A 60,948-nucleotide genomic window follows, 5' to 3' on the forward strand; every position below is an offset into this window, starting at 1 on the left:
GGATCCTGTAATCCATCTTTAGCAATTGTAAAGGCTCTCATTGGGATACCTAGTGTACTCCAAATTAATTGACAACTTAGGGTCCAATATCCTCTTCTTCAATCACAAGTAAAACAATTTAGCAATCGCTTTAGCAAATTTATTACATCATTATACCTACAGAAGAAGAAAAATGTTCCTTCAAACCTCTAATAGAACTACTAAATGCTAATTTGCTTACAGATATTTTGGAAAATCAATTAATTATTGAAGGGATGGTGCTACAGGGGCAATGCCCCCCAAAGATCAAATGGATAGGAAAAAAAAAACTATAACACAAATCATCATTAAAATTTATTAGTAAAACCTAATTAATTTGAGAAAATATATATTATAATTAATGTATAGCCACAAACCTTATATTATTTCCTTGAGTACTTTCTTTCTCTTTCCTAATTAATTTAAAGTTAGGGAAATGAAAGGCATAAAAGTTGATACATGAAAAGAAGTGGTAAAAGTTAGGTTTTAATTTTTACAAAACCTAGTTTTTAGATCTTTTTTCCCTTAATTTTTTAGTTTTTTATGTTTTAAGAAGAGAGAGACATAAAAGGGTAACAAAAATACAAATTTACCCTTGTTTTAACAGATGTAGGTAACGGGAGACAAACGGAGCTAACCTCAGATAGGTAAAGTGCCAATTTTTAAACCACAGGAAGGCAAAGTGTTTTTTGGTCAAACCACATATGGGTAAAGTGTAATTTCCCCTTAAATTAAATTAAGTTAAATAAACCCAACAACAATAAGTTTTCCTCAACAAAAAAGTAGCGATCTCGAAGAGAGAGAGAGAGAGAGAGAGAGAATTTTCAGACTAAATAGTTAGAGAGAGAAAGAAAGGAGAGAGAGATAGAGTCGCCGGAATATATTGTGATAATCGGTGGAATTGTTAAGCGATCTTTGGCGGTGTTGAAATTAGTGGACCGGAGAATTTGGGCAGAGATGGTGAATTCGATGGTGGATAGAGCGATGAGCGATATGCTGATTGGTCCAGATTGGGCGATGAACAACAAGATCTGCGATGTGCTCAATCACGACCCTGGGTGGTAGTGGGTTTGGTTAGCGATCTTCCTCTCTCTTATTTGGTCAGCGATGGTGGTAATGGGTTTGGTGACTTTGTTGGCGTGGGTTTGTTCACATAATCAAACTCCAACAATCCAAGATGAACCAACCCCACTCTTTGAGGTTGCCTTTTCCGGTGAAGAAGAGCGCCACCGCTTCAGTGGTTTTGGTGAACTCGCTAGTGTCAGTAAAGGAGATTGGGTTTGTGGACAATTTGGTGTCCAATTGGATTCTTCTCCACCACGCACCACTAATCTAACCCAAACTCTGTAATCTTAAAATCTCATTTCCGCTCAAAACCTTACACCCAATATTGACCAACGGTGAGCAGATCAAAAGGCTGATCTTCGAGGTTTTGATCATGGAAGCCATGGGGTCTTGATGCCGTGAAAACAATGGGAAAATTTTGGAGTCTTGCATGTGGGTGTTGTGAATATGGATTGGTGGTTGAGTCCACTGATGATTTGGCTTGGGTTGTGATCTAGGTTTCATTTGTGTTTGATCTGATCTGGGTCTATGTTTGTGTTTGGTCTTTGTTTCTTTCTTTTTTTTCGTTTGCGTTCTTGTGATCTGGGTTTGAGTTCTTGGTTGCTGGGTTTGCGCTCTTGTAATCTAGGTTTGAGTTCTTGGTTGTTGGGATTGTGTTCTTGTAATCTGGGTTTGAGTTCTTACTTACTGGGTTTGATTTAGGAAGAACACGAAGAACAAGTTATAATGTTCTTATGATAAATAATAATGAAAGTTAGTTTTTTTTTAATTAAATTAGATTTATGGTTTTTTTTTTAAATTTAATTTCTTTTTTATATAAATTTTCTGATGTGGCTCTATTTTAAAAAAATAAAATGCTAATGTGGCATTTAAAAATGCCAAATAATTATTTTTAATAATATTTTAATGGCCACGTCAACGCCATGTCAACAGGCACAAGACTCCATCCACCACGTAGGAGGTTTCCATTAGTGGGTTGATGGTAGGGACCAAAATAGAATCAATTTTCTTTTTTTAGGGACTACAATAGTAGCAAAATCAATTTAGGGACCAAAATGATAATCAGCCCAAAATGTAGGGACCAAAAGTGTATTTTCGCCTAAAATAAATCACATCAGCCTACTGAATACACTCAAATTAAAAATACAAAATTGACCTTGAAAATTTTCAAAACCCCGCCATTAGAGCAACCGCATCAGCTCATGCAAAATCTTGTAAAATAGAAAAAAACACTTCATTTTACACTTTTTAACCAAAAAACATCCACATTAGTGGGTGTAAAATTGTGCATAAATGCACAATTGTTATAGTAACCATGCATATGCATATATGCACGGTTACTGTAGCTCTTGCATCTAATATTTTAATAATTTCTAATTTTGCTCCTTTTTTTTCTCTCTCCTCTTCATCTACAAAACTAACGCATTCTCTCCCTCGTCATCTTCTTCCTTCCTCTGATACACACATTCCCGCAGACACAAAATTAACCACAAAATCAACAACAAAATCAACCACAAACACCACTAAATCAAACACACCCACGCACGAACACACAACAGAGACAGAGAGAATGGATCGACGCTCGTAGATCGATGCTTGTGGCGGATTAGCGCTTGTGGTAGATCGGCGCTTATAGATCAACAAGTCTCGGTGCTTGGATCGGCGCTTATGGATCAGCAAGTATTGGCGCTTGGATCGGCGAGTCTCGGTGCTTGGATCGACAAGTGACCATGATGGAAAGGAGTTTCAGAGAGAAGAGTTTTATTCGGCGAGTGACTGTGATGGAGAGGAGTTTCAGAGAGAAGAGTTTCAGTGGGAATAGAGAGAGTCTTGTGAGTGGAGAAAGAGAGTTTGAGATAAAATAATAATAAAAAGTGAAGAAAATGATTATTTAAATAAAATAAATGGTAGGTCTGTTGGATTCCACTACCTCACTTTCAAGATCAATGATTTATGGAAACCAATGGTGAAGATGGACTGTGTGACCTTGGGTAGAGGCTTCTTCCCGATTCGTTTTAGTTGCAGTGATGATTATGACAATGTTCTTCAGGGAGGTCCTTGGTTTATAGAGGAAAATTTTCTTGCAATTAAGCCTTGGAAACCTTACTTTAAAGCTTTTGAGGCTAAGCTCACGTCGGTGGCAGTGTGGGTTAGATTGCCTGAATTACCAATTGAGTTCTATGATGCTTCTGTGTTGAAGGAAATTGGAAGTGTCATTGGCCCTATTCTACGTATTGACTCCTACACGACCTCAGAGACAAGAGGAGGTTATGCAAGGTTATGTGTCCGGTTAGATTTGGATAAACCTCTTATTAGTTATATTTAGGTAGGAAGGTTAGTTCAAAAATTTTTATATGAAGGTATCTCTTCTTTTTGTTTCTATTGTGGTAAGCTTGGACATAAGCAGGAAAATTGTGGATTGAAAGTGAGGAAGCCAAATGGAGAAGATGAAGCCCAGGTCTCATTGGAAACCAACGAGATTAGTGAAAATGTCCAACCTGAACCTAACTAAGGGCCTTGGATGGTAGTTACAAGGAAAAGAGGCTCGGTTAGGATGGGAAAAGTTAGTGGGCCATCAAAGTCTGATAACCCATCCCAAGTTAAAGTTAGGGGCAGTCCGGACCTTTCCCAAGCTTCAGCTCATGTGGAAGCAGACGCTAATATTGGTGAGTCAAATCAGAAGGATTCTGTAGACTCTAGAGAAGAGACTGCATGTGTTGTGGCAGTCCAAGACTTGCAGAAGAGCTCAGCAGACCCTATAGACAAGACCACACATGTTGTGGCAGCCCAAAACCCACTAATCTGCCTTGAGATAAGGAAGGATTGTGTGATAGAGGATTGCCTTGAGACCCCATCTGTTGCATGTCAGCAGGTCATGAAACAAACTTCTAGAAACAAAAGGAAAGATTTAGCCAAAAATAAGGGCAGAGGAAGTGAAGGTCTGGGGATTAGGATTTCTAAGAGTCAAAAAAACTTAAGAAGCCATAAACGGCTCTCTCACAGAGCCGAAGGTAAGGGTGACCTATTTTTGTCATCAAGAGGTTTGGGGAGTGATATTCAACCTAAGTATGGAGAGGATTTTGATAAGATTGAATCCTCTACCACAGCCCGAATGGGCCATTTGGTACAAGAACCGAGTGGTGGCTATTCCGGACGAGATAATTTCACAAATAAGAGGGCGCAGACGGAGATTCCAAGATGGTTCGAGGAAGAGTTGGGGCAGGCTTGGAAGCATCTCTTTCCTTTAACACCGGAAAGCACTAGGTTGGGGAATCTTCCATTAGAGCACAATGCGTGGTGCCCCATTGGGACGAGTCCGGGTGGATCATTCAAGAGAGGAAGCTCGTGGATTTCAGAGGGATGGCCACAGCACATATGGGAAATCATCCAACTCTGAAATTGATCCAAATCATGGCTCCAGCGAAGATATGTGATGTACTTCTGAGTTGCAGAGAGGATATCTTGGGCATTCTGAAGCACATGATGATTTGGAAACCGGATTGGGAGGCATCCGAGGATCTTTTGAGAAGGATGGGGTGGAGTATGGAAGAAGCAGCAGCAATGAATACTAATCCCCCAGAGAGTGAGGTGCTATTAGGTCAATTTGTCAAAATGAATGTGCTACTCTGGAATTGCAAAGGTGCTTTAAATCCGGATTTTAAGAGAAGGATTTTTGAAAGGGCAATAAATCATAGGCCATCTATTTTTGTGGTGACAGAGACTAGAGTGGGAGGAGACAGGGCAGCAAAGATTATAGAAGGTCTGCCTTTTGATGGGTTTATCACAACTGATACAATTGGTTATGTTGGGAGATTATGGATTCTTTAGAAATCAGACGAGGTGGAAATTCTTCCTTTATCGTCCACCGAGCAAGAAATTTATGCTACTGTTAAGGTGCGTTCATCCAACCTTACTTGGCTTTTATCTGCTATTTATGCTAGTCCTAGGTTGGCTAAAAGAAGAATTTTATGGGATAATTTAAAAACTGTAGCTCATCTCCATAATTTGCCTTGGCTGATGCTTGGAGACTTTAATGAGGTTCTTTGTACTGATGATAAATTTGGTGGCAATCATGTTAATTTAAATAGAGCCCTAGAATTTAAGGATTTTCTAGATGAGTGTAATATGTTGGACTTAGGTTTTGCGGGTCCTAAGTTCACGTGGACAAACTGTAGGCCTATCTCAAGTTTGATTTTAGAAAGGATAGACAGGTGTTTTGTTAATCTTGTGTGGCACATACTTTATCCAGAAGCCTTGGTGACTCATCTTTCTAGGGTTTTTTCAGATCGCTGTCCAGTCTTAATTGAGTTGTGTAGAGTTAGTGTGAATCAACAGAATAAACCCTTTCATTTCCAAACCATGTGGTTATTTCATCAAGATTTTCCGAGGGTTGTTCAGCAAGCTTGGACTGATAGAGTTCTACAGGAAGTTATTCTGGAGTTTGTGAATGGAGCTAAAAAATGGAATGTTGAGGTGTTAGGGAATCTTTTTGCTAAAAAGAGAAGAGTATTAGCTAGACTTCATGGGGCACAAAAAGCTCTAGCCAATAATCCGAATGAATTCCTTTTGGAGTTGGAGCAGAAGTTGATTTCAGAATACTCTCTAATTCTTATGTAGGAAGAGGAGTATTGAGCCCTTAAATCTAGATTAAATACTGCCACTTTTGGAGATCGTAACACATCATTCTTCCATGTCTCTACGATAGTTAGGAGACATAGGAATAAAATTAGGTGCCTTAAAGATGTGGAGGGTAATTGGTTGACTAATGAGGTTGAAATAAAAAACCACATCAGGAACAGCTACAAGAAATTGTATGAGATTGAGCTGATTATGACCTCCTTGACTTCAGATCTCTAAGAATTCTCTTGTTGTTTTCTAGAGGAGGAGAATAGAGTTAGAATTGATGGTGATGTGACTAAAGAGGAGGTTAGAGCTGGTTTATGGGCTCTTAAGCCTTTTAAGGCACCAGGGGTAGATGATCTATATGCGGGTTTTTACCAACGCTTTTGGATGGTGGTTAAAAATTCCATGTGTAATGAGGTAAAAGGAATTTTTGAAGAAGGTCGTGTGCCAAGTTACCTCAATGAGACCTTGATTTCTTTGATTCCCAAATGTCAAAATCCAGAAACCCTGAGTAACTATAGGCCCATTAGTCTATGTAATTCGGTGTATAAGATTGTGTCTAAGATCTTCGTGGCTCAGATGAGGCCGCTGCTTAACAAATTGATATTGCCTGTATAGACAGCCTTTGTTCCTGGCAGAAGAGGCATGGATAATGTTTTAATTGCCCAAGAATTATTTAATGCCTTGGATAAAAGAAAGGAAAGATGGGCTTAATGGTTGTGAAGTTAGATTTGGAAAAGGCTTATGATAGATTAGAGTGGAGCTTTATCTATATAGTGCTCCAAGCCTTTCATTTTCCCCCTAAATTCTCCAAGATCATTATGAGCTGTGTTACGTCCGCAAGTACCTCTATATTGGTTAATGAAGGCGCCTTAGAGCACTTTGAACCATCTAAGGGCATAAGGTAGGGGGACCCTTTATCCCTGTACCTTTTTATATGCGTGGGTGTGAAGCAATTTTAGATGTGCTTGAAAATTTTTGTAGAGAGTCTGGCCAAAAGATCAGCCATGATAAGTCTAGAATTTATTTTTCCCTAATGTGAGTGATGAGTTGAAGGAGGAAATAAGTGAAAGGTTAGGCATTAGGGAGACCAATAATATAGGGAAGTATCTTTGGTTTCCTCTTAAGCATCGAGGGGTTCCTAGAAATCCCTATAATTTCATTGGGGAAAGGGTTATGAATAAGCTTGTGGGATGGAAGGCGAAGTACCTTTCTTTTGCAGGGCGGGCTGTACTTATTAAGTCAGTTATGTCAGCAATTCCAAATCATGTAATGCAAGGGGCTGTGTTACCTGTGCATGTCTGTGAGAAATTGGACAAAATCAATCGAGATTTTGTATAGGGGTCCATGATTAAACGAATAAAGATGCACATGGTGGGTTGGGGTAAAATAGTGAAATCCAAAGATGAAGGGGGTTTGGGAATTCAAGAGGCTAGAGCTAAAAACATAACCTTGTTATCCAAGTTGAATTGGTGAATGTGTCACGAACGTGATGCTTTGTGGGCAAAGGTTATGCTGAAAAAAGATTGTGTCAATTCAAGAGTAAGATCTAGAGATCCTAAGAAACTCCCATCATCCCCTAATTGGAAAGCCATCAGCTTGGGTTTCCCTATTTTCAGAAAAGGTATTGTATGGGGGATTGGTAATGGTTCAGAGTGAATGTATGAATGGATAATTGGATTAATGGTGATTCATTACGGGTGATGATTGAATGTTCTCTTACGCAGGAAGAGCTAAATTTGAAGGTCTCGAACCTGTGTTGCTATCATGAATGGAAGTGGGAACTTATTTCCTTTGACTTGCCTCAAACCATTAAAGAGAAAATTAAGGCTATTCCGATTCAAATGTATGGAAGTAGGAGGGACACGGTGATGTGGAAGTTCTCCAAAAATGGAGAATTCGCTACAAGTTCAGCTTATAGACTAGCAAATTAAGGTAAGGAGAATGTTATGCAATTCAGTGGGCAATGGATATGGAAGTTGGACATTTTGCCTAGAATTATACATTTTCTTTGGCTATGTATACATGGTAGCATTCCTGTGAAGGAAGTGCTAGTGGGTAGAGGTATCAATTGTGATAAAATATGTCTGATATGTAGAGAGCAGGATGAGTCTATCATCCATCTTCTTCATGACTGTGTGTATGCCTGTGATTTGTGGAGAAGTTTAGAGGTTTCTCCTGCCCATGTGAACTCATTTGCTGATGGTTTTGAGGCTTGGTTGAAGGCCAATTGTTTAAGTGTTGTGAAGCATAAAAGCTCCACTCCTTGGTGCACATTATTTCTATTTACTGTCTGGTCTTTGTGGAAAAATAGAAATCATGTTGTGTTCGAAAATGTTGTCCCGAATTCAAGACTTGATAAAGTATGTTTAAGTCAAGCTAAGGAGTTTTATTACTGTGTGAGTAAGGCCAAGCAAACAGTGCCTAGGATTTTTATTCCGGTTAAATGGTCCAAACCTCTTCCGGGTTGGCATAAGCTTAACACTGACGGAGCCTCACTTGGGAATCCAGGCAAGGCTGGCAGTGGAGGGTTGATTAGAGATAGTGAAGGGAAATGAATTAGAGCTATTCGAGGTCCATTGGGCACACGACTAGTGTAATGACTGAGTTATGGGCACTGAGAGATGGCTTAAAGCTTGCTACTCAATTAGGAATTGGGTGCTTGGAAGTGGAGCTTGATGCCAAGGTCATTGTGGAGATTTTAAACAATGTTGACAGTACTAATAGTGCTAACATGAAATTTTCTCCATTGTTTGTTGATTGCAGATTTCTCATAGCAAGGTTCACACAGGTTCGAGTAGCTCATGTATATAGAGAAGCGAACAGGTGTGCTGATTTTTTGGCCAGGAAAGGTTGCTGCATGAGGGAGGATTTTGTTATATTTGAAACTTTCCCTCGGATGAATTAGATAAATTACTTGTATCTGATGTTAGTGGATTGTATTGTTATAGGCAGGTAGCCACTACTTTGGCCTATGTGATTAGCTTGTAATTCCTTTTGTTGTTAATATATCAATCCTTTTACCCAAAAATAATAATAATAAATAGTAGAATAGTCAAACTGACGTGGTAGTTTTGTAAAAATAAGTTGGTAAAATATAAGATTTTTCTTATAAAATAGACAAAAAAATTTGCACGTGGCTGCTCTTGACTCGCCTCTACCCCTAAATTTGCAAAATCAAAATTTTCTCTTTCCGTCTCTGCTCTCCATCTCTTGCATCGCCCGCTCTCTCTCAACTCTAAACCTTCGTAGCCACTACCTAGCATCACCGTCAGAGCTACGCTGCCGACCTCGCTGCTTCCAACATCTGACATCGCACAAAAGTGCTCTTCTCTTTCTTTTTCTATTTATTTTTTGTAATTTTGATATCTTATTTGTATGCTTTTTTGTTTCCCCTAAAAGTACAAGGGTCTATCTTTTTATGATGATGGATTTGGCACCATAATCTCACCTTAGAAGTGTCTTATTTTTATATCCAAATCTCACCTGAAAGATAGATGCTTTGTTATGGGGTGAGAACATAGACTTGTATGATAATGGATCGGCTTTGCGGTTTCTGTTATGGGTGAGATTTGGGTGTATCTGTTTAGGGAAGAGATGGGTTTGATGGAGTTGGGTTTGGTATTGTGAGTTTGGTTTTATTTGCTATTAGACTACCTATATAAATATTGATGATTCCTTGCAGGTAATGTATGATACAACTGAAGTCAAACTTCATGCTGGTTGCTAAGCTGAAGAGGATTTTGGTACATTTTGTTAGATACCTTTGGATGCAATTACCTTAGCAATAAATAAAGAGGAATTTGGTACATTTTGTTAGATACCTTTTCATTATATCAACATTAGTCATGTTTAACATTGGTGGTAGTTTCTGTTATGGTAACCTTGCTAATCTATGTTGCCTATATCCTTTACTAAATCAAACTGGGTCAATTTTTGTATTATGGGATTTTGAAGATGATTTTGCTATTGGTGGTATGGGTTTGGATGAAATTTTAGTTTGAATTTGATTTCCTTAAAAACAAAATAAAAAACGAATCTTAGGAGTAAAGTAGAAGGATAGATCAAAACAATTTTATCAAATTTTTGTCTCTAAACTTTTCTCTCTACAAATTTGGCTATATTGTTATCTTTCATATGTGATATTCTTATTGTTTTGATATTTTCATATTTGGAAGTATTGTCTTCTGGTTCGATTGTTTGATTTGCCGAAACTTCAGCTTATTGCTATATTTGATTAATGATTGAAGAAGAATTTGAAGATGCTCAATATGCAGCTCTCAACTTAGTTTTTTATTCGTGTATTTTAATAAGTAGCTCCCAACTTAGGTTTGATGGTAATGGTATATTATATTGAGTGAATTTGAAGGATAGATTTATAGTAGTTCCTAAATTTATGGTTCCCAAAATTTTTCCTTTCTCTTCTTTATGATGCATATGAAGTCTTGAACTTTAATTTGGTTACTTTGTTTGAAAGTAAAAATTAGTATATTTCAAAGCAAAAATCTGTCAACTAGTAACTAGATTCTATAGTCTATTAACTCTATTGTAGGTGTATGTGTTTTCCATTAAATTTTAATTTAGTTGGCTTTAGTATTGGTGTAAAGCGACCATCTAACCAGCCTTAAATGGTTTTGTAAACTGTCTAAGATTACTTCTTTTATAATGGCTGTTATAGAAAATAAATTTCAGGAGCATATAACAGTACTGGAGCGGCCGCACATAAGCAATAGCCTGAGGGCTATACTTGAAGACGTGCTGGACATAGCAAATGAGATTGACCAAGTTTCATTTGGGTTAGGAAAGATGTAAATCAAGCAGCTCATAAGCTTGCTAAGTGGGGCTTAGTTAATAGTTAGAATGGTTTTGTAAATTGTGGCCTTACCTGATCGTCTGATGTATGTGATCATGAAGGATGCTCCGAGTTGTACAATTTCAGAACTAAACGTGTCTTTTATTTACAAATGCTGAGCAACCATCTCACTTTCATTAGGCCCTAGGTTAATGTTGGTTGAGCAACCATCTACCTTTACCAAACACATCTTATGTTGAGTGAGATATGCAAATTTTGAATTTCCCTCACTTTGGATTCTTATTCACTTCCAATTTCTAAAATAAAAAAAAATTGAAAACCAACCAACAAGTGGTGGATTTGCTAATCTGGCCATTTTCGAACCTATCTGTTTTTCCCACCCCATTCAATTCAATGGAGCAATGCACTAGAAAAAAAAAAAAAGAGGAGCAAAGGGGGTTAATATAACAACCTATATATATTTATCAAAATATACAACACTTCTACACATCTTTATCAAAAAGTCCATGTTAGGATGATGATGTTCACATTCATAGAATGGTAGGTCTTCTTTTATCTCTAAAGAGTAAAGAGTGATGTTTTTGTTTTTTAATTAATTAAAGAGTGATGTTAGAAATATTACAAATTTGATAATATCGATTTTATAAATTAATATGTCAAAGGTCACAAAAAGTAATTACAGTACTAGTTTATTATCTTGTTGAAGTGGAACCAATCACATTTATTGTTATTGATATTTGTAAGTTTTTTTTTTTGTAGTAAAACTTTAGAAGTTTTAATATTTTCCTTATTTTTTTAAAAGATTAAATTCTATAAGGACGTGGTGTAAAACTCATGTTTTACCCTTCCAATCTCAACATGTCGTATCATCTTATCACATATTTAAGAATAAACACAATCACACTCAATCAATTCTAATACCCATATATAAATCCAACCAAATTCATAATTTATTTAGATGTTATTAGGTGTGGTAGGATGTATTGAATTTTAAGTAAAATGCTGATGTGGCAATCACTTATTGGATGATGTAAAACATTAGTTTTACACCCCATCTTTATAAAATTTAATATCATTTTTTAATACATCTTTTGAGTTTCAAAGCTTTATAGAGGATTTTTTTAAAAAATTTTCAATTAAAATTCTTATAGCCATAACAAAAAAGAAAAAAAAAACAACTTTTATTGAGAATAAAAGAGTAGAAAACCAACAAAATTCAAGCCACCTCCCCATCCTTATCACCTTCCATCCAAAAGCACCCCATGACCCAACTGGGTTGAATGGGGATGAGAACGGGGGCCCATAAAATTAGCATTGCTGGTTAGGCTTCAGTGTCTCTTAATTCTTGTACACCTGAAATTAAACGGATCTGAAAGCCCCTAAGCCCGGTAGATTAATCGATGCAATGGCAGTTCTACAGTACAATATAAAAGTGCCAATAACTTTAGCTTTGGGGTAGAGACATAGCTGCCCATAAGACAAGCTTAGCAAGCCCATTCAGCCATTCTCATTTTTTTGTCGAGGGCTTGAGGCAGTGGATATTGAAAGGTACCTATCATGTCAGCCTGCTACTGATGAGATTGGGCTAATGATTCATTCCTAACGGGACCCTTGATCAGTGATGCTGAGATCTTTCAAGTATCAATTAGGCCCTATGAGTTAAGATTGGATTGACCAGCCTTGTTTAGAAAAAGCGAAAAGGCAGATGAAATTCAAGACAGGCAGCTAGATCTGAATGATCCTTTATGGTAATGGGTAATTATGATTATAATAAACAAATGATACTTTTTGTATTTGTATTTGTATTTGTTTAATCATTTCCATAATTGGGGATGTGTTGTGACTTGTGAGCCAATCACGAGTTTGTGTTCATCTCATACAGGACGAAGATAACACACAACTATATCAATGAAAAAGAGCTGCTAGTGGATCGATCTGAACCATAAGTTCCTGACAGCCTATGGAGATTACACTTGGTTGGAGAGCATGGAACAAATGATTGAGATCAGTAGCCACTATCCAAAATAACTTTGAAAAGAAAAGCTATGAAGATGAGCTTGCCTTATCTTAAGGATGATTTATTTAGCACACACGTGCCAAATAATATGATACAAAATACTAGAAGGTTGAAGGATAATTATTATTATTTTTTTGAGAATGAGTTGAAGGATAACTTAGTTGCAAACCTTGATGAGAAAAATTAACCAAACTCTTTTTAAATGCAACAATCAAAATTTATATTCTACCATATCATTAATTTCCAAATGCCAGAATTTTATGTGGTGAAGCTTTTTTCCAATTTGAAATAGCGTGTAAGTTGATCCATTTATATATAATTAAAGCAAGATGGGGGTAATAGTCCTCGTGTTTCATTCATTAGATTGGAAGATGTATTATTTAAGAGAATAAGGTCTATTTGGTAAGAAATTTATAGTAAGGTTGTTTATATTTTTTAAAAATACTGAATAAAAAAATGTGTAAAAAAATATGTAATATTGTTTAAATATTAAAATCTGTTATTTAAAAAACGGTAACAAAAAGATCTAAGTAGCAAAAAAAAAAAAAAAATCATAAGAAGCTTTATTGTGCCAGAAATGCCTCAATAAAAATTTATATAAATAAATAAATAAAAAAGAAAAAAGAAAAGAGGCCCACCCACTCCCACAGATTCCAATGTCGCACAATATCTAGAAGCAATTAGTTGGCAATAGTCACATTTAAGATCTTCATGTACATGCATAGTGGTGCAAGCAAGAGAGGAGTGTGAATCACTAGGCGCATTACACTGGGAAATTAATGATCTATTAGTTTCATTCGATTGGTTGTCTTATCAATTTTCTCATATTTGATTTCTTTTTGCAATGATTAAGAAAATCGAGGGATGACTATTTGATATGCTTTGGATCAATTTTCAAAATCCAAAATCAAAACAACAGTGTAAATTTTTGGTGTCAATCTAAATTCAAATACCCATCTTATCATGAAAAGGAAACAAAATAATAATGAGCCATGTGTGATGGAAAATTTTGCATATTTATTTAAATAAATACAAAGCTGAAAAAAAAAATTATGCCTTTTTTCTTTTTGTTAAAAAGAACTTCTATTTCGGCTATAAAGATAATAAAGAATTAGCAAAAATTCCATAATACCAAATGGAATAAAACTTTGGAGCTATTAGTATTATCCCACTGTCGTCAATCAATTGCTTAAGATACTTTTTTTTTTATTATGGGAATTGCTTAAGATACTTTGTAGTTGGATAATTCTTTTAATATTCTTGGTCCATTCAAGATTCAACCTATGTTTCACGCCAACTATATATAATATATGTCTTAAGGAAAGGATCACATTTAACCCAATCCATTTCTTCCATATCTCAAATCTCAATAGCCCAAGCGTGGGCTCTAGTAACACGTGTTTGACATGGATAATCTTTCGTAGCGAGTTGTCCTTACGCCATGTTGTTTGCTAAAGAAGCCGTCAAGGAAACTGAAAACTCGGAATTCTAGTAAAAAACACAAACTAATGGATAAATTTTGATATTTCTCACGCCACAATCGACAATGCCTTCTACAAATTGATATTTGGTTCTAAATTGTATATATATCTTTATCGCTTCTAAAATATATCATAATTATGAATGGTTAAGAAAATTCATAGTTACGTGGCTAGCTAGTGGTGCAAGTGGCATAGACAACTCTTTAACGCCACCAGACCACATGCGTCATTTGCCCTTTGCGCAAGTTCCTGATTTGTTAAAAGAAGTGTGCCACTCACTATTAGCATTACTCTCACTCTTTTGATATGTTTGAAGAAAGACAATGAACCTAGATTTGTCATTCTCATTCATTCCCTTATCTGGAACCACCCCACCTTCTACTATTGCACTCACAGCCTGCCATAGCCAAATCCCAATAATTGATCATGTGGAATTTTTTTTATACTTATTTTTACTATTATATTTAAATCTACTTAGTACCATCTTCTGTAAACTATAAAGAGAGGAAGCTCCTTTCAGGCGTGGTCACATGAATCATGTATGCATAAATAAAATTGAGGCCCAGAATAACAGGTAAACAATAGGAATAATAATTTATTCACGAGTGTTACTGTAAAATCTAACGAGAAGAATAAGAATAAGAAAAATAAAAGTAATAATAATAATAACATTACAATAGACAAGCACAAGCTGTAATAGCTTGTCCATTGACTCTCCACCGCAAAATCTACTTTTTGTGACCCATACCGACAGCTCAACTCCGCATTACATACGCATCCACCGAAAGCCCAACACCATGAGAGCCCACAATCGCAGTAATTATTATTACTATACCGCCGAACCAGACTCAGTAAATTAGTACCGCCAGTGCCACAACCTGAATTTGAATATTCCAAACGTGTCCTCTCTGTTGTTGTTTCTGTAGCAGCTGTAGCTGTCCTTTGAGAATCCGAATATGCGGTTGTTGTTCCAGCTATTTCCTCTTTTGTCCTCATTAAACTTTCATATTCCGTACTTGTCCCTACTCTTTCTACGTAATCGTCCCCACAACAAGAATTCCCACCTGCTGCTTCCTCTGTCTCACATGCAATTTCCAAATCCCTCACTACCACCCAACCATCATCCGATTCCCAATTTGCCCCTCTGCTTGTTGCTAATTTACCAATTCTCTCTTTAGCAGAAAACCCTTCTTCAGCATCATCGTCGTCATCTTCATACTCTTCCTCGAACTCTGAGTTAACCCAGTCGAGTACGCAACGAGGTGACGTGTCAGTAACCGTAACTGTATTTGGCGACACAGGCAATAGAAATGGATGCTGTAGCAGCTGATCACAGCTCCACCGCTTGCTCGGCTCTCTCCTAAGACACTTCTCGAGGAAATCCCGGCCGAGTTCCGACAGCCGAGTTGGGAACTCAGGCAACCCGTCGGAGAATCCGATTCGACTCAGCGTGTCAACCCCGCGATCCTCCCACGCTGGCTTCCCGGTTATCATTTCGATCACAGTACACCCCAAAGACCAGACGTCTGATTCTGGCCCCTGAGATTCCCGCCTAATTACCTCCGGTGCCATCCACAAAGGACTCCCTCGTGGCAGAATCGGTGCCTTACACGTGTCTCCTGAGACCTCAATCGACGATCCAAAGTCGGCGAGCTTGGCTAAACTGGAATTGGGACCCACCAAAACGTTCCTCCCCTTGACATCACAATGAACAATGCCTTGTGAATGTAAGTACCTCAACGCCGACACTATACACCAAGTGTGCGACCGTGCAATTCTCTCGTCCACGTCAGCAACTCGTTTTGCCAAGTCAGCCACGGTGCCACCTGGCAAATACTCCATGTGCAAGTTCCGGTACGACGTCGATGGAGACTCGTAGGTGACATCGTCCCCAAGGAACCCAACCACGTAAGGCGAAGACAACGATCGGAGGATCCGAATTTCGTTCTCCAAAGCCTCCAATTGACTAACCATAACCGAATTTTGATCCACGGACTTCACTGCAAACACATGACCATCCGATATGTTAACCCCGAGACTCACTGTACCAAAACTTCCTTTGCCTACACACTTCCCTCTAACCCAAGAAACCATGTTGATTTGTTTGAGTAAAGCTTAGCAGCTAAGCCAATAGCACCTTTTAAAATCTTTCAAAGCAAAACATGTGTCTTTGTATTTTGTGGGGGTCCAAGTAGCTGCTTACATATATATATACACGGAATGTGAGCGCCTAAAATTTGGTCCGACATGGAATTTGGAACATATCTTTTAAAAAATATATAAATATTTTTGGTCCGACATGGAATTTTTCCCCCCCAAAAAAAAAAGGAAATTACAAAATGGATAATTTGAAGAACGGTTTGATGACGTCAAAGAGGTTACTGGGGCAGGAACTGGTCGGTGTTGACGTTAAAAGTGATAGTGGGGCGGGGGATTGAGGTTTGGAAAGATACTGGGTTTAATCCTTATCCATCTTAAAGCGGGGTTTATCTGGACCGTTGATTTTATGAGATCATGGTCATTAAGTTTTTTTTTTAACTTGCAAGGTTTGTCTTGATCCAGTATTTTTTTTTTTTTTGATTTATTGTCTTGATCCAGTATTGGATTAGTTTTTACCAATTTCGACATGTGGTTATATTCGTGGAAATATAGGATGGTTCGCGGAAGAAAGCATTTATTTATTTTATTTTTTTTTTTTGGAGGAAATTGTTATTGTCTGGGAACGTGGAGGCATACTAGCTAAGTTGCTAGTTGTATTACAGTACAAGATTATTGTCCTTAAGATCTGTTAGATTAGATCAATTTTTTTTGATTGTCCTCGTTGGCTTCTTTGTTACGGAATCAGAAATCTAAGCACAAAAAAAAAAAAAAAGGGTAAATTTTAATAAACTACCCTGAAGTTTAGGCTAATACCAACAAGGTTCAGAACTTTTCAAAAATGACCAAATTGATCACTGAACACAATTTGGTTCCTAGACGGCATTTAGGCCTGTTACTCATTCTCAACCTTTCTTCTCCCTCTCCTCACTTAGAATCTCCCTTCTTTCCCGAATGTTTATGTTCATGCTAATATCTCTGAGGTGTGAGTTCTATTCAAAATGATTATACAAACATATACACTTAGCAATATAAAGCCTGAAACCCCAAAAATCCCTGATCACAAAGCATATATACATATCCATAATCATTCATACGCCAACAAAAACACCATATTAGGACAATTTTGAGACAAAATCCAAATAAAAAAAATACCCACAGATCCACAAATAAACATACCCAAACCCCATATTTCAAACCCAAATCAAAAATAAAAAATCACCAAATCCTTTGTAGCCCAAAGAAAACCCAATCCCTAAACTAACCAAGGACCGAACCAACAAAGGAGGAGGAGAAAGATCGGTGGCCAGTGGTGGTGTTTCCGGTGTGATTCATCGCCTGTGGTGGTTGCAGAGGTTATGGGTCTTCGCCAAACGTTCCCTTGACGTTTGGCACACAAACCTAAACTCAAACCCAAGCCCAAACAGAAACACAAATGCCAACTCTCTCTTCCATGGCTGAGGAACCCAAAAGCCTTCAACCAGGAGCGGCAGCAATGGTAGGGAGGAGCTCGAAAATCCTAGCCCACAGTTTTCATGGCACTGATTCGAATAGTGAGCACAATATGGTAGTTTTGCTGTTGTGGGTGAGAGAGAGAGAGAAGAGAAAATAAAGAGCATCTAAGACAGAAAACAGAAGAGAGAGCGTTTGAGAGAGAGAGAGAGAATAGAAAGCAGCTGAGAGAGAGAGAGAGAGAGAATATGGGGGAAAAGATAAGTTAAGCTGAGAATGAGGAACGGGCCTAAGCACTGTTAGGGACCAAATTGTGTTTAGGGACCAACTTGGTCATTTTTAAAAAGTTCTGAACCTTGTTGGTATTAGCCCAAATCTCAGGGTAGTTTATAGGAATTTACCCAAAAAAAATTACACAATTTTTTCAGGACGGACTCAAGTAGGGCCCAAGGAAGCCCAGGCCCCCTGTGTCCAATTATATATATATATATATATATATATATATATATATATATATATATATATATATATATATATATATATCATTTTTGTAGTTGGGTCATTTCAAAACTTTACACCTAATTTCTCCACCAATCAGTCTAATTAGCCTAACCTAAATAGTAAATATTCAACTTAAAAACTTAACAAAAACAATAAAAATATTTACAATGGTAATTGTATTTTAGCAAATATATATATATATATATATATATATAGATATTTTATTTTTTTTACCATGAAAGAACCAAAAAATCATGTATTATCGGAGAAGTTAAAGCTAACTTTTTTGAAATTACAGTAAACTAGTATAAATACTAATTGACTGTAGCAAGTTTTTAAAAATGAAATAAAATATTTTATTAAGATTATTTCTCTTTCTTAATTAAAAAACTCAAATTCTCTCTCTTCCGTTATTATTTTTGTGGGGGACTCAAGGACCAAAGATGAGAAGTACTGTTGTAGCTTTCAGTTATTTTTTTGGAAGGAACATCCACAACCTGGAGAGTGAGGTGGTCTGAGGATAGAATGGGAAGTGACAGAGTGCTTGTGGGGGATATAATGGGTGCAGATGAGTGCCTCAGGGGTTGAATGAGATCTTTGTAGGGCGTTTCTTGTCAAGTACTACCTGTTCCTTTGCATTGAATGGTTGACAATAGTTTTATCAGCTGCATTAATAAGGAAGTGACCTGAACAGTGAATCTACAACTCAGCAGCTCCTTTCACCACCTTCACCAAAAATCTAATGGGACAAGTGTCTTAAGGAGATTTGGGAGAATTAGAGATGGAGGGCTAGGATGCAAGATGCCATAAAGTATATAAAGGAAGGAGATTCTCAAATAAAAGGAATCCAAGAGGAAAAAGGTAAAAAATAGAATAGTAGCTAAGAGAGAATGAATAGTATTTGTAACAATAAAGAATTTTGTCATCGGGTAAGTTTGTAAAAATCCATTCATAGATTAAAACCTTTGGCTTTTGGTCTTTCTTTCCTTATCTGTGTCCTCGGGCGAAACCCATACTTGTTTATCCCACTCTTTATACAAATATCTATTATTTTGGGCCGGATTTAGAAGCTCCAATATCACTATTTTTTGGTGGGCTAGGGCTGCCTAACTTCGTGTTCTTACAATTTTAATTTGTTGCTTGTATTATTTTTAAATGAAGTGATAAAAAAAATAAAAACATTTGATATTAGGTATATTGTAAAGTGAGGTGGTACAATAGATAAAATAACTCCTTGAGGGGCTAAAAACTAAAATTTTTAGCGGTGCCACTGTGAATGCTCTGCCTATAATAAAAAAAAAAATCTAACCAGCCTAGTATTAAAAAAATATTATTTTGTTTTTGTTTTATTGGTAAATAATTACATCTTAATGTATTTAAAAAATAACGATTTTATATAATTTTTTAATACTATATGGATGCTTAGAGTTTTTTTTTTTATAAAAATTATTTATACCCCGATTCTTGCTAGCTTAAAATCCTGAATCTATCCCTGATTTTTTCCTTAACTCTCTCACGTGGAGGAAGAATGTAATTGGTTTTAAAAAAAAATGTAGCAAGTTTATATGAAATGACAAACAATTAATTATAATTATAATTTGTGGTGAAAAATAATTATAACAAAATTTGTGAATTATTTTATTAGCCGAAGCACTCCCATCATTTTGGTTCCGTCGCATAAACGGGCAGCTAAAAGGGAGTGCCACATGGGATGTAGAGGGGGACAGGCTTGGGTAGAGACCGGTGTTTGAAGTTTGAACTAACAAAAAGGATGACGTGGCAGAAAAGTGTAGGTCCACGTTGTAGAGAGTGAGAGAGGGGAAGGTAAAGGATTAGGATTTAAGAAAAGGAAAAGATGGTTAGAGGCGTGGATTCCCACGAAACGATGCTGGTGCGTTGGCATTGGCAATGGCATTTTGAGGTAGAATTCTACCAAAGTTGAAGTCTGTTGACGTGCACGAGCTCCCTCCAGTAGATATATTATTATATTCATATTTGATAGTATGTTTATGGAAATCGGTTGCATGACATCCCTGCCTCAATGTCCATATCCATTCGTATCTCTACTGTCAACAAAAAGATTAGGGTCTGGGTCACCCTTACATGAGCTCATAGGTCATATTACCTTTTTTGACAGTTCACAGTTCCCAATTCAGCCCCCACTCCCAACCATCAGATTGGGGTAGCCCAGCCAATTTATGGATGATATTTCATTTTTTAAACACTACGAAACTATTTTTGTCATTACTCCAAAAAAAAATTTGTCATTTCTTTGTACACTAAATTACTATAAATTGATCAATTGTCAATGGTGTTGCCACGTTGAAGGCTGATATGAAGAAAAATAATGTATATATATATATATATATAATTTTTTTTGACCATCTAAAATAAAAATTTGAACATCCTAATATATATATATATATATATATATATATATATATATAAATTTTTATTTTTATTTTTTGTTTTGACCATCTAAAATAAAATTTTGAATATCCTAACTTTAAACTAATGAAAAAAAGATAGGAAGATCCAACAAGAAATTAAGAATGCATAGCTGCACTGCAAGGCGGAAAAAAAAGACAAAAAAAAAATAAAAATGAGGAGAGAATACGCGGTGAGGACTGAGGAGTATAAAGAAGCCGAAAATGAGATTTGAAATTAGATGAGAAAGGATATTATTGACACTAGAGAAGTCATATTAGAAATACACGTTCATGAGAGGGAAAAGAATATGCTTGAAAGATTCTACTTCACCAATATTGAACCCCAAATAAACCAGATTTGAGCTTTTCTTTAAAAAATATATATAATTTTAGTTGAAATTTTCTTTAAAATGCTACATAAGTCTATAAAAAAGCCATTAAGTTTACTACCTAGTGTAATAATAATTCTTATTATTATTTTCTTTTTGAGAAAGGTAAGCATATTTTAAACTACTCAATTGCTTATAATTTATTATTTTTAAGTGGGGTGTGGGCCACTTAGTGGGCATCAATTTACTCTTTATTTATTACACTATACGAGGCAAAGATAGTGGGTCATGGAGAATAGGTACTTGAGACAAATTATTTTTATCATTACATACTCTTAATGCGATGATCACTCTACAAGTAAAAGTATTTGTGGGATGTGAAGGATAAAGGTCGAGATTTAAGTTTCCAGAAGAGAGTTTCACACACATATATACTTAGATTATGTTAGAATATAAATTCTATTTTGTAAAAAAAAAAGACAAATTATTTTTTATTGAATTGTTGTGTTGAATTTTATAATCTAATGCTATAGACGCAATAGAAATAATAGAGTTAAAAGAATTACAAAGACCAATATATTGTCAAGGTGAACCCTCTAAAATAATTTGCTAGTACTACCATTATCGACCATGAGTGAGATGGTTTGGTCTTAATTAAAAGCCACCACTCGTAGTGGTGGTGGCGATCTTGAGTCTGCCATAGTGACTAATCTATGAGTTTGAGAGAGTGGCTAGTTTGTGGGTTTGAAGAGAGAAGTTGCTAAGAGAAGCTTTGGTTTGGCTTTTGAGACCATTGTGGGTATTGTTGTTCATGGGTTCACTACTGGTATCATTGTTCATTAGTTCGCAACCAATATTGATTTTTTTTCCTCTCTCCCTCTTAATCGGTTTGGAGTCTTTGGACATTTGTTTGTTTTATTTAAATGAAATGCACAGGAGTTCCATTAGTCTCTTAATGGGCGGATTGACAGATGGCTCTATTTTGCACATGTGTGTAGGTCAATTGGCAAATATAAAAGTTTAAGGGGGTGTAATAGCCACTATGCCAAAATTTAGGGATTTTCTTAGCATATTTCCCAATATAATTTAATCTATAGTAAATTATCTAAATAGTTTGCGGGTCATACTCTAAAAGTTTATTATAGAAGGTGTAACACGTATAGTAAACCAAAATAATTTAAATTCCTAAGTCAAAAACAATCAGACCACAATACTAAAACCTAAATCATATTTTAAAATTAAAAAAAAAAAAAGTGGAAACAAAACCAATTTTTACTAGTTGTCTGACATTGGTAGGGATTTTGGCAGGAGGCCTAATGGTGGTGGTGGCCCTCAATCAAAACTCTCTCTCCCCCTCTCTCTGTGCCAACGACACAATGGTCTAACGCTAGGGGTGGATCGAAAGTTGTTGAAGGACAGGCAGGAGGAATGAAGGATTGGGGGAAACGATAGATAGAAATTGGGTTGGAAGGCTGAGAAAAGAAGGAGAAGGAGCTATGTTTGAATAAGAGAGTTAAAGAAGAAGAAGGAGATGGGAGTTGAGTCTATATTTGAAAGAGAAAGTGAGTTTAATCGGGGCTGAGTTTGTGTTTGGAAGAAAAAGAGAGTTGATCGGATTTTGTTTTGGAGAGAAAGAGATTTAAAAAAAAAATATTGATGATATGGAAAATTGTGAGTGTTTCAAAAAAGGCAAACTCTCACAATGTAATAAGAAAAATAATAAAAAAGCCAACCCTTAGATTTTATAGTATATAATAAATATATATATATATATATATATATTTAAAAAATTATATAAATTTTTAGGGATAATTACAGATTACCCACCTGTGGTTTAGCCCGAATTTAACTTACCCACTCGTGGTTTCATTTTTGGCACTTTACCCATTTGAGATTACTTTCGTTTAATCTCTGTTACCCACCTCTGTTAAAAAAGAGAGGTAAATAAGTCATTTTACTCTCATTTTATGTCTCTCTCATCCTAAAACAAGAAAAACAAAAAAAAGCAAAAGAAAACAAGATCAAAATGGGCTATTTTAAACCTAGGAATATGCATCTCTTAAAACATGGCTCAAATTCAATTGTTTTTCAAACCCAGCCTGCAAAACAACAAAACAAAAAAAAAAAAAAATCCCAGGGCTACCATTCATATATTCCTTTTGCCTCTTGGATTTGTTTATACATAATCTTTTGTCATTCTCATTCTTCTCAGACCTCTCTCTCTCTCTCTCTCTCTCTCTCTCTCTCTCTCTCTCTCTCTCTCTCTCTCTCTCTCTCTCTCTCTCTCTCTCTCTCATACAATCAGAGAAGTCATGTCTAGGGAATCAGCCAGTGCAATTCACAAAAACCAAGTACGTTTTCTGGGTTCTCAAATTTTCCTTTTCTAAAATTTTTTTCTTTGTTTGTTTGCTTAGAAACCCTGAGAAAATCAATGGAAAGACCAGTTTTAAAATCTATAAACTAGGTTGTTTTAATAAAGAAATAATCTTTCTCCTTTGTGGTTAAAGACCCACTTTCAAGGTTTTTTTTTATTCCTTTCCTTTTCCTACCAATTTCTTTTGGCGACCAAATTAGAGAGTAGAATGTAATAGTTAACATCTTAGTTCCAATTTTTCTTATTTTTTGATTGGTTTCTGGGAAAAGTTTGGAATTTGAAATGTGTTTTGGATGTTTTGAAAGCTCAGTTTCCAATTTTCCACTTTCTTTTTTTAGCTTGAAGATTCAGAAAGTGGATCTTTTTAGTTTATAAACCCAGCTTTAAGAATTAAGATTTGCAATTTTCTTTTCCTTAACCATAGTTTTTGTCAACAAACCCCACGTCTTTTTGAAGAACCCTAGGTTTCAAAGGAAAACAACAAACCTACAAAAAAAAAAAAAATCTCAATTTTGAGAGCATTAACCCATCTTTCACGATGGCTAGTGACTTCTTTTTTCCTTTTTCTTGTTGCGCAAGTTGCTGATTTTATGGTACATCTTTCAGTTAAGATGTTCTTGACTTTATCATAATTATTGATATGATAAGATGTTCCTATTGTATGTACTCATGATTTTCAAGTAAATTAGTAGATCTACCTCATGTGGATGAGACTGTGTTTTGGGAGAGAGGAGTGTTTGATTTGTTTTGAGTTTTGTTTTTGATAAAATATATGATAGAGTAGTGTCTGAAAGGGAAGTGGGTTATAGAGTAATAACAAAGTGAAGTATGGGTGGGTAAAGTGTCAAAAATGAAATCACGGGTGAGTAAGTTAAATTCGAGCTAAATCACATGTGGGTAATCTGTAATTATCCCCAATTTATATATATATATATATATAAATTAATTAGATTTAGATCAACAATTTCATCATATTTTATTTTCGGATGAAAAGGTAGTGGAAACAAAGACTACAAACTAATTATAATAAAAATGATAATAAAGAATAATTACTTGGTTGTGAAAAGTTGGAGCACGAGCGATGGAAGGATCTCTTTATTCGTTGGTGTGACTTCTTACAGTCCATCTGTCTCTAATATTTGTAGATGTGTCATGCGTCTTTACCTAGATGTTTATAGATTATCAAAAAAAAAAAAAAAAAAAAACCTAGATGTTTATCTATACTATTATTTAAGGGGTTTTCCTTATTTGAATTCCTCATTTTTTTAGTTTAAAAATGTTTCTACACCCCTATGTTTAAGCAGAGACAAAACTAAAGGACAATTCGATAAAAATGCAACTCTAACTCCCACTAAAATATTGCCTAAAAAATAGGACTACTCTCCTATTAATTTCTAAATTGATTTATTCACTTATAAATTAGATTTTCAAAATAAAAATTATATATATAAAATAAAAAATACAGTTTTTTCTACAAAATAGGATCACTTTAAAAAAAAAAAAAAGCCTTATTGCATGCATGAAGTGCTTGTGATGAAGCTAGTCTATACTATTATTTAAGGGTTTTTTTTTATTTGGATTCCTCATTTTTTAGTTCAAAATTGCCCCCATAACCCTATATTTAAGTAAAGACAAAATTAAAGGACAATTTGGTAAAAATGCAACTTTAACTCCCATTAAAACATTGCCTAAAAAATATGACAACTTTTCTGTTAATTTTCAAATTATTTTATCCACTTATAAATTCGATTTTCAAAATAAAAATTATATATATAAAATAAAAAAAACACAAATTTTTTCTACAAAATAGAACCACTAAAAAAAAAAGCCTCATCGCACACGCTTTGCGCGTGTGATGAGGCTAGTAAATCATTACAACGTTAAGGGCCTGTTTGATTTAGCATTTCAAACTCATATTTTTACATTTTAAACAACATTACACACTTTTTCACACACTTTTTTATCCACACATATTTCAAAAAACTACAAAAATCATATCTCAAACTACTCTACCAAACACCCCCTAAGTGTTTTTTTTTTTTTTTAAATTTTAAGAGAAAATCACCTCAAGTTGTCCGCAATATATGATGGGATAAATTAGAAGAATCTCTTATGCAGCGTAAGAAAAGGAAAAGAGGATCAGAGTTGTCCACATAATTTTATAAATGGCAAAATTTTAATGAATAAAAAAAAGGAATGTGGAATATGTATATATTAAAAGGATTCAGAAAGTTAGTTATTTCCTATAAAAAAAAAAGTTAGTTATTGCTTTTTTTCCTGTCAAAAATACCCCTAAATTAATACCAACAACTTAAAAATGGGGTTAAAATAGTAAATTGACAAACGAAAGTTAGTTACTACTTTTTTTATTGTCAAAAATACCTCTACTTAAAACTTAAAAATAGAGTTAAAATAGTAAATTGACAAAAATAATAAATTCTTACTTCTACGTTGAAATGCCTTTCTGCTTCTACTAAACTCCTACTTCTACTAAATTCCTACTTTTACATTGATTTAAATTCCTACTTCTACTCACTAATTTCCTACAAAATAGGATCACTCTTTTGTTAGGTTTAAACTCATCTTACATATTCATTACACCCTTAGATTTTTTTTTTTTTGATGATTGGAAAAAATAGAAATCTCAAATTATAATAAATACAAATTATTAATCTTTATCAAAAAAATAGAAGAGCATCTGAGCACGTGCTCAGAGACTAGTATAATTCAAAATTAATTTAAGAATATATAATAAGGGTAAATTACAAAGTTAGTTCCTATCCCTTACACCATATTTTAATTTAGTTCCTAATTTTTTAATTGTGTCAACTTGGTCTATAATAGTATTGGTGTGTCCATAATAGTATTGGTTCCTAGTTCAGTATTGTGTCGATTTAGCCCTTACGGTTATCTTTTCGATGAATAGAATTGGTGTGGCTAACAACTTAAATAAAAAATTAGTTTATTGCCACATCAACCGCCAACTATACAAACACATTAGATTATAAAAAAATAAAAACCCAAATTAAAGGAGATTTATATCACACGCAGACACACGCACTCTGTCTCTCTTGTTAGTATCATCTCCATCTCTCTACCCAAAAGAGAAAATCAACTTGCAATATTTTTTTTTCTTTCAGTTTCTTGGCTGCCAAACACAATGTAAAACCACTTATAATTGCTAGCCACCGTGATTTACTTATAAAACTACCCATCTAAAACCCAAATTAAAAAAAAACACCATTGACCAAACCACGTATCTACAATCAACCCAAAACCACATTTCCAAACCCAGCCACTGTGATCTCTCTCTCTCTTTGCCACCGTTAGGGATGGCCATGGGTAGGGTATGGGTATACCCGATCCATACCCTACCCGAAAAGTTTACTCATGGATACCCGAATATCAATACCCATTAGTATCCATACCCGAATCTTACCCGGATTTATTATCCATGGATATCCATACCCTACCCAAAACCCATTTAATTTTTTTTTAATCCAAATCATTTTAACTTAAAAACTAACCAATAGCTTTATCTTAAAAAAGAAAAAACTAATCAATAAAAATAAAAAAAAAATTATTGATTAGTTTGTATCTGCTTCTTCTTCTTTCTTTCTTTTTTTTTCTTTTTTTTTTTTTTTTTTTTTTGAGATAGAGATTGAAATTATATTAGATAAAAAATTAAAAAATAAAAATAAAATACAATAAAGAAGCAACACATGTTATTCATAGGTCCATGTACCAGTAATAAAAGTCATCCCTAGCCGACCACTCCAACTTGAACCAAAACCCCAGCTCCTGATCTTGCGCCACTATCGACGGTGCCAAAGACGACCGTGACTTTGAGCCAATGTTGTTGACAATGAAGATGAAGACACGCGGCCGGGACTCTCCACGGGTTCCTCATCGCTGTAGCTCAGAGCGAGGTGGAAGATCCTCGAAGGTCGCTTCCAGCCTAATCCCCAAGACATTGTGAGAATCTGGATTTAGGGTTTCAACGATGTGATTTGATCGGACGACGGGGAATTGAGGAGCCAGTGGAGTTGCATTTCTTCTTTCTTGGGATTAGAATGCGAAGATGATGATCATTGTAGAGAAGATGATTTGGAGAGAGTGTCTAAGTGTGAGTGACGGTGAGTGAGAGAGGTTTAGGGTTTTTTTTTAAAAAATTTTAAATACGGGTCAGGTTTGGATAATATCCATACCCTACCTGAATAATTCAGGTAATATCCATACCCTACCAGGTTAAGCTCTACCCATGAAGAACCGGGTATTACCCTGAACATTTGGATCAGGTAGGGTTGGATATCCATTACCCAATGGGTATGACCATCCCTAGCCACCATGATTGAACAAGCCAACCTCAAAAGATCATGCCATCGCCACCACCACCATCACCATCGACAATGGCTCCAAAGCATGAAATGAAACAAACCTAGATCGGTGATGATGAAACAAACTCAGTCTCATACGCATTGGCCTCAGCCTCAACTCTCATGTATAAACTAAAATTTTCATTTTTTGTGTTTTGAGTTTGAGAGATCTAAAAATTTTGCAAATCTGAGCAAAAAGTTTGGTTCAACAATGGTTGATTTCTTGATATATTTTGATTTTGATTTTTTTTTCTAGATTAAATCTTTTTGATAGTGTTTAATTGTCAAGAAATTGATGTAAAATTAAAGCAAAGATGGGGATTTTCCCCATGTTTCTTGTAGTAATTGAGATTTTCTTTTGTTTATTATTGTGTTTGGTTTCTTCGAAAATGAAAGAAAACAAAAAGATTTTATATTTTTTTTATTGTAGTTGGTAGAATTTGAATTGATATTGAAAGAATGTATACAAACTACAAAGAGTAAAAGGGAACTTTGGTCAATACCGCGCAGTGGCCTTTTGAGTTCCAGAAAGAATACTTGAGTTGAGTTACAAAAACAACAAAATTGACATGGCAATTAACGAGAGAGATACAAATCTCTTTTAATTTGGGTTTATTTATTTACTTTTTTTATAATATGATGTGGCGGAATAGTTGGCCGTTGACGTGACAATAAAAAAATTTTCTATTTTGGTTGTTAGCCATATTAGCAATTTTCACCCAAGAGATGACGGTAGAGACTAAATTGATACGACACTAAAAGGTTATGGATCAAATTGACACAATTAAAAGATTATGGATCAAATTGAAATATAGTGTAAAAGATAGGGATCAAATACGTAGTTTACTCAACAGTAATGTATAAAATTATGAGGCCTCAACAAAAAATTAAATCCTATATTATTTTAATCTGTATTTCAAGCTGATTTAGCCATGGCTTAATACAAGTTCTTGATTTTCTTCTCGTAAAAGAAAAAAATTAGCAGAAATTAATCCTTCAAATTTGGCATAGAAATCAACTCATTTATGTGATAACAATTTGAAGTTATGTGATGTGGTTGAAAGAAATGCGTTCATTTAGAGAGTTGAAATATTGGCGCCCAATATTTTAAGAAAATGGAATTAGAAAAATATAGATTTTCATTTTCATTTTTTTTTTTGTATTTTTTATTCACATTATAAATTTATAATAGAAAATGAAGGATTTTAATATTTAAACCAAACTTTTATGGAAGAACTACTAGACAATGGTGCCAAACAACAAATTAGAGTAATAAAGTAGGCAACTATATTCACAATAAGAAGTAAGAACATAAAATTTTAGTAATAATAATAATAATAATAATAATAAAGAAGTAAATAATTGTATCCATAAAGTTTGCTTTTAAACATGTTTGACCCTCTTCCAACTTATTATCTAATGAATTTTAAGATTATTCATGTGCATTATTTAATGAAACTACTATCTTCTTTACTTTTCTGCACTAAATAATATAGTTGCATGAACTTAATCTAGATTTGAAAAATTAAACTAAGTCATTACTTGGTTAATTAATTAGGTTAAATGAATCTAATTTATAGGGATCTAAACGAACTAACAATAATAATAAATGTTATACTCATCTTTTATATATATTCATGTGATTAAAACTACACATAGACAATCTTATAATTCGTGATGTAATGGGTTGGAAAAGATAACCATTGTTTTTTTGTTTTTTTTGTTGGTTAAATACATACGCATGTGTATGATTAATGTAATACATATATGTCATACGCTATGTAATACAAATAGGAGGATTAGTGTTTATGTTCTCTTAATTAATAGAAAGCGGAAATGCCGACAGCCCCTTCTGGTGGTGTGGACTTATGTCGTTGGACAGTAGGACAAAAGAGCAAACATTAATCGGACGGTCGACAATCCAACATGCATGAACAAAACGTTCCATCTGTTGCGGCTGACATGCAAACCTCACAGCACACTTTGTTCCTCACCTTCTTCTTCTTCTTCTTCTTTTTCTTGAGGTTCATGCATAACAAAATCCGCCAGTTGTTAAGGGCATCTAAATTGTCTGATGCATTAGTTTAACTTAACAAACCTTTGTGTAGCTTTGCATACCACAATCTCTTTTCTTTTCCTTTTTCCCCCCCCCCCCCCCTAATAAATCATTGGTTCCCTACAAAAAAAACACCTATCTCATCATGGAATGCACTGTGAGACCCACACATTCTTGAAGGACATTTCTCCGATGTATGAGATAATTATTAGAACTGTAAGGACCAAAAACAAAAGCCCAGCCCGAAATCACGGCTTGCTCCCTAAAACCAGCCTAGCCCATCCTAACACCGAACCAAACAGCACCGAGACTAAACCAAGCACCCAATGAGCCGTAGACGAGAGATAGTGCCTTGTGGGAATCCGTTTGCCAAGCATTACCCAACGTCTAGTGCAAGTTCCAATGATGTCATCTCAGGAGTATGCAGTGAGTCTTATCTAATCAGAAATATGGCGCAAAGTAAGACCCACCTGCTTGGGGAAAACCACCCTTCATTATGGCAAACCCACTAAAGGAGGGTGTGAAAGAGGGTTGGAAAAAATTGGGAAGGGGGAGACATGAGTGGAGTAAGGAAAAACATATCACTGGGAATCTGCTCAGATTTCAAGGAAGAAGGCTCGGCAAAGGAAGAACTTTCTCAATTCGGGGAGGGGGAAGAGAGTTTGGGGTGAGATTGGTACATAAAAACTCCATCGATAACAAGCAGAACAATCTCTTGGACCTCCCATTATTGGATAAATCCAACCCAGAATATAAGTAAATCGGAGGGTTGAGCCCAAAATCCTCGTATCATTGGACCCACCCACCACAATAACTATATTATAAATGTAGAGAATTTTCACGAATTTTTAAATTTGTGAAAACAAAATATAGAGAAACAAACACACGTCAAAGAAAAATAAGTACACGTACAAGACAGTATTTACGTGATTCAGCAATTTGCCTACGTCTATGGAGTTGCAGAGATTTCACTATTATCAGGAAAAAATACAAAGTGTGGCTACAGACTATTTTCTCTCTCAAGAACGACAATAACAACAACTGACCAAAAAAGCCTATTCTACATCCTGCGAATGGGCTACAAAAAACCGGGCCAAAATTTTTCCCGGAGGGCTTAGGCCTGTTGGCCCAAGCCTCCGCTTCATGGACTAAACCTCAGAAAATCTCCCATTAAAAGCCACGTAACATTATTCGAGTCGAGTCGGGTCGGGTCGTCAACCGAATCAAACATAAACTAGGCTCCACAAAACCCAACAACAAAAACACCTAATAATTTTTGTCATGCATTATTGGAAAATGTATTGTACTTAATATTGCCATTTAGTTGATTCTCAAAAAAAAAAAAAAAAAAAAAAATACTGCCATTTAGTTTAAGTCTGATGACCGTCCATCTCAAAAAACCAAAAAAGAAATGCATAAAGTATACAATTCAGGAAAAACAGAACAGATAAGAATGTACTAAAAAAAATCCCAGGGAGCTCGTTCGTTATTGGCCATATTGATATTGACAATTAATATACATTGCATTTGCATCTACATATCCTTGAGGTTTGGACAAGTTTGGTACATAAACAAACAAGCTTGTACGAACGAAACACATAACGTGGTGTATATACATGAGGCAACAAAAATAAGATTGCAACTTCGACGAAAGGCCACAGAATTCTAACATGTGGTGTGGGTATACCTGAAGGCATTTGGTCTTATTCATGTGCTATTTCTATGGTCAATTTCAACGAAGATGTCTATAGACAGGTGATCATGTGTTGGTCTGTCTTATGCTAATGCTATTATCTTTAATTTATAATTGATTTTTCTGTGACGAGGATGATTATGCCCAAGATACGATCCTATAATACCAGCAACCATGTTGTATTCTTGTGATTAATTTGTTCTTCATTATAAGTAATTGGTCTTCATTGTCTCGTTGTTTATACATCTTTTTTAGGGGACCAAAGACCCGATAGACAAATTTGATATCTCCAAAAATTGGTATCACTCTTCTTTCCAGGCGAAATGTGGGACTAGTATTCCAACATATTGGACGGCATATGGATTCTAGAAGCCACATTCTGGATTTTTATTTACGTGTAACAGTATTTTTTATAAATTGTTAATATAATAAAGCTTTTGTGGTTTTCATCTTAGTCCAATATTAATATTGTATTTTTACTTACTAATAACCCTCCATCACATCAGCCATTTGGAAAAAAAATTTGTAGCTCTATGTGTCATGCCCCATTTATTAAAGAGAAATGATATGTCTATAATATTTTTACAACAAATCTTAAGTAGGAGGTTGTTATTGATTGTTATTGATGAGGAAAAAATAATTTCATACTTTGATTTAAATTAGAACTTGTAACACTTACTACCTAAATATTTTTTGAGAAAGTGTTGTAAATATGCTATGAATGTAACACTTTCATATAGTAAAACACTTCACCCAAGCCAAATATTTGCTTCTTTTTTTTTTTTCCCCCCCATACTTTCATGTTTACTCTGTGGATGCTTCTTTTGATTTTAGCGATTTTAGAATTAAATGATTATGCAATTCATAGAATTAGGAGTTATTTTCTCGTTTGGGCAAGAAAGGGAAGGTTCAAACTAGCAAGTTTAAAAAAAATCAGCTTCCAATTGTTTTTTACAAATATTTTGTAATAATCTCAGGAGTGTGAACTGTGAAGTGAAGGAACATCATCAATGACATACGAAAATTCAATCTATCGCTGATTCACACTATTGGATAGGATCGAATTCTTCAGCACTATGTGGTCAATCCGTGTAGCATTATATAAACTAGCACAAAACCAGCAAACCTGTATTTGAATTTTGACATAGTCAGAAGTGTTATTTAATTTGTTTCATGTGTGGGTGAAGCTGACGTGGGTTCCGAAGGAAATGCAAATTCAAAGTTGAATACGTCAAAAACACTTTGGACTGCATCTGAAAGGAAGTTTCTGTTCTTTGGCCATTCCTTCCATAGTAATCACCAATGAGATCTGAAAGGAGAGAATATTTATCATATACTTAATAATTTTTCTTTCATTATAAAAATTTACTATGAACCATATTTGTGATTCCTACAAAAGTGTAGCTAACTTTATCTTATCTATTACGGCATGGACTACCAGCCCATTCACTTCCCATGCTTTCGCATTGAATAAACTATAAGATTACTCAACAATAACTAAAATTGAAACAACTGGATTTTTGGTATTTAACCATTTGTTACATCATTTCAAGTGTATCAAGATTTTTTCAAAAAACCATCAAATGACTTTTTTTTAATGATCCACATAAGTCAACTCACTTGACTAATCTAGTCTAACCTGAAGGGTCACAAATATTTTTGATCAGGTGTAAACTTGGGTAACAAGTCTGATAATCAGGAAAATATAGGATTTTAATTTGGATCATGTGGTTGGGGGAAAAAATTACCTGAAAACCCCAACCCCACACGTGTACACACACATTGCATTCTATCGTCCAAGCTTGTGTCGTGCTTAGGAATGACAATGGGTCGAGTTTGTGGCAGATTTCTTTAGGCCTGGACTTGCCCCTATTACCCGAACCTGCCCCGTTTAATAAACAAGTTTTATTTAACCCCCAAACTAGCCTTGTCGGCCCCGTCCCATCATGCCTAGCCCAAAATCACAAACATAGAAATCACAAACACAAATTTTAGATTTATGATTTTTCCTTTCAAATCACAAACACAAAAATTTCAGATTTATTACTTTCCTTTTCAAAATCACAAACACAAACACAGAAATTGCAAATACAAAAATTTTAGATTTATAATTTTCCCTTTCAAAATCACAAACACAAACTTACATGATTGAGATGAAATGAACCCAAAAAAAAAAAAGAAAAAAGAAAAAAAGAAAAAAAAAGAGAACGAGGTGGAGACACATGGGGGAGGGAGCGAGGTCGTGAGGCCATGAAAGAGTAGCTGAGCAAGGCAGTGAGGGGGGGCTGGCGATGATGCATGGATGAGGGAGGGCTTGAGGGGTATGGCTGGCGATGGTGATGCAAGGATAAGAGTGAGAGTGACTAAGTGAGTGAGGGTGAGGGAGGGGGCTAGCTGGGCTGAGGCAGTGAGATTGAGACTAAATGAGAGCTAGGGTTAGGTTAGAAAAGTGGTATGTATATGTTGGTTTTTTTTTGTTTTTGTTTTTGTGTTTGTTTTGTGTGTGGTAATTATGGTGTATGTGGTTTGGGCTCGGGGTGGGTATCACTAAAACCCACACCCGACTTGAACCTGCTTTGGGTTTTTAAAACCTTAACCTGACCCTACTGTTTCGAAGGTCAGGATGGATCGGGTACTTGCAGGTCGGGGTTTTATTGCCATCCCTAATCGTGCTCCTTGCCATTCTTGTCTTGGTTTAGATTGTTCCAAACTCTAGATCATGTTATGCCTACACCGTCCAAAGTGTGTTGTCTCTTTGTGGTCGTCACCATCCACCACTTGATTGAAGCATGGTCGCTCACTAGATAATGTGTTGTAAATGGATTTGATCAAGTGTTTGATCAACAACGGGTGAGAGAGCTTCCATTTGGTATGATCGAGTTAAGTTGCGAGCTAAGGCTAAACTCAAACTTGGTCGACTTGTAATCACCCTTAGGGTTGAGGGGGTGCAGATGGCCTTGAATTCACTGCGCTTGTGCTCAAGTAGAAAATATAAAGTGGGTTTCAGTTAGCTTAATTGGTAAAGTCTCTGGTGGTTGAATAAGATACCTGGATTTCAACCTTCGCCTATACTAAAAACTGATTGTTGTCTTGGTCTGATGATAAAAAGCTATCATCATGAGCAAACGCCATAAGTTGTGAAACTCTCTAAAAAATAAAAGTAAACCAAACTATAAATGGTAGTGAGCTAGTAATTCAATTTAACCCAACATTGGCTAGATATCTTAGTCAAGGCCAACCTTGGAATATCTAGGATTTAGGGGTGCGGATGGCCATGAATTCAATGTTCTTGTGATTTCAAGTAGAATAAATAAAACTAAACGGAACTATGATTAATAGTGAGCTAGCAATTCCGTTGAACCCATCATTGGCTCGATATGTTAGTCTAGGCCAACCTTGGAACATCTTGTCAAGGAATACCGAATACTTTAACGATTACATACCGGAACTCTGGAAAAAGCCATGAATTGGGTAAAAATATTGAAGAACAATTGTTTTAACTTTTTAAGAGACTAACATGGGTTAGTCACTCAGGAAGGATGGCTAACAAAGAATATAGAGGAGGTAAATTTGAAGTGATAGACTTATAATCTTAATAGAATGATGAACTACTTTACAATTTACTGCAAGTCCGAAAGGCCTAGGAGTAAGATCAAAAACCTATCAGCCACATGAACACGGTATTGCGGAAAATTCAAGCCTCCAAATAGATTCTACCCAACTGTAAACCCCAAGCTGAGCCTACAACATTCAATTAGTGGGATACAAGCATGTTGGGATATGTGATAACCAATGAAGTGCACAAAGAAAAGGAAAAAATGCCTGCAAGTACTTGACAATCAAATAGCTAGGGCTACCATTCGGAGCATGATAACCGAGCAAGATGTTCCTCAGAATTAGCACCAAGTATTTCCTGGTTTGAAAATGAGTATTCAATTCTATTTAGCACCAAGTATTTCCTGGTTTGAAAATGTGTATCACTATATAATAAATTGTAGGAGTTACTAACAGAAACTACTCATGGCTGGTACAGGTAGGTAGTGCAGCTGTGAAATAGATCATGCCAACAGAGAGTACAAGAGAATGTATGCAGAAATCCAGTGAAAAGTATTGTAGAGAATAAACTTAAAGGGATGAAGGTTATTTAAATTAAATGAATAAATACAATAATACAAGTATCTGACTGTGTAATCTCTTTTCTTCAGCTCTAATTATAAAATAAAATCTCCTAAATATGTCAAATATCTCCAATAAATTAGGCTACTCTAAATATCAAATATCCACCACCACCACCACCACCACCACCACTATCTCCATTGTGAACAAACCACGTATGACAACTGAACAGTACAAAGAATGAATTGTAGTCAAGGGAGGGCAAAGCCAAATTCCCTCAACCTATAATGTTAGTTTAATTTCCTACTCTGTAATGACGGGAATGTTAAATATAGCGCCCCAATTGAATTAGCATCACGCTTATATCATCAGAAGACCCTCGTGAAGCAGAAAGATCCGCAAGCATTTTACAGGCAGTCAATGGTTGTGGCGTATCTATGCACAAAGGACGAGCAATATCTACTGCTTCCTGAATACTGACCTGAAAAAAACAAAGGAATTAATCTGATTAATAATCTTGTATTAATATCTTTCAAAGGCTTCAAGCTTGAAATTGTTTCAGAAAACAGAGGCATATAGGAAACCACACCTTATCCCATAATCCATCAGATGCTAAGATTAAGAACTCATATTCTGGTATGATTCTAAGAACTTTTGTATCTGGCTCTGCTATTACCCATTGCTTAAGGTGTCGATCTCCAATCCCTCTAGATACAGCCAGAGATCCCTGAATTCTCCATACTCCATGGCAGAAATCAACATAGCCACCCTAAAAAATAAAATTCAGAACAATTCATTAGTAACTCAGCTTGAGTGCATGAAAAATTGACAGAAGCAATTCGCACCAGATTGAGGGCAACATAATAACACTCACCAGGGTCTCAATTCTTTCCTTTTCGTCTTTCCTCGAAGGACGATGATCAGAGGTAAGTGCCTCAGCAACACCACCTCTGCTCAAAACAGCACGACAGTCACCAACATTGGATACAACAACGTTCCCTTTCCTAATCAATGCTGTCACACAGCACGAGCCACCTCGCATATCCTCCTTCAAGAAATCGGAGTCTGTGTTCAGGTAACCTTGCTTAACGGCTTCTTCAATTTCATTTTCACCCCTTGTCATCACTTCATCTATTATGTTCTTATCCAAGTTTTCTGCCGCAAACTCAGCAGCTTTTGCACCTCCATGGCCATCAAATATACCAAAGAAAGCCTGCAAAGATGAAGTAACATCATATTAGATTCAAATCCATTGCCTTATCTCTACAACTATATACTATCACAAAAGCCTTCTCATATTTTCAGATTATCGTATGCTTGTTTGTTTCAAAACAAAAACCTTTCTAAATGTATACAATTGAAGACTCCATTTATCTCACTGGAATTTATAGCTGTATAAATGCTTCTCATTGTCTAAATAGTGGCTACACCTCCCATTTTAACAGAAAAAACCACAATAGACTTTATCCAAGCAAGTACTCCAAAATGGCTTTTATTTATTCATTCATTATTTTAGTTCTCCATAATTTTTATCTATCTTAGTAAAATTCGACCATAAAAACCCAGTTCATTTTAATTGCACAAGCTAACTCCACAAACAGCATCTAAAATCAACATAAAATGAGGTACATGGGCAACTTGATCATCAAAACTAAAAAATTTCGCTATGAAAACCTATTATTAGATAATATGAAAGAATATCCAGCTTAAAAACCCAAATTGAAACCAAAAAAAAATCCCAATAAAGGTTCCTACTTTTTCAATGTTTCAGCTCAAGGAGAACTTATTAATCACTAAAAATCATTAATCTCACAGAGCACATCTTATTGTTAGACCCAAAACTAAAAAAGAAAAAGAAGTAAATTTGACAATACCTGTTTAGAATCTCCTTGAAGATTAAGTAGAGCCGAGTAGCGATCCTCCATAGCTTCTCTCCTCCCTCTCTTACAATACACAGAATACCCATTTGCTTCTTCCTCCACCACCTCCCTTGCCGCCATCGATGGCGTAGCCGGTGCCCCAAAACACATCGAAGCCACCGGAATATCAAGCCTCGCCGGCCTTTTCCTCTTCAGCACCGTATTCGGCGATGAAGACCCAGAAGTCGAAACCGAAACAGAAGATGAAGAAGAAGAAAGCCCAGTCGGTGGTTTCGGAAACCGAAGCCTAAAAGGCGAAGAAGGCGAAGAGGGAGCAGACGAAGATGAAGAGCATGGTGAAGGCTTTAGATGGCTTAGCGTTAGTGTTAACGCTTCTGGGGAAGCTGTGATTATCGAGGTCTTGTTGCAGAACAAAGACGATGAGGGTGAGAACACAGGCGAGTTCGAAACAGCTACAGACATTTTATTCTTGCCTTTACTTTCTTTTTTTCCTTCTCCAAAAACCAATAACAACGCTTTCTCTATTACGAGTATAGTTTACAGCAGCAACAACAACAACGTTCGACTTGTTCTGCTCTCTTTTGTCTCCGATTTCGCTTTTTTCTGTTTTGCTGTTTTTCTTTGATTCTCTTTCTGTCTTTCGTTTGTGTATGCAAAATATACAATGTTTCTGAGATTTTTTTTTTGTTCCGAAAGAAAGGAGAGAGAGAAAGGTATTTAAAGGAAGGAGTTTTGTGGAGAGAGAACAGTGGGGTCGTCTTAATTCCGCGTTTTTTGAGCGCTGAGCGCTCTTTGGGTTAATCTTAACGTCTTTTGACTAGTGATTCGCGGGCCCCTTCTAGAATTGACAAAGTCTTTTTTGCCCCTTCCCACGTTTTCTGTTTTTTTGAAGGGTTCATACTTCATAGCTCATATACAGCTAGGGGTCTACAATTTTTTCCCCCGAAATGGGAGACGAGTTTTTTGGGAGTAGGGTGCTAGCTGATGTTCACAACTAAATTCCGTGTGATTAAAGTTATTATTTTGTTAAAATTGAAATTTTATTACTAAAAGTACCTAGAAAAAAAGTTCAAAGCTGACTTTTGGAGTAATGAGATTCACTTTTAAAGCAAAAATAAGTTAAAGTAAAATAAGTTATTTCTTTTTTCAAATTCCAAACACAATCTAAATGTTTTTATAGTTTTAAAGTAAAAAAAGAAAAAGTGTATAAACTTATTTTTTTCGAAGCATATCTCTTTTCCTTAATTTAATGTGTGTTTATTTTTATTTTTTATTTTTTTAATAAGTATAATGGGCTCATGCTTCGATACATGTAGGAGTTTAGAATGTTTTTAGAGGGCGTTGATGTTCACAATCCAATTTCTTATGCTTTTAGAGTTTTCAAGTAAAAAAAAAAATGCTTATAGATCTTTTTTTTAAAGTATATCTTTTCTCTATAACTTAATTTGTGTTTATCTTCTTTAAAGTATGAAGGGTTCATACTTCATATATAGGGCTAGAATGTTTTTATCCCGAAATGAAAGACTAGTTTTTAGGGGACAAGGTGACATATGATGTTCACTACTTGATTTATTTTGCTTAAGTGATTCTAGAGTTTTCAACTAAAAAAAAAAAAAAAAAGCTTTTACAGTATTTTATTTTACATATATTTTTAAAGCATATCTCTTTTCCATAATTTAATTTGTGTGTATCCTTTTGAAGTATGAAGATTTCATACTTCACATACATCTAGGAGTGTTTTTCCCCCCAAAATGGAAGATAAGTTTTTAGGGGCAAGGTAGCGACTGATGTTCATATCTCATAACTCTATTTTTTGTGCTTGAGTGCTTTTAGAGTTTTCAAGTTATAAATATAAATAAATAAATAAAACCAACCAAACAAACAGTACTTTTTATATATATATATATATATATATATATATATATATATTAAGAATTTCTCTTTTCTACAACTTAATTTGTGTTTATCTTTTTAAGTATGAAGAGTTCATACTTCATATAATTTTTTTTAAAAAAAGACAATCCATATTAGAATTATAAAGAATAGACAAAATTTAAACACATTTTTTTTAAAGTTCTTCAATTAAATTAAAAAATATAATTGCATTGACTAATGAATAGTAGAATTGAATTTGTTAAATGTCTAGAAAAATATAACCCTATTTTTAGTGGCCTTCAACAATAATAATAACTAGTCTCATCACACGCGCTTCACGCATGCGATGAGACTTTTCTTTTTTAGTGGTCCTATTTTGTAGAAAAAAACTGTATTTAATTATTATATATATATATATGATTTTTATTTTAAAAATCTAATTTATAAGTGAATAAATCAATTTAAAAATTAATAGAAGAGTGGTTTTATTTTTTAGGCAATATTTTAGTGGGAGTAGGAGTTGTATTTTTACCGGATTGTCCTTTAGTTTTGTCTCTACTTAAACATAAGACTGTAGGAGCATCTTTGAACTAAAAAAATGAGTTTTTACCAGATTATCTTTTAGTTTTGTCTATATTTAAACATAGGACAGTAGGGGTATTTTTGAATTAAAAAAATAAGAATTCAAACAGGAAAAATCCTTTAAATAGTAGTATAGATATAAAAGGGCAAAAGCGTCTATAGAAACGAAGGAACCGGTTCCAGTTTGTGAAAACGGCCATAGGGGGGGCAGCTGGCGTTCAATTAGCAGTAATTCTAAGGGTCAAACACGTTAAAAATGGAGAGTCCAAAGAGTGTTTTGACTCCTCAGTAGCAATCCTTTGTTTTCTTCTTTACGTGGATGATGAAGGCTGCCACGTGGGCCCACCGACTCTGGACTCAGAGTCGGAGGCAGGAAGCCTCTCAGAAGTTACCGTTGTCCATACACAACCCAACACAACACACGTTCCTAATTTGTGACCGTTGTGCGTGCTCCTCCTAATTCTGTGTTTCTGACGTCACCACCTATGATAGAGTACCACGTGGGATGTTATTTTTATAGTATTAGAAATTCATTTGGATAATTCAGAAATTTTTTAGGGCCATAAACTGTGACAATTCCTATGAAAAGATTTTGGGCCCTTTTCGTATGTCAATTTCGTAAGACTTGGCCCTGAAACTTTAAAGGGCTTTTTGCCTTTTTCAAATTATTATTATTATTATTATTATTATTATTTTTGTCCTTTAAGGGCGGCTCTCCCGTCTAATAAATAGACACGTGTTCAAGAAAGAGTCTTGTTTGAAACTCAACCGGCAATTTTTTGGTTTTTAGCGGCTGGACCAATTCTTCTTTGCTTTTTGTATGGGATGGGTATTATTTTTTGTGTGAGGTGAATTTTGTTGATTAGAAAATTAGTACGAAATTGAGGTGCTTAATGGCATAAGGGTGCTCATCGGTGCAAATAATTGGTTTTTTTTTTTGGGGGGGGGGGGGGGGATGTCTCACCTCACCAATTGGTTGAGGAGAAACTTGGACGTACTAAGGTCAACTTGTTGACTCAACAATTGGCGGTTTGGTGGCATCAACTGGTGAGCAAAGTTATGAGGAACGCAAATGACGGGATAGTGAAGTACTCAAAAGACTTATTCGCACAATTTACTTTTTTATTTTATAATAATGATTAGATTACACAATTGACAAAACTGTCTTTAAAGTCTTGGAGAATGACACTTTACCCCAAACCTTAAGGAAAATGACACTCCTCCCTTGAGATTTAAGTTAATTAATACATTAATCATTCCATTAATAATAGCACAAAAATATTCCAAGTTCTGTAAAGATTCACTTGACCAAACCCTTGCCACGATTTGATGACGAAGAATAATATTTAAAAAGACTCGCACTAACCATGGTTAGGGTTTGGTCAAGCGAAACATTTCAAATTTTGGAAAATTATATTTTCATTATTAATGAAAGGACCAATGTGTTGATTTCCCCGAACCTTAATAGATGGAAGTGCTCCCTTAAATTTTTGTGGTGGAGTTTCGTTCTCCCAAACTTAAGGGAAGTTTGTGCAATTTACCCGCGAATAATATAATATGTCAAATATAAAAAGTGTATAGTATATAATATATTTTGTTGGTGTGATCAAGGGCGGAACTAGAGAAGGGGTTGAAGGGGGGGAGCCTCCACCCCCTAACTCCTCCTAAAAAATCTTTTATGTACTTCTATAAGTTTAGTTCTTTTCCCCTCCTGATATTAGAATAGATAAACAAAGAAACATTTTTCCATTTCTACTATAAACAAACTATACATCTAAAATTAAAAATAAAAATAAAAACATATCTCCCACTAGAGAAAGTCTAGAGACACAATAAAATCACACAATATTTTACAACTTTCTTGTTTTTAGTTGGATGGATCCCATAATAATTTATTTTATTTTATTTTATTTTGACTATTGATACATTAATTTATTGTAAAAATATTATGAGATTTTGTAGTGTTAATTCCTCCCACTTTAAACAGTCAACCTACACATTGAAATAAATGCCACCAAACTCTCACCTTTGTTTTGTTATAGGTTTAGCCTGTGGAACTCAAACTTTACACAAAATAATAATAATAATAATATCTTGTATGGTGGTCATTGGTGGCTCTGCAAGCAAGCTAAGGTGGTCATAGGACCACTCTAACTTGCAAAAAAAAGTACATGTACACTTGCCAAAAAAAAAATTATATTCTAAACTAGCCTATTGTGACCACTCGAATAAAAATGTTAAACACCCCAACTCGAGAATTACAAAAATTTGGGTTCAACAAAATAAGTGTAATGCTACTACATTCACAACATTTTCACAATAATTTCACAACAAATCTAATGTGTATTGATTCTAATTTGGGCTCAATACTGATATTATTTTTTACCCACCAATGACAACTTTTTGCATAAGATTTATTGTAAAAATGTTGTGGACATAGCATTACTCCAAAATTAATTCAGCCCCTAAACATAATCCTTAATCCTTTTTTTAAAATTTTAATAAAAAGGCTTAAATGATGACAACAAATATTAGCTCAAATAACAACTGAAGAGGATAAAATTAATATAAACAATCATATTTTATAGAAACTACCATGGACGACTGCACTGGGTTGATGGACAAAGAGATGAGGTAACACGACGACTCGTTTAGTAAATGGACGGATTACTTGTGTTGGTCGGACAAGGAGGTATACAGATACAAAGTGGATGGTGGCAAAGCCACGTGATGCCCACGTGGTTTAATTGGTCCTCAAGTAACTTCAAATAGAAATGACTTATGCCCCACGATTAACCCTAGTCAACAGAATCTTTATATGGAAAGGATCCCGTAAAATACGCCCATTTATGAGGATTTTTTCTGCAAGGAAATATTTCTCTTCGCCAAGAAACTAAGGTCAGTTCCACACTACTATAAAAACCCAAAACCTTCAGAGACCAAGGTACGCACAATTTACCCCAGCTCTGGCACTCTAGAGTTGAGAAAATTCTCTAACTTGATTGTCGGAGGGTATTTAGCCGGTACCACACCAGTACTCTTCATAGGGTCTTCTTCTTCTCTTTGTGTTGCGCAGGTCTTGCTTAGAGCACGTGAGGACCGTGTAGCTTACTAATGATTTTTAACATTATCAGTTGGCGCCGTCTGTGGAAAAGAGGTAAGCCATAATACTGCTTCCCGGAAAAAAAGTTGCAAGGTGCTTACTTACTCGATGACAACCACCAACAATAACCAAGGAGACGAGCCACGTACCACCGCCCTTGAGAGACAGGTTCAGACTCTAGCCGCAGCTATTGAACGCCTTACCAAGTAAAACCATGACTTAGAAGAGCAGCTACGCCAAAGGGACGCCGAGCCCAAGAATCAAAAGGAGGAGGAAGAGGGCGACAGCCTTCAGCACACTAACAGTAGGCAGAATAGGGAAGGGCCATATATCGCCCCACCGAACCTAGTTGTAGATATGCAGATGATGAGGGAGCAAATGGACCTGATGATGAACGCCCTTAGAGGATGGGTATCAAGCGATCTCGACGAGTTGGTGCACCAGACGGATTCACCCTTCACTGCACCTGTTACTTTGTTCCTTCTCCTGCCAAAGTTCCGTATGCCGCAAGTGGAAGCCTACGACGGGTCAAAGGATCCTTTGGACCACCCGGAGACGTTCAAGACCCTCATGCACCTGCAGGGTGTAACAGATGAGATCATGTGCCGGGCCTTTCGCACTACATTGAGAGGTTTTGCAAGGGTATGGTTTAGCAAGTTAACGCCAAATTCCATCATCACCTTCAAGGAGTTGAGCGCCCAGTTTGCCTCGCACTTTATCGGGGGACACAGGTACAAGAAGTCAATGGCATGCCTAATGAATATCAAGCAACATGAGGACGAGACACTAAAATCTTACATCACCTACTTCAACAAGGAGGCCCTCTTAATTGATGAAGTTGACGACAAGATACTCGTAGCTGTGTTTACCAATGGGCTACGGAAGGGGAAGTTTTTGTTTTACTTATACAAGAACGACTCGAAAACCATGTCAAATGTACTTTACAAGGCTACCAAATATATGAACGTGGAGGATGCATTGCTTGCCTAAGAGGAAAAGCCCAGGAAGAGAAAAAGACAAGAAGAAACACAATAAGAAAGAGGATGGAAGGTCACAAGGACAGGAGACGAACGAGAAGATAGACTCTCCAAATCCCCCCCCCCCCACTGGAAGATTCGTAAACTTGTAACACCCCGACCCAACTTTATAATTAAACTATGTGTTTGAATGGTTAATTATTATTTTAAGCCACTTTCTTTTTATAATTAACAGAAGAGTATTTAATAAATATATTACTTTATAATGCTTTTGTATAAGAATTGTAAAGATTATAAATAATTGAAATGACTATTTTGTATAGTAAGTATAAGTATGTACAAAATTATATTAAGAGGTTAAGTTATTAGATATATAGTTGTTGTTGTTTAATTAAGTGTTTAAGGTAAGGGGTTTATGTGCCAAGTTGTTTTATAGTTGGGTCTTTATAGAATATAAGCTTATAAGGGGTGGGGTGGTAAGTAATTTTTAAAAGTCATATGGGTGAGTCATTAGCCCTTTTTCCTCATGCATACACGTGCCCACCCAAGCCATTTTCCTTGACTTCTTGGTTGCACCAAAAATTTCCTTGCTCCTTGTTTCTTTTCTCCTTTGTTTTCTTCTTTCTTTGCTCTTTTGGCTGCACCTTATGGTCCTTATCTCTTCTTTGACTTTCTCAAAGAAAATAGAAGACTCAAGGAACTCTCTCCCTCTTTCATACCCACGGTTCAACACCAAAAGAAAGAAAAGCTCTCAACTCCTCTCCCTCTCACACCTACGGGTCCACCAGCAAGGAAAAAGACTTCTTCAATTCTTCTCAAGCTTTTGTTTTCAATTTAAAGCTAGAGTGACTCTAGCTCTATCACTCCAAGAACCATGCTTAGGGTAAGGGGAAAATCTAATTCTTTTGGTCTATTGTTCATTTTAAACTTGAGTGATGATTATATGATTTTGTTTATGGGCGTGTTGGATTTTAGAGATTGTTGATTTCATGAATATGAATTGAATCATTGTTATGCTTGCATGTGCTCCTAGATGATAGACTAAGATAAAATCTGTTATGGGTAAGTGTTAAAATGAGTAAAATAACTAGATAAACTTTATGGAATTGTTATTTGAGGTGTTGAATGTGTAGTTGATTCAGTAATTGAAGTTGGTTGAGTGTTAGTTCATGAACTTGTTAAGAATTGCACTCACTGGTTAACCTGTTTGGTCATTATAAATTGTGTATTTTTCTAGGATAGATATGGGTAAAAGGTTTGTTGGAGATTATTATATAATATTTCTTGTATGGGTGTATTAAATTTCATAGGAAAATACCATCGCTTGATAATTTTTTGTGAATTTACAAGAAAATGTTGCAAAGCTATCACTGTGACAGATTTTGTGTTTACACATGTTAAATTATTTATTAAATTGTATACAGTGAATTTGGATACTAGGGATATTTGCTATGAAACCTAAGACACATATGGTTGTAATGGAAGTGGTCTCACAGTATTTGGATCAATATAAAAATAATGGTTTAATTTCTAAGTTGCATAAAATTCTGTCAGGACAGATTTGAGTATGCTGTATTGTATGATTTTTAGTAAATTATGGTTTTATGATTTAACTCCGAAATTGATATTGATGATGCTAAGAAGATCAGTAGGCTAGATGCTTCGGACTTGATAGGACCACTTGCTCTTTCTGCGGCCTGAAGAAAAAAGAGAAGCCAATCAAAGGCGACCGGGGCTGCCGGCCAAAAACCCTCCGATGGTAAAGTTCGTTTTTCTCTCTATATTTTTGGAGTTCCAACTTTTTTGGAGTAAAATTCACATACCTTTGCCTTGTCTGAATCAGTCTTTATATAGCGCCTTCATAGACGGTTATCGAAATTGGAACCTCTCTTGGATTCAAGGAGGGTTAAACGTAACTGCCATAACCGTTTAGGAGTTACACTTCTATTTCACAACGGATACATGACAGTTATGCGTGGGATAAGAGATTGTCACATTATATTCGGAGATTCTCCTAAGTATGATCTCCTCATCCTGGAATTCCTTCGTCGAGTGTGCCTGATAATTCCAAGTGTAGCATCCTTGTCCACGAAGCTTTATGTGGACGAGTCCTCTCGGGGCAGGCTGTGCGCATCCCATGGACGAAGGATGTAGCTTCGCTATCATCCTCAGGACGGCCTTGTCTGTTACCTTCGTCCTAAGGATAACTCCTGGACGGCTGCCGAGGTGATGACCGTCCAGGGACGGTCTGAGCGTTTTCATCCCACATTAGTTGCCCCTCGTCCAGGAGTTATGCAACGTATCGACAGATTTTAAAACGCGCTACGTGTCGCACATCCATAGGGGGTTAGTCAACTAGTTTACTTCTTCGAGGTAAGCGCCACGTGTCGCCTTCTAATTGGTTCCGTCGTTGCGGTTACCGAGACTTTTCTGCCTATAAATAGTGGTTTCCCTCCCATGCCCCTTTCACTTTTTCAAATTTCTGCTTTGACACTCTCGTCCGTCGCTTCGTCTAAGAATATCCTCAGCGTCCTTAGTGTCCCTCGTCTAGAGCCAGGTAATCTCTCTACACTTATTCTAGCTTTCCGTTTTAAGTGTTAAGACGTTTTCAATGGCCTCCTGCTCGTCTAGCGACAACAAGGGTCAAGGCCATAGACGAGTATCACGACGACTCTAGTCGTGATACCTCCGAATGCCGTAGTAGTAGTAGTGGTCACAATGAGGAATACACATCCGGTGTTCTGGAATTCCCCGTAGAAACCTTTCAAGAGTGTATTAGGACGAGGACGCCCTGAGGCCGACACCTCGACGAGCTCCCCGCCGTCCTCCCTTTGGACGAACGGAAACCGTATATAGTCGTGCTCTAGGTTCCTTCTAGGACGGACGAGAAAAGGTTAGATTCCCTTAGGAGTTGGTTTCAAATTCCCGATGATCTAAACCCTAGGTTAGGTATCCAGAGGTGAATGGTGTTGCACTTCGTTTTGGAATAGGTGTTTATGAAGCTTATCTCGTTTGGGGGCTTAGACTTCCTTTGAATGCCTTTACTAGGGAATTACTCACTAGGCTGGGCTTGGGAGTGTGTCGACTAGCTGACGCATGGAGACTAATTGTCTCCATGCAAGTCTTATGGATGGAGGTGTTTGACGGGACCGTCCTATCACCGTGGACGAGTTCTTGTACTGCTATAAACCCTCCGAGATAAATCAATCTCGAGGCTTCCATCGCCCACAGCCCGGGAGCAATGACCGAGATCGATTAAGTCTTTGCCCTCGTCTGACAGAAACTGGAAGACGAAATTTTTCTTCGTCTCTGGTTTTTGGGCGGGGCATCCCGTTGAGATTGGTAGAGACTCGTTTGCTCCTTATACTGGAGACATAGGGAACCTTCATCCAGAAGGTATGTTATGCTCTTCTTTTTTGTTTCTTTTTTATTATACTTTCTCTTTGGACGATGGTCTAATCTTAACTTCCTTCTTCCCTTTCCAGCCGTTGGACGACCTTCTTTGAGCAAGTTCCATCGTGATCGCGTCCACAGGGCCCGTCTACATTCTGAACGAGACTTTCACTCGTTAGTGACCCTTAAGCGTCTACACAAGTGGGGACTCGGCCCTGAACCGTCCGTTGACGCCTTAACACACGAGCTAACTACCCGTAGACGTGAGTGTTCCTCTTTAAGATATGTGTTTTCCATTTTTGTTTTATTATTATTATTTATTTGTATGTATGTGTTCGAACTTTTTTATTTTTCTTTTTTCTTTTTTAGGAATGGCAACCATGAAGGGAAACAAAGGGAAAGAAGTGATCGACGAGGTAGCGAGACCTGAACCTCAGCCCCAGCCTCGTCCTGCTTCTGGAGAAAAAAGGAAAAGCTTGTCCAAGCATGTGGACTTGGCTAGCTTGCCAAGTCGTCGGGGGAAGAAGGCTAAGTCTGGGTCGTCCAGGCCTGAAACTGCTAGGCCTGAACTTCCTTCCCAGCCGCTCGTCCTGGTCGTTGATGTAGACTCGTCCACGCCCCTTAGTGCCACTCTGTCCAAGTCCCCTGCTCCTGACTCGTCCCAGCCTCCTCAAGGGATTTCTACTAACTTATTGGAGAAGGAGGATCTGGCTTGGGAGCGATTCCAAGAGGCTGTGAAAGGCGAGGACGTAGCTGCGTGCTACAACATGTCCTTGAAAGAGTTCGAGCACTCTGGCATCCACGATCTCTTCAAGGTGACCATTTTTGCCTTGTCTTGGTTTGTCCATGTTTGCCCAATGTTATTTCTATCTTCTGAACTTCCTATTCTTCCATGTAGGCAATGTCCAAGTTCATAGCTACGTCCAGGCAGGCCACAGAGATGGACAGGACGAGGATCCTTCTAGAGAAAAGAATAGAAGAGATCAAAAACGACTGTAGGACGTGGGCGGAGGTGGCGAACAAGGCCAAGGACGAGTCTGAGGAGTTGAAGGCTTTGGTGGGGGAGCTGAAGTCCGACGCTGCCAAGAAGCACAAGCGTTTTGAACTTCTTCAAAAGGAGAACGACGAGCTGAGTCTACTTCTTAAGAAAGCTAAAGACGAGGCAGTGGAGGAATTCAAAGCATCCAAAGAGTTCACTGACCTGATGGATACAAACTACGCAGCAGGGTTTGAGGACTTTAGAATGGACGCTATGGACAACTTTCCTGAAGTTGACTTTAGCACCATTAAACTCAACCTTGCTGCTGCTACAAGTTCCCTCGTCCACACAGGCTCAGACGATGTCAACATCGAGGACGACGCTTCCACCAAACCAGCTCAGGACGACCCCAACATTGATGCCCCTTCCTCTTGAAGAAATTGTTATTGTTGTTTAGCTTTCTTTTTTTCTTTTTTTTTTAAATTTAAAATGTATTTAAGAGTTTGAAATGTATTCAAGTACAATTACCTCGTCTAGAGTGTTCTAGACGAGTTTATGCACAATGCCTCTTAATACTTATTTTATAAGGGTTTTTAGACGGTTGTCGTCTACCCTCTTTAGGCTAAGGAATGTCTTCTTTACTTGTTATATATTGTGTGGACGAGCTTATATGTTATTATTTATGCAATTGTCTTTCAAACAACGCTCTAAGTGTTGGATGGTCGTCTACATGATCTTTTTTTGGACGACCCACTTAAGACGATGATGACTGCATTACTTTTGATTGTCCTTTAGGCCATTATTACTCGACTTCTCGCAAGAAGTTCATAATGTTTATGTTTTCTCGTCTTGACAAGTGATCGTCTTTGGAATGCTATTCCTTAATGCTTACTCTTCCTTCTTAGACGAGCGGGACTTGGCCTTTTTCCTTTTGCTTTATACTTATTTGAAGGAAAGTCTTAGACGAGCATTTTTTTTAAAGGGGAAACCTTGGACGAGTATTCCTAGGCTTCTTTCTCTTGCTTTGTCCTTTTTTAAAGGAATGCTTTGGACGAGTGTGCCTTAGCTTATCCCTCTTTGCTTTATCCTTATTTAAAGGAAAGCTTTGGACGAGAAGGCCTTGGCTTTTTTCTCTGCTTTATCCTTTTTTAAAGGAATGCTTTGGACGAGTGTGCCTTAGCTTATCTCTCTTTGCTTTATCCTTATTTAAAGGAAAGCCTTGGACGAGTGTTTCTGCGTTCGAAGATTTTTATGCGTCTTAGGCTTTTGCCCGCCCCTTCTGTGGGTATTACTATGGAAACTAAATCTATGCATCAAATACATAAGAAATCCACACCATATTATTACATGAACATTGTTCACAAGCGTGGCACATGATTATAAGCTAGTGCCTTATTGAAATACTTAAGAGAAATACATAACCTCGTCTTTCATAAGCTGGTCTGTAAACGGTGCAAAAGTTTGAGAACTAGTGCACTTTTTATTCACAACACACCATAATAGCAGTAAGAACACAACAGTAAGTATGAGCGAATACGCAAATCATAGGCTTAACTTTGCCACCGCTCCTCTTCCCCTGCTCATCACCGATAGTACCTCCTCGGATGTTCCACGTTCCGGGGATGCTCTAACTTCCGCCCGTCCAGAGCTTCCGGGTAGTAGGACCCCCGCTCTTGCGCTTGATTACCACTGGTAGGGTCCTTCCCAATTGGGTCCCGGTTTTCCATGAGCTGGATTCTAGTTGCCAAGGAGACCCTTTTGAGAACAAGGTCCCCCACACCGAACCGTCCGTTTTACCATGGCATCATCTTGTCGGGCCATAAGATTTTTGTACCTTGCCGTCCTCTGCTTCCGCATTCATTCTTACCTCGTCAACAAGATCGAGGTCAAGGCGAGAGTTGTTCCCCATTGTCTTTCTCACTGGTTCTCCATCACTCGATGACTTGCCATATGAACCTCCGCCGGTATAACGGCTTCACTCCCATAGGCTAGTTTAAAAGGGGTCTCTCCGTCGGAGTTCGTACGGTCGTCCTATAGGCCCAAAGAACACTGCAGTAGCTCGTCCGGCCATATCCCTTTTGCCCCGCTAGCCGAGTCTTGATGATTTTCGGCGGGGATCGGTTTGCTACTACCTTGTCCATTTGCCTGCGGATGGGAGGGTGAGGAATAGTGATTCTTGATCCCGAAGTGATTGCAAAAGTCTCTGAAGGGTGCGTTGTCAAATTGACGTCCATTGTCGGATACTAATACCCTGGGTACCCCGAACCTGCATAGAATATTCTTCCATACAAAATTTTTCACGTTCTGCTGAGTGATTGCTGCAAGAGGCTCGGCTTCTACCCACTTGGTAAAGTAGTCGATTCCTACCACCAAAAACTTCATTTGCCAGATTCCCGTGGGAAAAGGGCCTAGGATGTCCAGTCCCCACTGTGCGAAGGGCCATGGGGCCATCATTGGGGTTTGGTATTCCGACGGTTGTCTAGGTACATTGCTATAGCGTTGACATCGGTCACATACCTTGACATAGGCTTTAGCATCTGCCTGCATTGTAGGCCAGTAGTAGCCGGCACGGACGATCTTATGGACCAGCGACCTTGCTCCTGAATGATTTCCACATGCTCCTTCATGAACTTCCCTTAGAACATAGTTTGACTCGTCAGGAGCCAAACACCTTAAGTAAGGTTGGGAAAAACCTCGCTTGTACAACACCTCATTTATGAGGACGTACTTGGCTGCCCTGACCCTCAACTTTCTCGCTTCATCCTTGTCCTCTAGAAGCCTTCCATATTTAAGATAGATCATTATTGGACTCATCCAATCTTCACCTCCTCCTACCTGTTGTATGTCAGGGATGTCTATGCTCGGCATGTATTGGATGTTGTCGTACTCGTCCGTCACCCCTGCCGAAGCTGCTTTTGCCAAGGCATCTGCTTCCGTGTTTTCCTCCCTCGATAGTTGAACAAAACTTACAGCCGAAAATTTTCGTGCAAGTCGTTTCACTTTGTTGAGGTATTTCTTCATTCGATCTTCCTTAGCATCACACATTCCATTTACTTGATTAATGACCAGCTGAGAATCTCCTCTGATTGTTACCGACTCCGCCCCTAGGGACTTAGCCAACTCCAATCCTTTGAGTAGTGCCTCGTACTCAGCTTCGTTGTTGGTAGTTTGATACTGCAGACGGGCTGCATACTCCAGCCTGTCACCCTCGGGGGACTTCAGTATAACCCTAATTCCTCCTGCATACAGTGTGGACGACCCATCGACATTGACCACCCATTTCTCAGCACTTTCGTCCTTAGCCAGCTCATCCTGGCTGGGGGTGAACTCTGCGATGAAATCGCCAATGCCTCGCTTTTATCGCACTCCTTGGGAGGTATTTAATATCAAACTCGCTAAGCTCAACGGCCCATTTGTACTAGCCATCCAGCGAGCTTCCAACTTGCTCATCGCCTTTTTATGGGATGGTCCGTTAGGATGTTGATGACGTGTGCACTGAAAATAATGTCTCGGCTTCCCGGAAGCCGTGATTAATGCGAATGCTAGTTTCTCCATCATCGGGTACCGTCCTTCCGCCTCTCATCGCGTGGCTTGTGTAATAGACCGGTTTCTGGACTCTCCCCTCTTCTCTGACTAACGCTGAGCTTACTGCGTGTGGGGACACTGCCAAATACAAGTACAACTCTTCCCCAGGTACAGACGGACTCAACAGTGGGGCCGTCATGAGATACGTCTTCAAGTTTTAGAAGGCCTGTTGGCACTCGTCCGTCCATTCAAAAGCCTTCCTAAGGGCTTTAAAGAATGGTAAACATTTGTCGATAGCTTTCGATACAAACCTGTTTAGGGCGGCGACTCGTCCAGTAAGAGACTAGACTTCCTTGATATTCTTCGGTGGCTCCATATTTAGTATTGCCTGGATTTTATCTGGATTCGCCTCGATTCCCCTGTGCAACACCATAAACCCCAAGAATTTCTCGGATGAAACCCCGAAAGCACACTTGCTCGGATTTAATTTCATGTTGTACCGTCGCAACGTATCAAAAGTCTCTTGAAGGTCATCTAGATGTTTTTCCTCGTCCTGGCTCTTCACCAGCATGTCGTCCACATAAACCTCTACATTTCGCCCGATTTGAGGACGGAACATTTGGTTAACCAGCCTTTGGTAGGTCGCCCCCGCATTCTTCAAACTGAAGGGCATTACCTTGTAGCAATACAACCCTTGGCTCGTGATGAATGAGGTCTTCTCCTGATCCGCTTCATCCATCTGTATCTGGTTATAACCCGAGCGTCCATGAAGCTAAGTATCCTGTGACCTGCCGTTGAGTCCATTAACTGGTCAATGCGTGGCAATGGGTAGCTATCCTTGGGGCAAGCTTTGTTTAGATCAGTGAAGTCCACACACATTCGCCACTTGCCATTAGTTTTCTTGACCATGACCACGTTCGCCAACCAATCTGGGTAATGAACTTCTCGGATGAACTTCGCGGCGACCAACTTTTGCACCTCCTCTTTAATGGCATTGTCTCGCTCGGGAGCGAAAACTCTTTTCTTCTGACGCACTGGTTTTGAATAGGGACACATGTTCAGGCTATGGGTAATGACGCTCGGATTAATGCCAGGCATGTCCTCATGACTCCATGCAAAGACATCGAGGCTTTTCTTTAGAAACCGAATCAAAGCGTGCTTTGCCCCCTCTTCCATGCTCGCCCCAACTCTAGTAGACTTCTCGGGCTGGTTATCATCCAAAGGGACGTCTTCTAATGGTTCAGTGGGCTCAGCCACGACCCTTCTTCCGTCTATACTAATCGCCTGCATGTGCTCGTCCATGGCCAGCATAGCTAGGTAGCATTCTCTGGCTAGGCCGATCTCCGCACGGCCTACTCCGTGCTCGGTTGGAAATTTAATGGACAGGTGGTAGGTAGAGGTTACCGCTTTCCAGCTATTCAAAGTTGGCCTTCCAATAATTGCATTATATGACGATGCACAATCAACAACGAGGAAATTTACCTCCTTGGTTATCTGCTGCGGATACGTTCCAACGACCACTAATGAAATATAATTATGTTTCAGAAAAAGATATGTTCGTGAGTTCTCGAAACTTTATGTAGATGATTTAAGCATATTGATGCGGTTACTAATTCTACAAACATGATGCTTAAAGAAAACAATGGAAATACTTTTATTATGAAATGTTATCCAAACTATGAATTTTCATATGATGTATAAGTAAGAAATGTTTTCGGGTTATGTTCTCTGATGATCTGAACTTTGCCAATAGGGGTTTAATTACTGGCTTTTCATGGAAAATATTATCTGATTGGCCCTTAAAAGTAGGACTGGCTCTGCTGTACCTGCCCTTGTTGGTTACAGCTAACTTGTGGAGGATGTCAAACTACCCCCATGGTTGAAAGATATGTTTTATGATGTGATCCCGGGAATACCTAGCATTGTGGGGAATGCTGGATGCTTAGCACAGTGGTGCTAGAAGCCTCCCAAATAAATACAGACTTATCAGATATGGACTAACCAATATGTTATGAACAAGTATGTTATTTTATTGATCATGAGAGATTGAATTGTTTAAACGCATTATAAAAAGTTAAAAGCTCTCATGAAAGGAAGTTTATGATGAAAAGAAAAGCTGTTCTTTAAAGATAAAAGTTTCCGAAGTTTTGTTATGCTTTAAAGATAAAGAATCTGATGAAAAAGTTTTAGCGTTCTGTAAAGATAAAGCTTCTGATGAAAGTACAAGTTTACGTTAAAAAAATTATCAGATATCTGCTCTTTATGAAACGTTAAGTTTTATGACTATGAAAGTTATAATATTTTACAAGAAGAAGTTTAAAAAGAAAAGTCTTCCTATTTGTTAAAGTATTTCTAATTTAAGACAAAGTTACCAATTATTTGATTTAAGTTAAAATGATTATTTTGTAACAAGAATATATATATACACACACACACACATATATATGTATGTATGTATATGATTTTTAAACAATCAATATTATATTTAGTGACTTTGTAAGAAACGAAAGAAATCCAATCTGAAAGGTTTTGGTAATATTAATCTGATAAGAAAAAGGAGAACAATTATTTTTCTACGAAGAGCGTATGAGTTATTATTATAAATAGTACAAAATACTATGCATGAAAAGATGTTCTCCTATCTGAACATTTATAAAATGAAATAATTTGATTTACATGCATTCTTATTAAATTCTTATGTATCTTACCCTTACTGAACTGTGTAGCTCACCCCTTCCACTCTTTCAGTTAACAGGTTTTATTTTGGAGCAGAGGGAGCCTTAGTCGAGTTTTGGAAGGAGCTGATTTTGGTTTTAAAAGTATAAAACCCAAACTAGTAATTTGGTGTTTAGTTTTACAGTATTGTGTATTTTAGGATTTAATGAAAGTTGTGTACCTTAAAGTATTAAGAGATGTATTATGTGAAATTCAGAATTTGAGTAACTGGTGGATTATGTTATTCTTTGAAGTACAATGTAGATGCTCTGAATGTCCAGTGAAAGGTTATATCACTTAAGTAAAGAAACAAGAAGGAAAAGAAAGAGGGAAACTTTTTGTAAAAGTTAAGTTGATTCTTGTTAATATCAAGTTTAAACTTGATATTAGCATGCCGGTCATGGTCACAAATCCGGGTATCGGGTTTGGGTCGTGACAGAACTTCACCCCACTGAATGTCCCAATTGATCAGGTACTTATGCAAATTGAGGACAAAGGATCCCTGACGTTTCCTAGCAAGTTGAAAGGTGACCCCAACAATAGGTCTAGAGACAAGTACTACCGCTTCTATCGAGACCATGGCTACGATACGTCCGAATGCTACGGTTTAAAGCAGCAAATAGAAGCCCTGATCAGACAAGGAAAATTGCAGAAGTTCGTCAGCAAAGACAAGACGAACCAACCGCAAGAGCAAGGCCCCCGGAGGGAAAAAGAGCATCCCAAGCCACCTATAGGAGACATAAGGATGATTGTAGGGGGCACTACGACTTCCTGCTCGACCAAGAAGGCGCGCAAGACTTCCTGACGAGTTTGGTTCTGAAGTTGGTACACATCGATAACGCAGTAATCGAGTTCACAAAGGAGGACGCTCAGCGTCTCCATCATCCACACGATGACGTGCTTGTGGTGAGCATACAGATTGGTGACTACAACACTCACAGGGTCCTATGGACAACGGCAGCTCCGCCGATATACTATACTACCCAGCCTTCTAGCTGATGAGGATTGGGAAAGAATGGTTGATTCCAATTGACACACCACTCGTTGGATTCGGAGGAACAAGAGTGTACCTATTTGGTGCGGTCACTTTGCCCATCCTTATCGGCGATTACCCTCGGCAGATCACCAGGGATGTCACATTCCTGGTAGTAGACTGTTCATATGCTTATAACGCCATCCTGGGCTGCCCTACCCTTAATTCTTGGAAGGTTATAACCTTCACTTACCACCTGATGATCAAGTTCCCCACCGAGTGTGGAGTAGGAAAGGTACGAGGAGACCAAGTAGCAGCACGTAGGTGCTACATCGCCATGTTAGAGATGGACGACCATATACCGATGATGTGCATAGAAGAATAGCGGACGAGGGCAGAATCGGTGGAAAGGTTGGAAGAGGTACTCCTTAATGATTCTAAGCTCAAGCAAACTACGAGAATAGGTACTCTTACTAGCCTGCCAGTCCGCCAGGCCATAATATCATTTCTAAGAGAGAACCAAAACATCTTCGCCCGAAGCCACGAGGACATGCCCGGAATCAGTCCTACAGTCATAGTCCACAAACTGAACGTATTGCCCACTTTTTCTCCCATCCGTTAGAAGAAGCGGGTATTCGTTCCAGAACGAGACAGGGCCATAGCAGAAGAGGTTTGTATGTTGCAGGAAGCAAGGTTTATACGAGAAATATACTACCCCAATTGGTTGGCCAACGTGGTGATGGTAAAAAAGGCCAACAAGAAGTAGAGGATGTGTGTAGATTTCACGGATTTGAACAGAGCATGCCCCAAAAACAGCTACCCGCTTCCCTGGATTGATGTCTTGGTGGATTCAACGGCAAGACATCAGCTGCTGAGTTTCATGGACACATTTTCTGGTTACAACTAGATTAAGCTGGACAAAGCTGACTAAGAGAAGACTTCTTTCATCACCAGCCAGGGTCTCTTCTGTTATAAAGTAATGCCATTCAGATTTAAGAATGCAGGTGCCACATGCCAGAGGTTGATGAACAAGATGTTTGCGCATTAAATTGGGAGGAACATCCAAGTATACATGGACAACATGTTGATAAAAAGCATGCGGGAGGATGATCACTTGGATGACCTCAATGAGACTTTTGAAACCCTTCGGCACAATAACATGAAGTTGAATTCAAACAAGTGTATATTCGGAGTGACGGCAGGAAAATTCCTGGGATTCATGGTATCCCAAAGGGGTATTGAGGTCAACCCAGACAAGATACGGGCCATCATGGAGTTAGCTCCACCAAAAACCATCAAGGAGGTACAAAGTTTGAACGGTAAGGTTGCTACATTAAACAGATTTGTTTCAAGAGCAACGAATAAGTGCCTATCATTCTTCCGCACATTAAAAAAGGCCTTTGAATGGACGACCAAGTGTCAGTGCGCATTCGAGGATCTGAAGGCATATCTTTCTTCCCCACCTTTGCTGAGCCCATCCAAACCAGGAGAGGAGTTGTTTTTCTATTTAGTCGTCTCCTCAACCGCTATTAGCACAACCTTAGATAGGGAAGAAGACGGGGTGCAAAAGCCTATATACTTCACGAGCCAAGTGTTCTGAGGCATAGAAGAGAGGTACCCCTCTATGGAGAAGCTCACCTTTGCATTGGTAACTGCAGTGCATAAGCTCAAACCGTACTTCCAGGCCCACATCGTTGTTGTCTTAACAGAAAAACCCCTATGGAGAGCAATGAGCAGTCTGGAGGCAGTTGGATGGATGGCTCTATGGGCGATTAAGCTAAGTGAGTTTGACATACAGTATCGCCCGTGTATAGCCATAAAAGGACAGGTTATTGCCGATTTCATTGCAGAGTTCACCCACACGGATAAGCAGGGGGCAGGAGAGAATCCTCAATGGATGGTCCATACGAATGGATCATCCAATAAACAGGCAGGAGGAGTTGGTGTAGTGCTCCATAGCTCGGAAGGAGACAAGGTCGAGTGCATGGTTCGACTTAACTTCCTCATAACAAACAATGAGGCTGAGTATGAAGCTGTGATAGTAGGATTGGATCTCACACAAGCAACAAGAGCCACAAATGTGATCGTGCATTGCGACTCCCAAGTGGTCACTAGTTAGGTTAATGGTAGTTACGAGTGCAGAGGGGAATGGATGAAGACGTACATTGAGCAAGTAAAGAATCGATTGAATGACCTCAATGCAAAATTCGTTCAAATCCCGAGGAAGGAGAACGAGCGGGCCAACCGTCTTGCTAAGGCTGCATCAGCAGAGCACATGCTCTTCCCCAGCCAGGTACACTTTTTTATTTAGGCCTCACATTTGATAAACACCGTCAGTGTGCATGAGATAGGTTCCGAGAACAATTGGACGACATCAATTACGTCCTACCTAAAGGACAGCGTACTACTCGACGATATGGAAGATGCAAGGAAGTTGAAGGTTTATGTTGCACAATACTTATTGATCAAAGATATCTTATATAAGAGAGGTTTCTCCTGGCCATACCTAAGGTGCCTTATCTCTGAGGAAGCAAACTATGCCATGCAAGAAGTTCACAAAGGAATATGTGAAAACCATTCCAAATCTTGGTCGTTGGTGCACAAACTAATCCGCGCGGGATACTATTGGCCCACTATGCAGAAGGATGCCTTTGCATACGTTAAAACTTGCGACAATTGTCAGAGGTTTGGCAACATAATTCGATAACCAACAAAGGAACTCACCCCAATGACAGCTCTATGGCTTTTCGCTCTGTGGGGTTTAGACATCATGGGTCCATTCCCGACTACTATTCAGCAGCTTAAGTTCCTGACGGTCAGTATAGATTATTTCACCAAATGAGTGGAAACAGAAGCCCTAGCTACCATCACCGAGAAGAATGTACGCGGCTTTGTATGGAGAAACATCATTTGCAAATACGGTATTCCTAGAATGCTGGTCTCAAACAACGGGAAGCAGTTCGATAATGACGCGTTCAGGGACATTTACTCATAGCTTGGGATCAAGAACCTCAACTTGTCACCCACCCATCCTTAGGCCAACGGGCAAGTTGAGGTCACGAACCAATCCTTGCTCAAATCATTAAGACCCGACTTGAGGGGGCAAAGAGTATATGGCTAAAGGAATTGTCAAGCGTACTATGGGCGTATAGGACGACAGCAAGAACGCCTACAGGAGAGACACCGTTTCGACTTGTGTATGGAAGTGAGGCGATCATCCCAGTTGAAGTGGGACTCACAAGCTATAAAGTGGCGAACCATGACAAGGAAAAGAATGACGACGCATTACGCTTGCAGCTTGATATGGTGGATGAGGTTAGAGCAACGGCTGAACAAAGATTAACACAATACCAAAACCTCATGGCCAGATACTACAACTCTCGGGTGAAACACAAGGACTTCCAGGTCGGGGACCTCATCTTAAGGAAAGTAACGAGCGCTACAAAAGATCCCTTTCTGGGGAAGCTAGGACCCAATTGGGACGGACCGTACAGGATTACATCATGGCATAGGAAGGACACCTACCACCTTGAGACATTGGACGGGCAAAAGCTGCACCATCCATGGAACATGGAGCACCTAAAGAAGTACTACCAGTAGATAAAGATCACACGCAACGACACTCCTCATTTCCTAGTTTATTTCTATTTTCCAGTTTATTTCTTTGTTAGTTTTTACTATTTATAGTACTCTTTGTGGCCTGAAGGGTTATTTTCTAATTTTAAAAATAAGGATTTCTACTTGCATATATATCACAATAAGAGGAGTCATTAAGAACACGTTGTATATGTGTCTACAGAGTTATATATTTATCAAGTCCATAAAATGGACAGGATCACCCTAATAGGGTGAGTTTTATTCATTAAATCCACAAAGTGGACGGGTTCATCTTAAAGGGATGAGCTATATTCATCAAGTCCACAAAGTGGACAGATTCATCCTAAGGGGATGTGCTATGTTTATCAAGTCCATAAAGTGGACGGGATCATCCTAAAAGGATAAAAATTATTTACTAAGTCCACAAAAGTGGACGGGCTCATCTTGAAGGAATGAGTTATACTTGTTAAGTTCACAAATTGGACAGATTCATCCTAAAGGGATGTGCTATGTTTATCAAGTTCATAAAGTGGACGGGATCGTTCTAAAATGATGAGACGTATTTACTAAGTCCACAAAAGTAGACGGGCTCATCTTGAATGGATGAGCTATACTTATTCACTCCACAAACTTGGACGGATGAGCTATATTCGATAAGTCCACCAAATAGGATGGGTTCATCTTGAAGGGATGAGCTATACTTATTAAATCCACAAAAGTGGATAGGTTCATCTTGAAGAGATGAGATATATTCATAAGGACCACAAAGTGGACAGATTCATCCTAAAGGGATGTCTTTTATTCATCGAGCCAAAAGGTGGAAGGGATCATCCCACAATGATGAATTATGTAAAAAAAAGGTGATGTGATCATACTAGATGAATGACTTATATAAAACTAAGTCCACAAGGTGAACAGATTCACTCTATGAATGGGTTGTATTAATTCAGCCCCCATAAGGACAGATTCGCTCTATGAAGGCGTATTTGGGGTCCTCGAGGAAGAGGATGGGTGGCTTTTAGTCGGCAGGGGCATGACCCGTCATGAAACCCTTGCCCTTCCCCGAGCCGACCAAAGTAGCCGTCTTCTTTGTTTTAGCTCTCATCTCGACAGTGGACTCTACGACCTTGGGCTTTTTGGGGGGACGGTCAGACTTCTCCGACGGCCTTTTATTTGACGGAGGAACTTAGGTGGTAGCCTTAGGAGGCAATGTGCCCTCCTATTTCTTCTTCATAGCAACCTACTACTTTATATAATTTCTCCTTCTGCCTTCCTCCATTTCTATATTAATATGGACGAAAGAAAGAGTTAGGCAAATTACTAATAGAAAGAAAATACTATAAAGAGAGACGGACTTACGTCTGTGGGCCTGATCGTTGTAGTGATGGGTAGCTTCGCTAGGTTTGGGACCGTCACAATACCAATAAATTGTCTCCAAGGTGATGAGCTTAGCCCACGTCCTCTTCTTCAACTTGATTGCAAAAATTTTCTCCAAGAAGCTCCACTGCTCCAAGGTCACTTCTGGACGGTCTCAAGCTGCAAAGAAAGGGACGATTAGATCAGAAATGGTAAATAAAGAGATTTAAAGAGGACGGGTTCTCACCAAACGGAGGAATTATGCCCCAAGTTTTGTCTACGAGTATGAACTCCTATTCATTAGGGAAACACATCCAGTCGTCACCCTGCATAAAGAAATAGCGACTCTTCCAATTCCTGTTGGAGTCAAGAGTGTCACATACCAACCTAAGTACAAGCTTTCTTGGTAGGAAGCTGTACATACCTTTAGATTGGGTGATCTCTGACGGATGGTAACAGTGGAAGAACTCCTCCACCGTCATCTTTTGCTCATCGTCGCTCAAAACTCCATATGGAACTTCAGCACCAAGGAAGACCCTCCAAGCGTTTGGCG

General features: G+C 37.7%; 4 protein-coding genes and 1 long non-coding RNA gene across 6 annotated transcripts; 3 read left to right on the forward strand and 2 right to left on the reverse strand.

Annotated features, from left to right (window-relative positions):
* Positions 1 to 8,864: 8,864 nt before the first annotated feature.
* Positions 8,865 to 10,671, forward strand: LOC142607896 (uncharacterized). 2 transcript variants are annotated; one of them, XR_012839390.1, is made up of 2 exons: positions 8,865 to 9,452; positions 10,385 to 10,671. It is a non-coding gene; the product is annotated as an uncharacterized LOC142607896 (long non-coding RNA). The 2 variants fall into 2 exon arrangements; XR_012839391.1 differs by having other exon boundaries at positions 10,399 to 10,671.
* Positions 10,672 to 14,518: 3,847 nt separating this feature from the next.
* Positions 14,519 to 16,203, reverse strand: LOC142606763 (mitogen-activated protein kinase kinase kinase 18-like). Its single transcript, XM_075778094.1, has one exon. It carries the CDS (start codon positions 16,109 to 16,111, stop codon positions 14,534 to 14,536), a length of 1,578 nt encoding a protein of 525 aa, XP_075634209.1. The 5' UTR covers positions 16,112 to 16,203; the 3' UTR covers positions 14,519 to 14,533.
* A 19,248-nt stretch (positions 16,204 to 35,451) lies between these two features.
* LOC142605679 (putative protein phosphatase 2C 25) lies at positions 35,452 to 38,011 on the reverse strand. Its single transcript, XM_075777110.1, has 4 exons — positions 37,315 to 38,011; positions 36,315 to 36,653; positions 36,030 to 36,209; positions 35,452 to 35,921 (listed from the first exon to the last, which is right to left on the reverse strand). Exons 1-4 carry the CDS (start codon positions 37,780 to 37,782, stop codon positions 35,766 to 35,768), a joined length of 1,143 nt encoding a protein of 380 aa, XP_075633225.1. The 5' UTR covers positions 37,783 to 38,011; the 3' UTR covers positions 35,452 to 35,765.
* A 5,226-nt stretch (positions 38,012 to 43,237) lies between these two features.
* Positions 43,238 to 43,870, forward strand: LOC142605967 (uncharacterized). The gene has a single exon (XM_075777392.1). The coding sequence runs from the start codon at positions 43,238 to 43,240 to the stop codon at positions 43,868 to 43,870; it is 633 nt and encodes a 210-aa protein (XP_075633507.1).
* Positions 43,871 to 47,357: 3,487 nt separating this feature from the next.
* LOC142608328 (uncharacterized) lies at positions 47,358 to 48,742 on the forward strand. The gene is made up of 3 exons (XM_075780082.1): positions 47,358 to 47,513; positions 47,620 to 48,065; positions 48,149 to 48,742. Exons 2-3 carry the CDS (start codon positions 47,622 to 47,624, stop codon positions 48,662 to 48,664), a joined length of 960 nt encoding a protein of 319 aa, XP_075636197.1. The 5' UTR covers positions 47,358 to 47,513; positions 47,620 to 47,621; the 3' UTR covers positions 48,665 to 48,742.
* The last annotated feature ends 12,206 nt before the right edge of the window (positions 48,743 to 60,948 follow it).

The sequence above is a fragment of the Castanea sativa genome, chromosome 8, assembly GCF_040712315.1.
Source record: "Castanea sativa cultivar Marrone di Chiusa Pesio chromosome 8, ASM4071231v1".
NCBI lineage: Eukaryota > Viridiplantae > Streptophyta > Magnoliopsida > Fagales > Fagaceae > Castanea > Castanea sativa.

What these genes read in the sequence shown, in the direction of transcription:
- LOC142606763 (XM_075778094.1), bottom strand. Translation starts at nt 16,111, where the DNA reads ATGGTTTCTTGGGTTAGAGGGAAGTGTGTAGGCAAAGGAAGTTTTGGT.
- LOC142605679 (XM_075777110.1), bottom strand. Translation starts at nt 37,782, where the DNA reads ATGTCTGTAGCTGTTTCGAACTCGCCTGTGTTCTCACCCTCATCGTCT. An exon ending in TTCAAGGAGATTCTAAACAG is followed by an intron (nt 36,654 to 37,314) that starts GTATTGTCAAAT and finishes TCATCTTTGCAG; the next exon opens with GCTTTCTTTGGTATATTTGA. An exon ending in AGGAAAGAATTGAGACCCTG is followed by an intron (nt 36,210 to 36,314) that starts GTGAGTGTTATT and finishes TTTATTTTTTAG; the next exon opens with GGTGGCTATGTTGATTTCTG.
- LOC142605967 (XM_075777392.1), top strand. Translation starts at nt 43,238, where the DNA reads ATGCAGATGATGAGGGAGCAAATGGACCTGATGATGAACGCCCTTAGA.
- LOC142608328 (XM_075780082.1), top strand. Translation starts at nt 47,622, where the DNA reads ATGGCAACCATGAAGGGAAACAAAGGGAAAGAAGTGATCGACGAGGTA. An exon ending in GCATCCACGATCTCTTCAAG is followed by an intron (nt 48,066 to 48,148) that starts GTGACCATTTTT and finishes TCTTCCATGTAG; the next exon opens with GCAATGTCCAAGTTCATAGC.